General features: G+C 39.9%; 4 protein-coding genes across 5 annotated transcripts; all 4 read left to right on the forward strand.

Annotated features, from left to right (window-relative positions):
- Positions 1-2307: 2307 nt before the first annotated feature.
- On the forward strand, positions 2308-6553 carry LOC102204334 (interferon gamma receptor 1-like). Its single transcript, XM_005721770.1, has 3 exons — positions 2308-2773; positions 4085-4989; positions 5203-6553. Exons 1-3 carry the CDS (start codon positions 2512-2514, stop codon positions 5392-5394), a joined length of 1359 nt encoding a protein of 452 aa, XP_005721827.1. The 5' UTR covers positions 2308-2511; the 3' UTR covers positions 5395-6553.
- Positions 6554-9397: 2844 nt separating this feature from the next.
- Positions 9398-11410, forward strand: gdf2 (growth differentiation factor 2). Its single transcript, XM_005721959.1, has 2 exons — positions 9398-9743; positions 10491-11410. The coding sequence occupies exons 1-2, from the start codon at positions 9398-9400 to the stop codon at positions 11408-11410; spliced, it is 1266 nt and encodes a 421-aa protein (XP_005722016.1).
- Positions 11411-15001: 3591 nt separating this feature from the next.
- Positions 15002-23553, forward strand: rbp3 (retinol binding protein 3). Of its 2 annotated transcripts, XM_005721771.2 has the most exons (5): positions 15002-17848; positions 21146-21394; positions 21549-21739; positions 22012-22154; positions 22737-23553. In XM_005721771.2, exons 1-5 carry the CDS (start codon positions 15086-15088, stop codon positions 23069-23071), a joined length of 3681 nt encoding a protein of 1226 aa, XP_005721828.1. In that variant the 5' UTR covers positions 15002-15085; the 3' UTR covers positions 23072-23553. The 2 variants fall into 2 exon arrangements, with proteins under 2 accessions (XP_005721828.1, XP_013768410.1); XM_013912956.1 differs by lacking the exon at positions 15002-17848 and having other exon boundaries at positions 20063-21394.
- Positions 23554-25595: 2042 nt separating this feature from the next.
- On the forward strand, positions 25596-60129 carry antxr1c (ANTXR cell adhesion molecule 1c). Its single transcript, XM_005721772.1, has 18 exons — positions 25596-26243; positions 36611-36682; positions 37928-37999; positions 39590-39671; positions 39794-39824; positions 39912-39985; positions 40136-40204; positions 40636-40716; positions 43229-43289; positions 44538-44636; positions 44829-44898; positions 48283-48361; positions 50255-50350; positions 50443-50481; positions 50600-50701; positions 50808-50975; positions 52140-52220; positions 59317-60129. The coding sequence occupies exons 1-18, from the start codon at positions 26086-26088 to the stop codon at positions 59578-59580; spliced, it is 1698 nt and encodes a 565-aa protein (XP_005721829.1). The 5' UTR covers positions 25596-26085; the 3' UTR covers positions 59581-60129.
- The last annotated feature ends 3626 nt before the right edge of the window (positions 60130-63755 follow it).

A 63755-nucleotide genomic window follows, 5' to 3' on the forward strand; every position in this document is an offset into this window, starting at 1 on the left:
CAAGCCATGCAATAACAACATGTGCCAAAACATGCAAAACAGTGCCAAAGTTACATGACAAAACTCTGTTCAGACAGTGAATGGACTAATTCTTATATAGCACTTTTCTACTCTCCCGGATTACTCAAAGTGCTCTATAAAACATGCCACATTCTCCCAACCAAACACTTTCTCTTAACTGAGTGCTTCCTAACTACATACACACTCTTGACAAATGTGACTGGAGGATCCAGGGATCGAACCACTAACCTTCTGATCAATAGGTGACCTGCTCTACCTCCTGAGCTACAGCCACCCACTGGCAAAGATGAGCAAACCGTTACTAGGTTTTGGAAGTGTACACTCACAAACCTGTCAAACCTGCATTTGAAACATTGGCTACCACAGCAGTATAGTATTGCAAATGGCATTTGGGTCTTCTAACTAAAATAGAAAAATAGGAACATAAATAGCGCCATCATTGCCAGACCTGGCCCACATCTGGTTGACATACACCCTGCCATGACACCAGTCCGTCAGAAAGTGCCAGCTTGATGCCAGATCCAGGGAAGACCTGTTTTCTATGGGCCTGGGCCACATACACCAAACCACAATCGGGCCAGATATGGCATGCCATTGCATAGACAGTGCCATTTATGCCAGGCCTGACCCATATCTGGATGACATACGTCTTATCATGCCAGAAGTCAGCCAGCAGATCCGGCTTGAAACCAGATCTGGGCCAGACCTGTTTGCTATGTGGGTAAACACTAAGACAGTAGTAATATCTAATTCTGTGTTACAAGGTTGTTGTTTCAAATATGTGTTTTTCATGGTTGAACAAGCAACCTGCAGTATATTAGCAACAGTGCAAGTGTTGTTTTAAAATGCAGTTTTGCTAGGATAGCTCCAACACAAGTCTTCTAGGGCACTTTATATAGTAAGGTCAAGTCCCTACAGTATTAAACAGGAAAACTCCAATACCTCTCTTTGTGAAAGCACTTGGCACCTTCTCCCTTTCGACAGATAGAAATCTGCAGGAGATCCACAGTCTTGAGGGGTGATCATCTGCCTCAAGCAGTTGTTGTTTGAAGCAAGCAAAAATCCCAAGAGGTCTTGGGGTTTTGACCCTTTTCAAGACTTTTTACCTTTTCTGTGCTGTAATGGTGGAGTCATCCAAGAAATTCCTTCAGGCAAACTTCAAAGGGAAGGAGAAATGAAGAAGGTGTTGTTGCAGCATCTTTTATTGCCTCTCCTTTGTTTGAGTATAAACTGCTTGCAAAATGGGTGATGGCTTGCAGATAGTTAGTACAGAAGTTAATTACATGGTCATTACTGAATTGTAATAATGGGCAATGTTTAAAGAGTGACATGGACGATATATGAATATGATGGGATGACTTGTAAGCCAGGATCAGTGTGCGTTTGGCTTGACTGTAGAGTGCAGATGAAAACATGGACACGTATTCACGGTCTGCAGCTGAAGGAAGTGCCTTAAAGCTGCATTCTCGCTAATGACCACCAGACCTCTAATTGCAGAAAAAGTCCAGGTTTATTTAAATCTCTGACAAAACATCCCTGCTTCTCGGTTTATTTATGACCACAGTAAACATTTTCCTGATGAGTTTATAGTTTTGATCACTAGTTCTAAGTCCCACTTAATACAGCATGATGATCATTTTTGTAAACTATTGTTTGATGGGGGTATTTTGCTTTCTTTGGTTTGTCAGTCAGATTGAGGCTGATGATGTCAGTTGTTTTTTTCAAGTTAAAGCATCAGAACTTGAGAAATCTGTCTGATGTCACAGTAACAACATGTATATGTTTTATTTACATTTTAAAGGCTTAACCAGTCCTAATGGTGACACCACAAAAGGTGTAGACCTGCAGTAGACTGGTAATCCGTCCAGGGTGTGCATCACCTTTTGCCCTGTCACAGGTGGGATAGGTTCCTGATTTGGTTAAGTGGTAAAGAAAATTGATGGATGGATGAGTTTTAGTTGGATTTTCAAAGTAGTCTTCCAGTGCAGCATGATAAAACAAAATTATTATTATACTCCATCATAATTATTTTTAAAACGCCCTCATAAAACTCTCAGTGAAAGCGCAGAATGGTGTTCAGCATGTAGTCCTTAGTGTTGATGCATTTTCTGTCAGAGGTCACTGTCTTAAGAAGTTTTGGATTGTGAAGCCTGTCAGTGCTCATGAGCACTTCACATAATGGGCTGCATGGCTCTCGTTGGCTGCGCGCTCTGAGGCGTCACCATCTGTCATCCTGCAGCAGCAGCGTCTGCGCGGATCTCCTCCCATTGTAGAAACAGCTGTAGACCATGAACCGTGGAGTTCGGATCTGACACGGATAACCTGGGCATTGATTTGAAGTCTGGGTGGGCAGCAAACTGGCAGGACCAGAAAGAGATTTTTACAAAAAAAAAACTAAACTAAAAATTAATTAATTATTAAAAATAGACAAATAAATTTTTTTATTGATTGAAGATAATTTTAATAGAATCTGCTTCCACATCAGCTACGATGGAGAACCGGATTTTTTACACCCTGTGTTTACTGGCGGTCCTGGAGTCCTGCTGGAGTTACTTTCAATCTGAAGGTCTGGAAAGAGCCGTGCGTCAAGGGGCCGAAGTCTCTCCGGCTGCAGAGCAGCGCGTCTTTGCGCAAGAAAGCGCGAACCGGGACATGGTCACTATCAACATGTTCAAAGTGTACGAGAAATACAGTAAAGAGCCGCAGAGCCAGAAGGAAGGAAACACCGTGAGAAGTTTTAAAGCTCTTCCGAGTGAGTGACAACACCTATATTTGTTTAAGTTCACCGATAAATATGTCAGAGCAGAGCCGCGCGTGGTTTTGTTTAACAAGATTTTCATGCGTAAAACTACAAAGTAAATATTCAGTTATACATTTTTATTGGATGACGTTAATTATTTGGTAAACATGTTAAAATGTTTTAGCACAAATTGAAGCAGGTTTGTTGTTGCTGATATCATAATTACTGTAGTCGAACACTAAGTCAGCGTATTAATGCAATTGGTCGAATTGCAAAAAAGGGGGGAAATTACAGAAGCAACAAAACTAATAATGTGTGGATCTGGATACCAACATGTATGTATTTATCTTTATAAAAGTGCAGTTCTCTCACTGTAGGGTTAATTTCATTTTTGTTTCACCAAATATTAACTTAAAAAAAATACAGGAGGAAAAAAATGTCCAAGTTAAACTTTAGTAGATAAGATAAGAGACTAAAAGATCTGAATTACTTTTAATCTTTCAAATTTTAACTTTTCATAAGCATCCTCAGCACAGGTGTTTTGTCAATCGCCCAGCAGACCTCGATTCCCTTTGTGCCAAACGTCTTCACCTCTGTCTATGCTGTGATTTACTGAACTGAGAAAACTTTATGTCTCAAACACTGTTGTTTCCCCAGTAGCTGTAACAGCCTAGGTGTCAGACAAGAGCCCATTATCACACTCAGACACCGCATAAAGCCTCAGAGGAGCTCTTTCTGCTATAAGCATTTCCATATGTCAATGATAGACCTGCTGGTCCGACCCAATGTTTGTCTTTCAGGCTGCGGTGGAAGTGCAGGAGACAAGATTTGAACTTCAATAGTGTAGCTTTCGAGGGTGAGGTTTTTTGGTCATGCACGAGGCAGGCATTTAACCGTGCCGTGCTTAATGTTTTCCATGCTGCTGCTGCTGCTGCTTATGTCCGTCAGATGTGTTGAGCAACATTTTGCGAGTGATATATTGACATTGTTACTGAGTTGAATCAAACGTGCCAGCGTGACATGATAAAGGAGTTGCAAAGAAGAGAAGGGGAAAGGGTCAAGGCAGCAGTGCGATCACTTCACTCGTCTCTATTGTTCATTTCAGAGAGAGGTGCTCCCTCAGGGCTGTAGCATCTGTTCAGCAAAAGATCTGTATAGCTGAGCTCATCACATCACTGTTTATGTGTGTATTTCCTGTATTCAGATCATAAAAAGCACTGTGCACGGGATGAAAATGTTTTTCTCTCAGACATTTTGTAACCTGAAGAACTTTTTCTTGCCAAGCTTTTCATTTGTCTCCTGATTCCTTTTCATATTCCCCAGGAGTCTCACAGGGCAGAGACATGTTCCAGTTCAACCTGTCCTCAATCCAAAACGCCGAGCTCATCCTCTCCGCCTCTTTTCACTTCCTCTACAAGAGGCCCCGCCACCACCAGAGACCGGCGTGGCGTTTCCGAACGCCTCGCCACCCGTCTGGAGGCATCGAGCATCCCGATCCTGCTCATTCGCGGCTCCTCTTCTATGGGTCGTCCATAAACTCGGCTTTTCTGACGCCTCTGGGAAACGTAACTCTGTCTCCTTTCAAGAAAAGCTCTTGGCAAACGCAGGACGTAACTGCAGTGCTGAAACATGCCAGAGATGTCAAAGAGCTTGTGGTCATGGTGGAGTTTGATATGGGATTTGGGGGGGCTCGGGTACAGCAGAGGAGCCCTCATGGCCAAGAACGCCTCTCACCAGCCAACCTGCCGTATATCTTGTTGTATGCCGACGATCGAGCTATAGATGAACCAAACAGCGTGGCCATGTCACTACAGAGGTATGGGCCTTTTCCAGCAGGGGATGACTCATCCGCTTCAGCCTCGAGGATTCGGAGGGAGCTTCATCTACAGATCCAAACCAACGACATCCCGGAGGCGCACTTCAATAACCTGAAGAACCACGAACTGTGGCAGAGCACATATTTCCCAGCAAAAGCAAAAACTGTGGTCAAAACGGGAAGAAAGCATGGCCTGGTAAGCAGCGAGGGCCTGAGCAAGCCACAAGTGCTGAGCTTTGATGAGAGGACGATGAAGAAGGCCAGGAGGAGACAGTGGAGTGAGCCCAGGGTTTGCTCCAGGCGCTACCTCAGGGTAGACTTTGCAGACATCGGCTGGAGCGAGTGGGTGTTGGTACCAAAGGCTTTTGATGCCTACTACTGCGCCGGGACCTGTGGATTCCCCATACCTAAAGTAAGACATGAAAACCTTCTTATTGTCACTCCAACCATTAGCTGATTTTTTTTAATTCAGTCAGTAGAATACTTCATTATTTTACCAAATCCACAAGTAGAAAAACTATTAAAACTATTATAAAAACATGACTTTAACTTTATTTTAAGGGTTAGGAAAGTTCTCTTGTTATTTTACTAATAATCAGTCCTTTACAACTCCTTACTTCCTCAGGTGGCACGTCCTTCCAATCACGCCACTATCCAGAGCATTGTCAGAGCTGTGGGAATTGTCCCTGGTGTGCCTGAGCCATGTTGTGTTCCAGACAAAATGAGCCCCCTCAGCGTCCTTTACCTGGATCCAAGCAGGAACATGGTGCTAAAGGTTTACCCAAACATGTCTGTGGATACATGCGCCTGCCGGTAGGGCCACTGCATGAGTCGCTGGAAACTGTGATCAATGAAGATAGGAGACAATGAATACAAAGAAAGTGTAGCTTCAGCGCCTAACAGGAAGCTCGTGTCAGATGGAAGAACAGTTGTAGAGAGAAACAGTGAGAATAACTGATACATACAGACTTTTCTTCCGAGATCTTGGCCTTGTTTCGTGTCTGCCAGGATTGGACATTGCCTTAAGTATTTTTCTGCTTGTCTAACAGTGTTCATAGATGCCTTTCATCCAAGTTTATTTTCTGAAAATGCTTGGGTGCCCTTAAAGAAACACGTGTTTGTATTACTTTTAATCTACAAGTTCCTGCAAGTAGATCAAGTTCCCACTGATCCTTAAAAAGCTTTTTTATTTATTTATTTGGAGCAGTTTATCAAGTTTTTTCTCTGTTTCAGTTTTTAGAAGGATGTTGTTTTACCATCACCTTGGACTCAGACTTAACTGGACTTGGTTTGGGAATCTGCTCAGACTCCTCAAAAGAGCTCAAAAAAGGCTAATCAAATGTTCTGAACTGTGGTCAAACTGATAAGAAGAACTTTGGACACAGATGCTACATGGCAGCATATTCATATTCTCTGTTACTCAGCATTTGTCATGGAAATCATTACACACGAACATTAAGTGGTACTTAGTGAGTTTAGCCCTTTATCATGCATGAGAGGTCATATCTTCTTCAAACTATATCTCAGCAACTATTTGTTTATATCTTGTATATAATGAGTGTATTTTGCCATACGGTGACTGTTACTTTGAAGCCGGGTTAAGCCCGTTCACCAATCACACATAACCAATGCACTGCTGCCACCTGCTGTGCATTTTGTTCAGTTGAAAGGATGTCAAACTTGGACGACTTCCTGTACTTCCTGTGTTTATTCACTGCTTCCTTTAAACACTAAAACATTATTTATCCATAAAGACATGTACAGTTTTTAATGTGTACAGTAATGACAGTAGATTTCCACAGTAACTAAAGGAGATATTGCTAAACTGTAATCAAATATTAATGGTATGTGCTGATGTGTGCTTTAATAGACCACAGACTTGGTCTATGCTTGGTGTAAAAATAAACTGAATTGTACATACTGTCAAAAACACTTGTTAACGTAGGTTTTTATGTATTAAAGTATGTATACCTAACCATAACATGCAGTACTTTATACACACTGTACCTCTTGTCATGTAACATTAAATTTCATATATAAAGATGGAGGGAAAAAATTAAACATTTCACTTTAGAGGAAGTGCAAAATTGTTCACCTTCATTTTATAAATACTTGTTTCCTGAGGATGATAATGCTTGAATCATATACCTTAATAATCAGCAGATGTCAGTCCAGTTTAAAACCTACTACAGACTTTGGATGAATATGCTCTCAACACTACTAACATCATCAAATGAGGAAATATATTTTGAGGTAATGGTTTCCATGTCTCCAGTAGATTTCCAGACACTTAAAGAACCAGTGCCAAAGGGTATTTGTGCTGACCTGAGACACTTTTGTGAACTTTCCCTTTCATTTCCAACTTCGCTGATGTTTTATTCAGCAAATTGGGACATTAGGTCTGATCTGTAGGTTTACTGATTTTTTTATTTTTTATTTTATTTAGTTAGAACGAGGGACAATACATATTAATGAACATTTTAACAAATGTAAATATGCCAGATTATAGCCTTGGCTAATGTCCATCTGCAGACCCTCTGGCAGGTTACAGGTTTTTGCGTTTTTTTAAATAGTGGCAGGTTAGTGCTTTTTAGTTATGAATGCTAGTCTATATGACCTGTAAATACATTTGATTAAAAAAAGTTTTGTTTTTGTTTGGTACTTTATATAAATCGATGTGATGTGTGAGTCACTATTGATGATAACCACAATCCCAGCTCCAAATCCCAACCCTGCTGTCTGGAGACAAGAAAAAAGTATTTAAAAATACATTTTATTTTATTTTATCCCCTAATTGCCAATAATTGGGAGAATAATTTTTTTTAAAAAAGCACTTTTTGATAGCACAGTGTTACGATTAGGCTCATCACCAGTGACAACTTAAACTTCAAATTGTTAATGTAATGTATGTTTTGAAGATTCAGAGAATATCACCACATAACAGAAACAAACGTAGACCTCATGGAGATTATTAAGGTCTTTAATCTAACTGTTTTTATTGCCTAAAAATGTTTTTATTCAGGTTCCAGACTGTCTCTGGAACAAACATGCAGCATACTGACAAATGCCTTGAAAACAAAGCTTGGGCCAAAACATATTGCTGGTATGACACATGATCAAGTCCTCACTACCCTAAAACATTTTTATTATTTCTCTTTTCTTTTCACAAGTTCATCCAACTGATCAGGTGACTGCACTTTAGATCATATTAAAGTTTTCTCATCGTGTTTGTTTTCCTTCTGCGTGCCTACACTGTTTGCTGTACCCATGCCAGTACATTTCCTCCTCGTCTTTCATCACTGATGGACTCCATAGAGCAGACCTCTTAAGACCATGAAAGGGCCACAGCGAAACCATTTTATGAAACCCAGTGTGAACCAAGTAATAAGAGACTGAATGATTGAGAAGAAGAAGAAGAAAGAAATTCCACTATAGGTCGGATGTAAGCCAACGTCCCCAGACTCACTGACTTGTGGTTTGGGCTCAACCAGTTCGTCAACATTCTTCCATATGCTGCTTTGCGTCTGGTTCTTCTTCGCACAGAAGAAGTGCACAACAACAGATGCAGTCACACACTTTTTTTAAGATTAGTCCACAACATATAGAACTTGCCTGATATGCAATCTCTTATTTTATTTTTGTAGTATCTGTACTTTTACAGTAATGCATTACTGCTATTAAATCGCTCCAAAACTTCACATAGGGTCACATCTCATTGTTAGTTTCTTTCATTTTATGAAAGAGTTTCCATTGAGACAAGAAACTCAACATAAATACATTTTGAAACCAAACACAGATTATATTATCAATATTTTATCAGTATAAATATGATTGTAGCATATATGTCTGTACACACTCTATCACCTCCTTAAGTGGTGGGACAATCTGAATGAAACAAACACATAATATCTATATGTTTAAAAAGAAACATTATCAATCCAAATTCTTTGGCTTTTCGTGTATATTATGTTAATTTCATCATCCCCCTGTGAATATGATGTTATGCTCTCCATTGTGTTGCCTGTACATAACTTAATCACCAAAATGTGTATCCTCAGTGGACTCTGTGGGACTAGCAAAAGTTTAACATGAGTATAATGGTTGTAAATAATGGGATTATTAAGTCATTGTAAAGAACTTTTGCATTTGCAAAAACAAGTAGTGTTTGAGCAATAGGCTAGAAAACTGATGCCAGAAATGTGAAATATGCACACTGATAGGATTGGTTGGATCCTGCTGTCTAATTAGAAATTTCTTGACATTTTGACCACAGCACTAAAACCACGAGAGCTACAAATGGTAAATGGTAAATGGCCTGTATTTGTATAGCGCTTTTCTAGTCCCTAAGGACCCCAAAGCGCTACAATGCTAATCTAGCTACAGATTTTAACAAGCAAGGCTGTTACGCCTTCAAGCTGACATTTTATCACTTTTTCTTTCTTTTCTTTTTCTTTTGGCTGGTTTCGTTATGAAGCCGCATCCGAGTTGGGGAAAGTAATTTTATAATGTCTGTTTTTCAGTAACCTCGCAATTTCCAGCACCCCCTTCATTATCCCTGTCAACTGTTTACAGTGTCTTCATTAGCAGACACCCCTCTAATGATAACAAAGCTTTAAAGAAGGCATCGGCTGCAGTGATAAGCATGGCCAAGCTACTATTTTAGTTGACACAAGTCCCCCTGTTTACTCTGGGAGCATGGGAGCGGACACCAGGAGTCTGATATGTGTACTGAGAATTGCCATTTTCAAAATTTGCCACAGCAAAGTCTGTTTTCGAGCAGGGGAGACGGTGAAGTTCTCACCAGTTTAGTCACATTCAAAATGCAGCTCTCCAGAAGCTCCCTGTTCCAGGTGTGTTTAAGTCTGGTGGCTACCATTGGTTCCTGCCACTGTAAACCTATCAACAATGACATCAGAAGGAACATGGAGGAACTCTACTCTCAGCTCTCAGAGGACCTTCTGGAAGAGGAAGAGACAGATTCGAGGATGGAGAACCTCCTGGGAACCATGAAGGAGGGTTTTCTGAGACAGCTCAACTTGTCAGACGTTCCTCAGGAGCACAGCAAGATCATCCCCCCTCAGTTCATGATGGAACTGTACAACAAGTATGCCTCGGACACCTCGGCAGCCCCTCAGTCTGATGTCATACGAAGCTTCACTGTGCAAGGTATCTGAATTGGATTTAACTGGACACAGCAAAAGTACACTCTGAGTTACATGTAGCTGATGGCAGAGGGACATTCATGGATCATGAAAATGAGTCTTGTTTATTCCAGTATTCCAAATCAAGACTCGTATCTGGAAAAGCCACCTTGAGAAATGCACATTTGTGTTATATCTGGTTTAGATCTTTGCAGCTAACACAGGTAATACAGGTTTCCCTCTTCAGAGCTACAACTAGCTGATAAACCCACATTGCTGTTTTTTTGTTGTTTCTTGAAATGTTCAGCTGGGGTAATATTAACATTTCCTAGCATACATGAGCTGAAACTTCTTAGAAATAGAGAAATATTTACTTCTAAGCCCTCATCAGTGGCTTTTCCTTTGCTATTACATGATTTTATATATTCTGGTGAAGATGCAGGATGTAAAGTACCAACGAAAGTATCCCCAGATGATTTCCTTTGATTGATTAGCCAATGAGAACTACACATCAGTTTCTGTATTATGGTTACTGCCTGTGTGGTCTTTGGATCTCTAGTGGTCGTGAACTGTTTTTGGTCTCGACAGACAGATATCGAATCTATCAAATAACATAATATTGTCAATGTTAGGGTACTATTTCGGCAGAAAATGAAATAAGACTCGGATTTCACTTCTGACTGTAATAGGTACACAGTCCGTGGCCGACCATGACAATCCCTGCTGCTGTTTCAGATGTGTCAGTGATCAGGGTGTTTTTTCTCTTTGACAGATTTTACTCTCTCTATGACGAATGGGACAAAGTCAAAGTACAGGCTGCAGTTCAACATCAGCATCCCCAGCCATGAAAAGATCACAACTGCTGAGCTGCAGCTTTTCTTCTTCCCAAACTTCAGGCCAAGAGTCACCTCCCACAGTTTCAAGATCATGGTTAAAGTCTACGAAGTCGATACGAACAATTTCACATCCTCGGCCCAACTGCTGGTGGGCAAAGAGGTGGCAGGCTCTCAGAGCACATGGACAACGTTTGATGTGACCACGGCTATTCAGAGCTGGATCAAGTCAGGCCCTGCACCAACTGTTTTTGACGTAGCGGTGGATATGAAAGATTGTGGGGATTCTGGAAGCGGGGCGGCAGGGGCCAGCTGTTTAAACATGAGCGTGTCCGTCGGCGATAATACCTCTGCGGCTTTGATTGTCTTCTCAAATGACCTCAGTAACAGGAGGAGGGAGATGAAGAAGGAACTAAGAGAGATGATCCTTCATGAAGAAGAAACCATCCTACATTCAGGGGCTGACTGGAACAGAGGATATCAGCTACCAAACGAGATCCCTGATTCTCAGCACCCACAGAGAACAAAAAGACGAGCACCGAGGGAATACTGCCGGCGGACCTCGCTCAAGGTCAACTTTAAAGACATTGGCTGGGACAGCTGGATAGTGGCGCCTCGGGAATATGATGCCTTTGAATGTCGCGGCCAGTGTTACCATCCACTGACGGATGAGTCATCTCCATCAAAACACGCCCTTATCCAGACGCTGATGAACATCAGGGACCCCAAGAAGGCCAACATGGCATGCTGCGTCCCAATCCAACTTGACCCCATCACAGTCATGTACCAGGAGAATGGGCGCATCACTATAAGATATCTGTATGAAGAGATGAAGGTAGCAGAGTGTGGCTGCAGGTAGTTTGCCCTTACCCTAGCAAAGGTAATGATCATCCTAAATTTAAATTTTATTCCATTTAGTTCAATGTTCAAGGATAACAGGTCATATGGCAACTTTCATGCCCTGTATTGGTCCAAAAGGTTGTAAAATATTCCAGAGTTTTTTGTTTTGTTTTGTTTTTTAAAGTCTTTTCTATTAATTCTACTGATTTTTTTTTATTGATCTGTTGATTCAACTGATATATGCACATGACTTATATGTAGAAAAAAGTTCAGTAGCAAACTATGGCTTCATGTGGGAGTTAAACGCCACCCTCCCTCGTGGATGTTCATAATAAACACGCACCACCTGTATTTAGCTTTAAGTTCTCCATATTATTTTATTCTTACTGTGAAAAAAGCTGTGATTAGCTCTTCTAGACTAGAAGGGGTATTTCTAATCTATCATTGTGGACTAGAATTCTCTACAGCGTGAAAAGAGATGTCATACAAGGTACAGGAGTCTGTTGATTGTGCTCAAAATATCTCCCATCCCTAGGTTCAATTTTAGGTGAAGCTAGGAAGAAGCTAAACTTCAAGATAAGAACTTTTCTAGCAAATATTCTAAATAGATGAATACTAAGGAATAAAGAATTGCTCTAAACTATGCACCTATTTTTTGTCAGAAGTAAGGTACTATGCATAATTGATGAAAAAAAAAAACTGGCAATCACTTAAATTAATACCCCAATGCTAACAGCATGACAGACTTGCTGCTTTTGAGAGTCCATTGTAAGATATGCGTGACGGTTTGTCAAAACAACAGAATAGTGGAAGAGCAAAGGAAAGGGACACATTTTGCATTTATTGTATTTAATTCTCATCATGTGTACAGTAAAGGTTTTCCCTGTATGTGTGGAGTACATAATAAAAAGCATGTAAAAAGCAAAGTTAAACGAGTTTACTATTACAGGTAAAACAGGTATAATTATTGTTTGTAATAAGCTGGTGAAACATAAATTCACATATAATCACTGCTCATTTGCTGATATAACACATCTGTATATTGATATTGTAAGTATAAATGATTTATATTGATATATATCTGGTATTAGTCTGTAAATTATTAACATTACATTCATTGACAGCATAAACATGCCCACCATGGGCTACTACAGAGGGGCAGAAGTCAAAAATTGATAGGTGTGTATCTGTACTTATGATCCCCGAGAGAAAGAAATTACAGAAAAATGTATATTTAAAAGAAATAATAATTATTAGAATATTTGCTCTCAGTGTGCAGATTTTTACTCTCCTATATGTAGCATGATGTCATCATTTTGTTTCTAAGGCATTCCAACCCTGAAATTAATAAAAAATTCTTGGGCTCTTCTCAGCCAGAAGTCTCCTTTTTGACATACTCACCTCCTCACCTGTTATTGATATTTCTGGCCAATAAATGAAATGCTGTGAGTGTCAACAGGGCACAGTTTGTCCACTAGAGGGCACTCTGCCACTTCCCTTTTGGCAACATCCGTGAGTCTGGAAAACCACAAGCACATCAACCAGCTGACCTGACCATAGCTGTCCAGAGCATGAATTAATTAATATGTTCCTAAAACAACTGTAAACAAATACATATAACAAATCAGGTAAATCTGTCTTTTACATGCATATGAAAGGAAAAAACAGCCAAAATATCAGATTTTTAATCATTAAATATCACCGTTGCTCCTAAAAATCCGATATCAATTGGACTCAAAACACAAGATACAGTTGGGGAGACTGGCTGATCCACAAAGACAATTAGTCATTAGGTACTGAAACAGCTGCTATACAGTGGAAGACTAATAAGATGATTAAAGGCAGGTGATGAAATAAGAAATATCACAGTTATTCACATTGTGCAATGCTGACTTTTTATTGCACAGAGTAATAGCGTTACAAAAAAAGCCTGTATAATGTCTCCATGAATGCTATTTTCCAAAAGTCCACAAATTATAGAAAACAACAAAGAGAAAGAGAAAGTGAGGTTCTACATTTTAATGTAATCGTGGAAAAATGACTGTATAAACTAATGACTATGTGGAAAAAACAATTAGTTATCCCCCTTACACACACTCATCATACAGTAATCTATACTGTCAGCTGTGTAAATATTAAATGTCAGTGACATAGTCTTATCTGAGTTCGACCCACCATGTTGAAATCAATGAGGGGACAAGTTTGTGCAAACACTTCCATGTCCTGTAGCACTAAACTGATCTTGTTTTAAAATAACATCAGTGTCGGGATCAGAATTCCTGTTTCCTGAGAACCAAGGAAAAAGCTCCATTAGTTTTTGCTTCATAACAGTGTGTTCCTTCAATCACCAACAGCATGGGACAACGAGCCTTTAAGTCTCTGCTTCTACTGTTTAATATTATCATTTAAAAACAGCGATTAGAACAGCCATGAAAGGCAACATGAAATGGACACTGATGATTCTTGTGTTTGTTCATTCCTGAATGTGTGTTGGGAACTCAGCTCTAAATCTTGCTGACATTAATACGTTTTGTTGCGTGACTATCACAGCTAACATCTTAACTCTTACGCCACTTCATTTCTACAGTCTACTTTCTGAATCAGTTCTGAATCAATGTTAACCCTTGGGTATTTTATTATCAGCGAAAATGATATAATCTGTTCTTTTATTTGACACAAAGTGACAACATCAGGAAGTATTCAGTGTTTCGAAGTTCTCGATAAGCACCCTGGGAATTGGATGAGACTGGAATTTGTTATGTAAGGTATGAGGCCGTAATAAAGGCTAAGACGTTAAGCTTAGCAAGTCTAGTATTTGGAATAAGCTCATGTCTGGCACTATTAGTTGTGAGCTGGTCTTATGATGTCTTGCTGTTTAAATCTGAGTAAACGATGGAACTTTACCAGCTATCAATTTTCTATTATATCCAAACTTGTCCTTGTTGTGAAAATAAGGCATTCAATAGACATAAAAACTTTCCACTCAACTGGAAGGAGTGGAACACTCAACTGTTTGTTCCTTCCTGTTTGTGGGTGTTACACACACTTTGAATTAAGGAACTTGTTACCCAGTTCTGATCCTGGATGTGTTTTAAGAAGGCTTTGTCTGTAAACTGTGTAATCATGTCACCAGTGAAATGACCCAGACATGACCCACTAAAGCTACCAACAGCACCAAAATACACCACCATCAGCTTTCGTAACAGGCAAGGAAGAAAGAGGTAAAAAGGAGTGGGAGTGTTTCAGTTGGGGCTTTGGCACAAATCAGTGCAGCCTCATTTATCACCTTTTTAGTACTGAGTATTCCACGGGGAGAATTTGGTAAATGATGCAGACTGTAATAGAAAAATAAGTAGAAAAATAATAAACAGTAAACTGTCTTTCAGTTACAAGTGTTAAAACTAGAGGTACCAGAACCCAAACCTCTATTACATTTGTGTCAAAAACAGTGAGAAACTGTACCTCCCATTTATCATTTTTCATTCTGTCTGCTATTGTCTGCAGGCTGAAGCACTACATATAATGCGATTAAAGGTTTATTGTAGACAAAAGCCTCTTATGTTGATGTTGCTGCCCGAAAAACCTTTGACAATGACATATTCCTTCCAGTGAAATCCACAGTCTCTGAACACAAATCAACTAACACAACCCAGAAAAAGCAAAGACGGAGGTGGTTCTCTTTCTATCAGCGTTGATGAAGATATTAGAGATGGCGCATACGACAGTGCCACTTCTGTTGATGTTTTTTCTATCTACTCTATCCAGCAACTCGTCATTCCAGCCTGCTCTAGTATTAGAAATGGCCAAGATTCTTTTGGAAAACTACTGCTTCCCTGAGAACCTGGTTGGGATGCAAGAGGCCATCCAACAAGCTATCAACAGTGGAGAAATCCTGCAGATTTCAGATAGGAAGACCCTGGCAACTGTGCTCACAGCTGGAGTACAAGGAGCATTGAATGATCCTCGGTTGACCATTTCCTATGAGCCTAATTTTGTCCCAGTGATGCCACCAACTCTGTCATCTCTTCCAAAAGAACAGCTGATCCGGCTGGTGGAAAACTCTGTCAAGGCGGATATCTTGGAAAACAATGTTGGCTATCTACGGATAGATCGGATCATTGGGGAGGAAACAGCAGTAAAGTTTGGCTCGCAGCTCATGGGAAATATCTGGGATAATATGGCTCACACATCCTCACTAATCTTTGACCTAAGGTACAGCACAGCTGGAGAGCTCTCTGGAGTTCCTTTTATTATCTCCTATTTCTCAGACCCTGAATCCGTTATTCATATTGACACTGTATATGACAGGCCTTCAAATTCAACCAGGGAACTATGGACCATCCCATCTATAGTGGGGGAAAGGTATGGAAAGAAAAAAGATGTCATTATTTTGACCAGTAGATCCACAACGGGGGCTGCTGAGGCAGTGGCGTATGCTCTAAAAAACCTAAGGAGGGCCATCACAGTTGGAGAAAAGTCTGCTGGTGGGTCGGTGAAAGTCCAAAAAATAAGGATTGCTCAGTCGAAGTTCTACATAACAGTTCCTGTGGCAAGATCTGTCAGTCCAATTACAGGTCAGAGCTGGGAGGTCACTGGTGTTTCTCCAAATGTCCACATCATTGCCAAGGAAGCTGTCGCAAAAGCCAAATCACTTCTGGCTATAAGGAATTCTATTCCAAAAGTTGTCCAAAGAATCTCTGACAAAATCGACCGGTTCTACACGTTTACTGAGAGAGTTCCAGCTCTTCTTCAACTCTTGGAATCTACAGACTTCGTGTCTGTCGTATCTGAAGAGGGTCTAGCAATCAGACTCAACCAAGTGCTCCAGACTGTGTCTGAAGATCCCAGACTGACAATCAAATACATGCCAGAATATGCAGCCAATGTAGAGGAAGGCCATGAACATGACAAAGTTCCAGACGATCCTGGACTATTAACGGAATACATTGATACATTGCTCAAAGTGGAAATTCTCCCAGGCAACACTGGTTATGTCCGCTTTGACAGGTTTGTCAAGTCATCTGCTGAATTAGAAGAGGTCATGGCTAAAAAGGTATGGGTACCCCTCAAAGATACTGCTAACTTGATTATTGATTTGCGCTATAACACCGGTGGATCCTCTACCTCTCTAGCCATTATTTTGTCTTATCTACAGGACACATCACAGAAGCAACACTTTTTTACAATATATGACCGAATTCAGAACAGTACAACAGAACACAACACTTTGCCTAAAATTACAGGACCAGCGTATGGCTCAAAGCGGGAGATTTACGTGTTAACCAGTTATTACACAGCAAGTGTTGGCGAAGAGTTTGCTTATCTGATACAGTCATTACATCGTGGCACAGTCATTGGGGAAATAACATCTGGTACCCTGATGCACTCAAAGACCTTTAAAATAGAGGGGACCAATATTGCCATCACTGTTCCTTTCATAAACTTTATCGACAACAACGGAGAATTCTGGCTGGGAGGTGGGGTGGTACCTGATGCCATTGTGCTTGCTGAAGAAGCAGTGGACCATGTTCATGAGATTGCTGAATTTCACAAAGGACTAAATTCCCTCATACAAGGAGCTGGAGATTTGTTAGAAGATCACTACGCAATCCATGAAGTCGCGCTAAAGGTTAGCAAGGTGCTGGTAAGTAAATGGGCTGACGGATTATACCGCTCGGTGGTTGACTTTGAGTCTTTGGCATCACAGCTGACAGCAGATCTCCAAGAGACTTCAGGTGATCACCGACTGCATGTTTTCCACTGTGAGGTTGAGCCTGAGTCACTTCATGAACTCCCAAAGATTCCTACAGCAGAGGAAGTGGGCTATATAATTGATGCTCTTTTTAAAATTGAGCTTCTACCAGGTAACATTGGCTATTTAAGGTTTGATATGATGGCAGACATAGAAGTGGTAAAAGCCATCGGGCCGCATCTCATAAAATCTGTTTGGAGCAAGATAATAAATACAGATGCCCTCATAATTGATATGAGGTACAACAGTGGTGGTTATTCAACCGCGATTCCACTTTTGTGTAGTTATTTCTTTGATGCAGAACCTCTACACCATCTTTACTCTGTTTTTGACCGAACAACAACCACAATGACAGAAGTCATGACAATTCCACAGGTGAGGGGTCAAAGATACGGATCCTCCAAGGAACTATTCATCTTGACCAGTCATATGACTGGGTCAGCAGCCGAAGTATTCACTTGCACAATGAAGGACCTAAATCGGGCCACAATAGTTGGCGAGCCAACAACTGGTGGGTCTTTATCAAGTAGAACCTATCAGATCAGAGACACTGTCCTGTATGCCTCCATTCCTAACCAAGCTGTTTTTAGTGCCATCACTGGAAAAATGTGGAGCTTTTCGGGGGTTGAGCCCCATATTGCTGTCCAGGCAAATGAGGCTCTATCTGTAGCTCAGAAAATCCTAGAGTCAAGGTTGCTGAAGAGAGTGCAAGGTAAACAATAAGAATGCAACTAAAATGACTACGGTAGTTAATTAGTTTTTCTGCTTAGGCACCACTTCAATGTAAATGTGTGTGTTGTTGTGTTCCATGTGTAGCATGTGTGGCCTTGTAATTAGATGTTTTATTTTGTTTTTTATTTAATTTCTTTAGCTCTGATAGCAAAGTGCAGGGATGGCTCAATAGGTAGAGTGTTTGCCCCATGCACGCAAGGTTGCAGGTTCAAATCCACCAAATGGTCTCCACACACTCCTCCTCGGTTGCTAGATTGGTAGCTGCCCACTGAATGAATGGGCATGCTCGCTCACTGAGCTAAACTGGCACCTAAAGTAATTTTATTTTAAGTCATGGGTGTCAAACTCATTTTAGTCAATGGGTACTTTCCTCAGATTGATTTTAGATCCAAAATTGTGGGTCAACTCAAGGAAGACAGTGGTTTTAGAGAATCTTGAAACTCATGGGGACCTTGATACTTTCAAAAGAACTGTCTGTGTTTCCAGCACTTTTCCCTATGTTCCCACAGATGCAGGCACCTGTTGGTCTTTAAAACAGTCAATAAGTAAAATAGCATAGGAGTGATCTTATATGCTGCACAAAAGGATCAAAGATCATTCAGAGGTCAGATCTTGCAAGAACAAGCAACTGCAATATAACAGAACAGTCTAAAGATCAAAAAGGGGTAAAGAAACAAGTACATGCTGGAAATCTTCACATTTAGCACACCGTTCATTTACAAAACTGATGAACAGATTTGTCTCAGTTTCTCAACATTTCTTCAGCTCACTTTTATTACATGCATTGAAAATCACTGGATTTTTAAAGATCCAGCCCTTAAATAATATTACAGTACACTACAATAAAACTATAATAAAATTAAACTTTTTCCATACATTTTCACTCCTGTTCAGTTAAGCTTGCTTAATCACAAGAAGATTTTATTTAAAAATTAGAAACTTTAATTAATTCTCTGCTGTTTTCACAATTGATATTGCAAAGATATTCAGTGGGACAGAGTTGACCAAATGGTATGTTTGACACCCTGATTTAAAGGCAGTGTTTTTTAATAGTTTAACAAAGAAGGTCTTCTATTATACCAAACTGTCATCAGTTGTTGGTTTGTTTTATTTTTTTTTTTGGCATTAGGCTTCACGTAATCTAGTCTTTTTACTTTTTTCGAAGGACTTTCTACAGGAACTCAACTTCACTTCAATATGAAATTTTAAGCTCCAAGAGCACTTGCTTGTTATTCCATTTAGAGAGACTTTGAGTAACTAAGTAGCATGAATTAGTATTTGATCTTATTACAGAAGGGAATGTATAAGCTGTGGACATTTTAACTGTGAAAAGCATGTGATAGCTGATGATTCCTTTACAATACATTTGCCCCATTTAAGTGTGAATATTGTGTAAGTAAAACAACTTCCAGTTATTCATAATATAGGAAAGGTTTTTGTATTTTTTCTTTCTTCTTTACTTGTTTTCTCTGTGTTACTCTTTAAAATTATCACATTTTAAATTATATGTAAAATAATGTGGATATTCTTTCGACCCTGTCACGTGAAATCCTTGTTTGTTTTTTGTTTGAGTTTGCCTACTTGTTTTAGTGTACTTTTGCTTAGTTTACTGTAATAATGCTCTATTTTTTATTTTTATTTTTTTGTTTTGGTCTTTAACAAAAGAACAGTCCAGCAGAGGGAGCAAGTACCAAGCAAACAAACCTAAACCAGATCTCCCTCTTTAGTTTTCATTTGTGATGCTTTGCTGTTAAATGTGTATAATTTCTAAAAAATAATAAAGAGTTAGGTGTTTCTCAGTTATTGATGGAACATTATTGATGGTGTATTCGGCATTTGCTGGGTTTTTAATGTTTTTACAGTTATTCTCCATTTCCATTGTTTTCCTTCTTCAAATATTATGTAAGATTTAAGATATAACGTTGACCCCCATTTGTATATTGTATTTGCAGGTAGTGACTTCCCCAGGTCATATCTTCACTGCCCTTAATGCCTTTCTTGACCTTTATCAATTATAAAACTGACCTTATTTGACACAGGAACCTTTCACTCCAGGATACATTGCGTAACTCTAGCACCAGTATCTTTAGCAGCACCTTGTATTACTACATCTACTTAGCTAGGTTGTTATTACCTTGCAGAAGCACTCAGGATAATGCGATTAGAGGTTTAATGTGGGATAAATCCTCTTATGAGTGTACTAACCAGAAACCTTGCAGCCAAAACAGTGCCATTTGACAGAAGACCTCTTTGGGGAAAGAGGTTTGGTTCAACAACGTGCGTTTTGTGTCTGCTCGCTTTTTTGTCAGGCTGAACTGGCAAAAAATGGCAAAGACTCTCGTTCTGGTTGCATCTCTGCTAATTTTGGGAAATGTTTTCTTTAGCCATGCCTCCTTTTCCCCCAGTGTCATCGTAGACATAGCAACAATCATCTTGAACAATTACTGCTCACCAGAGAAGCTGGTGGGGATGAAGGAGGCAATCGAAGCAGCCAGCAGCAACACGGGTATTCTCAACATGCCAGATGCCGAAACTCTGGCGAATGTCCTCAGCAGTGGGGTTCAGCACACAGTCAGTGACCCACGCCTGAAGGTCTCCTATGAGCCAAACTACGCTCCTGCAGTTCCCCCAAAGTTGCCTCCCCTGCCCCCTGAGCAGCTCATCGCAGTCATCCAGAACTCCATGAAGCTTGATATCCTGGAGGGCAACATTGGCTATCTGAGGATTGATCACATCCTTGGAGAAGAGGCAGCTGAAAAGGTTGGTCCTTTGCTTCTAGACCTTGTCTGGAGTAAAATCTTGCCTACATCTGCCCTGATCTTTGACTTGCGCTACACTGGCAGTGGGGAAGTCACTGGGATCCCCTACATTGTGTCTTACTTCACCGAAGCTGAGCCTCTGATTCACATCGACAGCATTTATGACCGTCCCTCGAACACCACCACTCCATTTTTTACTATGCCGGATCTGCTTGGGCAGAGATATGGTGCAACTAAATCCATCATTGTCCTAACCAGCAAAAACACCAAGGGCATTGCCGAAGATGTTGCCTACTGTCTTCAGAATCTGAAAAGGGCCACCATTGTTGGTGAGAAGACAGCGGGAGGCTCGGTGAAAACTGATAAATTTAAAGCTGGTGATTCTGACTTCTATGTCACTGTACCAACTGCTAAGTCTATCAACCCCATTACTGGCTCCACTTGGGAGGTCACAGGTGTCACCCCAGATGTGGAGGTAAATGCTGAGGATGCCCTTGCTACCGCTATCAAGATCATCAACCTCCGTGCCCAAGTTCCAGCAATCATTGAGGGATCAGCAACCCTGATCGCTGACAACTATGCCTTTGAAAATATTGGGTCAGATGTTGCAGCAAAGCTCAAAGAGCAGCTGGAAAGTGGCACGTACAATATGGTTGTCTCCAAGCAGAGTTTGGAATCGAAGTTGTCTGCTGATCTGCAGACCCTTTCTGGGGACAAGAGCCTGAAGACCACCAGCAACACTCCAGCCCTACCACCTATGGTAAGACACTCAGACTTGAGGTTGTTATTTTGTTTCAGTTTGATGGACAAAAGGTCCTGTTAAGCAAATGAACTGGTGAGCTATTTAAAATATAATGCAAAATATTGGTCACAATTATGATACATGTTAAGTTGGTGCCTGTTGATTTCCACAGGATTATACCCCAGAAATGTACATTGAACTGATCAAAGTCTCCTTCCATACTGACGTATTTGAAAACAACATCGGCTATCTGCGTTTTGACATGTTTGGAGACTTTGAGGAGGTGAAGCCTATTGCCCAAGTTATTGTTGAACATGTCTGGAACAAAGTTCTCAACACTAATGCTTTGATCGTTGACCTCAGGTGAGTAATATTACTCGACATGACAGTCCAAGTTTCTATTAAAAACGTTCCTTGTGTCTACATCAGTCATTAAAGCTGCTATAGCTCAACAGTCTAGCTCTTAATAAAGTGCATTTGATCATTATTGAAGAATGTAGAATGCTTTTTCCTCAAATCGTCAGGTTGATGTCCAGAGATAGCCTAATGTGGGTTGACATCCATCAATAAAAAGAAATCACAAATGACCATTAAATTTAACTAAGAATCAAACCTTTCCATGAATGAATTTGCAGGAACAATCTCGGGGGGCCAACAACAGCTATCGCAGGCTTCTGTTCCTACTTTTTTGACGCGGACAAGCAGATTGTGTTGGACAAGCTTTACGACAGATCATCTGGAACCATCACAGAGCTCCAAACTCTGCAGGAACTCACCGGTAGTTAAAAAAAAATCCAGTCTGTGTATTTTTTTGAATATGTGCAATAGATTTCAGTAGAAGACAGATGTTTCAATAAGAATCTGGTAAAGATTCAAAACCAGAGCTGAAACGAGACGTTCATCTGGTATCCAGAAACTTGTCTCCAAATTGTTCCCATTGCTTCATATATATATATTATTTATATATTCATTTATTTATACATATATTTATATTTGCAAGTCTGATGAAACAGTGATACGCAGATTTATGAACAGACAAAAAGGCACCTTTGCTTTTTAATACGAACAGACCAGCTGGCCCTGTGCTGGAGGTTGTAATGCTTTCTGAATTTAATACCAGTCTTTCAAAGTTATCTGCAGGGCAGCTGTGGTTAGAATATATCAAACTATTTTCTCATCTGTACCCTCACCTGGAACCCCACAATATAATCCAGCCTCTCTGGCATACAGTTATCCATATCCCTTTTCTACCAGCTTGTTATCATGCTCAAACTTAATCCTTTCCATTATTCAGAAATAACTTACTTCCCTTGTTTACTTGACTTTCAGCCATATCTCTATCTACCTTTCTCCTATTCAGGTGTACGGTATGGCTCCAAGAAAAGCGTAATCATCCTGACCAGTGGAGCTACTGCTGGTGCTGCAGAAGAGTTTGTTTACATCATGAAGAAGCTAGGCCGCGCCATGATCATTGGCGAAACTACAGCTGGGGCGTCCCACCCACCCAAGACCTTCCAGGTCGGCGAGACCGATATCTTCCTCAGCATCCCCACTGTTCACTCCGACAATTCTGCAGGGCCAGCCTGGGAGGGAGCCGGCATTGCACCTCACATTCCCGTCCCAGCTGATGCTGCCCTCGACACCGCCAAAGGCATATTCAACAAGCACCTCGCAGTTAAAGAAACCAAGTCCTGAACAAAGTCATGGGGGACACAATCACCTCTTTGTTTTGGCAGCCAAATAATCTCAAGAGTCTAGACTTGTTTAAGAAGTGAACAACGTAGGTTTTATGTAAAAAATAAAGTATAATCTGTTGCTCATAACTAAGCCTTTTTAGTCTGTTCTTAAAGTAGAGGAAAGTTTTCTGTAGTTTTCATTTCTGTCAAATATTACTGTGCTGAGGTGGTTGAGAATGAATGGCTCTCAAAAGCCTATGCAGTTCTTTGTGAAGTTAGTGTTTGTCAAAGACGTCTGGAAAAAACATCAACAAAACTTTGCAAAATTATAATTAGGAGCTCTGTATAATAATCAATTTGTTACTCTGATGAAGAAACCATCACATGTGATGTTCTTACTGTGGATACAACATGCATCGTTTTTCCACTATGTAGTGAACTTCGTGCCATGTGAACATTTCTGGGTTTTAACAGACACAATAAAAAACAAACTGAAACATATGACAGAGAGTGCCGTGCTCATTTTTTTAAAGCATGACATAAGATAAAATGTTTTTGCATCACTACAAAAGTTGTTTCATTATTTTAACAGTATATTTGGTTTATTTTTGTATAAAATGCAAGATTTACAGATTAAGGGAGAAAGAAGACTTTACTTGATGTGCAGATGGTGTTCAGTAGGTAGAGTGGTGGCTCCATGATCGGAAGGTCGGGGGTTCGAATCCAGTGAACGGCTACCCCGAGGTACCCCTGAGCAAGGTACCGTCCCTACACACTGCTCCCGGGCGCTTGATTGGTGGCTGCCCACTGCTTCACTGAGTGAATGGGTTAACTGCAGAGAGGAATTTCCCCACGGGGATCAATAAAGTATACATTACATGATGTTTAGCTCTGCAGACCAATGCACATTTAGTTTAAGGGATGATGTGCAGTTTTTCAGATGGTGTGTTTTTTTTCTTCAGTGATATTTCAGTTGGGAAGATTACACCATGTTATGTGAGAAACTGAAGAACTATGTTTGCCTTGGATAGATAAGTGAGCACATGTTTTGAGCCTGGGGCCACGGGATTAATGGAAAAAAGGGAGAGTGTCCAAGTGATGCAACAAGGCTGCTGTTTACTTTTCAGGAATCTATTTTTCTGCCTGGTTTTTGTACAAGTGACAGCATAATAGATCACAGCAAATATGGCTTTGGAAGAGGAAATATGAAAAGAGCCAGAAAACTAGGACTTTTTTCCTGGCAATTACTACAAAAATCAGTGTAGAAAGTAAGCTGAAAGAACAAAACAACTAGATTAGATTTTGTCGGATTTTGTTAGCTGCACTCAGCCTGAGCTGTCCTTCTGATGTACTCATTTCGAACTCTGTCCATTCTGGTCATTCTTAGCATCTCCAGCTTGGCCTCCTGTGTTTTGGACAGTACCACCATCATCAAACCAGACATCATAGCAGGTGTACCATCCATCTTGTAAATCTTGCCGTCCACTCTTACTGCTATCCTCCTGTCGCAAATCACTCCTGACACTTGTTTTGACCCACTGCACCCTGCCTGCATGCTCTTCTTCACTTCTCTCATGCACTGTCAGTTGATTTGGATAGTTGATCCCAGGTATTTCCACTCATCTACCTTCACTAACTCTACTCCTTTCAGCTTCACAGTTACATCTCTCTTCCCGTTTTCTGTCCTGTTTCTATTAACTGCCATTTCTCATTTCTTTCAGATGTTATTTGTTCAAGATGTTATCAGGGTAGAAGCTGATTTTGTCAGTCTTTCCTGGCATACACTTTTGTGTGTCAAAAACCCTTTGGTCATATTGGTATTTTGGAGCAACAAATGACCATATTTGATCATAGAGTGAATGATTACCTATTAACTAATGAAAGCTCAGATGACAAGATGCATTCAAGCTCCAAAACTCAAAGAAAAGCTAAACAGGTTATTTATTCAAAACAAACCAAACCAAAGCAAAACACACATTTAAAAATAGGACGCCATAATTTCTAATTAAGTCATCATTTAAGTGTATTCATGACTGTTCAAAATAATCGTACACCTATTTCTAAAAACATATTTTAGAAGAAAGAGATTACCTCATGTGATTGATGTATGGCAGCACTCACACTTCATGTGAGGGTTAGCTTTACCCTTTAAATGTGCCCTTCACCATATCTGCCACACTCATTACAGTCTTTGCTTCACCGAGTTGTAATTACAGTGGATATTGCTGCTTATAGTTAACCATCAGCAGCATACTGAAAGTAAACGAACAAATGAGGACAAAGTGCTAAAATGCTAGGCTCGATAAATAAACGCGCTGGTGTGGCTTGAGGACGCAGTGCCACAGTGAAGTTCATATACCTTGTGTAATTGTAATGATATAAATTGTTGTCACCCATGCGCCGGTCTGCCACGTGAGGGAGGCGCAAAATGGGATCTTGAGCCATTTTTTTCTTCTTTTTTTTTCTTTTTGCCTCCCTTCCTCTCTCCTCCTCAAGATGAAATTTGAAACCTGGGCCATTTCAGCCAAGTCTGTCCCCCGGGCTCTCAGTTCCTCCGGCTTCAAACACAGCTCTGCATCACCCAGCTCCATTTGGCTTCTTTAGAACTAAATCACTTTTGACACACTGACAGGAAAATATTATCCGTTTTTACGAACCACCCATTCAATTAACTTTTTATTTTTTGCAGGTTTTTTTTCTTTTCTCGTTCTTTTTTTTGCCTGTCAGTTGCATGTGGATTCAAAACTATCCGAAAAAGAGCCTGAAGACCACCAGCATTAAAAAAAAAAACCTCTCTGAGTCAAAACACTTCTCCTGCTGCAATCAGGCCGGGATGCGGGTGGTCCTGATTGTACACTGATCTCAAAATAGTTGAATCATCACCGGCATCCTTTCTTTTGTCTCGGTAGCATCCCTGTCTCTCCACTCATATTGTTTGTGGGATGTAAAGACCCGCTGAAGTACTTTGGCTTGTTTTGGCATTTTTTTCCCTCTCCATAAAGGAATTACGCTGTTTCGCCGGGAGGAGAGATTATGGCAAGATTTTTGTTGAACATAAGTCTCGTTTTGGTTTTGTTCGGATTATTTTTGCTCTCTTTTCCATCTTCAAGAGCCGAGCCGGGGCTGCTGGATGAAGAGGAGGAGGAGAGCTCCTGCCAGGGTGCTTTTGACCTGTACTTCGTGCTTGATAAGTAAGTGGAGGTTGTTAGCAATACACCACAAATAAGCTAACTTTTTGTTGTTGTCAGAGGTTTTTTATTATTATTATTATATTTTTCTTTTGAAGCATGTCATTCTCAAAGTGTGAACAAACTAGCCGCCGCTGTTTTAAGGAAAGGGGAATGATAGAAAAGTTTAACTTTTGACATAAAAAAAAAAGACTGAAAAAAGAAAAAAAAAAAGTCGGGCTCGAGAGCTTGCAGCCGATTAGCATCTGCGCGTGTGTGCGCGCGCGCGCGATGACGTTGGAGAGGAGGCTGACTGTCAGAGTTCAGGCTGCTGAATAAGCGAAAACACCGAGTGGGGTTTTGGAAGCAAATCCCGCGATATATGTTGGCTTAAATTGTTTAACCCTCGTCTTCTATATCTGGCAATTCGTTTTTATAAAGAAATACAACTTTTTAAGCAGTTTCCTTTATTCCCATCCATTCCGAAGGGATTTTTTTTAATGTGACTGCTCACCGTTAGCTCTTTCATTTCCACTCTGTACGCCCACATAGGAAAAATGTTGTGGTTAAGTGACATCTTTGAACTGGACTTCAACAGCTGGAGAGAAAATAAAATGTCAGAGAAACTTCTGGAGTGCCTGCCCTCTCTCCTGCTCGCTATTTTCTAACATGTCATTTTTTCTGCATTTACTTTGAAGACATGAACATGACTGTGATTCAGTTATATTCAGTTTATTTTAGAGCACAAATGGTACAAATGTTGTGGAGAATCTGTTTAAAGCAGTGATGCTGCTCTCATGTTTTGACTGCCAGCAGTTATCTTGAGATAATCTTACTATGATTAAAAAACATTTAACCAGCACCTACAATCTAATTTGCGAACATGAACCAGTGCCAGAAATGGGAGGGGAAAGAAGAGGAGACAGGAAACAACAACATTTATGAATAATGTGGTATTAATTTGGTGAAGGAAATGTTGCACACAGCACCTTTTTTTTTTTTTTTTTTGGTGGGGAGGGGGTGCTTCATGGGGTATTTAAAGCATCTCCGTAGCCATTGGCTTTTTCCAGAGGGGAAAAAAAGACTCCATATGTAAAGACGGTAAAAGGGTCTTCCTATGTCCATTGAAGTTTACAGAATCTTAGTAAGGCTTAGTTTTTTCCTGGAACTCAGTCCCAAGAAAACACATGCAAAGACACACACATACACACACACGCAAAACACAGGACTGCTTCCCAGATGTGGACGGCTGTGTTCGTCTTGTGCTGTGAGGTAAACACTGACACATGCTGCAAATAAAGAATCTGCTCATGTTTTCTGTGTGTCTGATGCTATTGTTAGCACTCTTGCGTGCTGCGGTGCCCACTCCAAGGTTGACTAACAAGTCATCATTTGCGGACTTCAAACGAGAGGAAGCTCATTAGAGACCGGTGTCGGCCTCCTACAGCCGTCGCTCACCACCGATCCCTGAGGCCTCAGCTGGCTTTATGAGACACAGTCTCAACCCTGTGCCCTGGTTTATCTTAATGAAAGGTGAAATCATTTAGCTTATTAATACATAAGCGCTGTAGTCATTCTCGTTTTTTTAAATATGTGAGGCAACACTGGGTGCAAAGTTGTGTGTTTCATTCTTTTCGAAGTGTTAAGTTGCTTTATAGTAAGATCAAGCCAGATTCACAGATTTCAACTCTGTTGTTTTTCACTTTTTAAAGATCAGTTTTAAAGCTTAAAGCTGTGCTAGTGGAGCTCTGAGGCTCTAGTTAAGCAGAGCCATACTTTGAGTTAAATCCTCACAAAGACATTGCTAACATGTTGGTGTTTAGCAAGTAAATATTAGTGTTTATACCCTAAACACAGTACAGTTTAGGTTCTTCTGTTTCAGTCCTCACCATCGTGATGGACAGACTAACCACCTGATCGATCGACTGCAGATCAAATTGGTAGTTTGTAGAAAATTCGATGGATCAGTTTAAATGTAGAAAAAGGGATTCATGCTGTAAGTGGAGTTTATTGCAGCCTTGAGCATATGATGTCATGTGATGGCTCAAAGTTGTGAGACGCTACTTGTTTAGACATCTGGGTAGCTGCACTCTGATGACAAGGTGGCTAATGGCTGCATGGCAGTCTGCTGAATTTGAAACATCTGGGACAGTGTTTGGAAAAAGTGGTTGCCGTAGCAATATACGTTATTTTAAAATGGTATGTGCCGTGAAGATCTGAATGTGAAATTCTCTAGGAGCGTCCAGTCACAGCCTGAAATCCAGTAAATATAGATGTTGGGTCTCATTTTAAGCCCCCAAACCACACACATCTAAGTTCTACTTTAATACACAGGCCATTACATCTAATATAATACAGATGGTTGTGTAAATGGATGCCTTCCAACACATATGGTGGTAAGATTTACAGTATACATATGTAGAAAAAAAAGGGTGTCCAGATAAAATGTTATGAAAGAAGAGTTTTCGCTGACAAAAACTAAAAATTGTGTTAGTAAATAAAAGTTATTAAAAAGGGTTTTAGGCACAGTAACCATCCATAGTTAATAATGTGACATCATATCCCTTTGTTGTGGTGTATTGTTTATGGTCCTCAAGTTAACACAGAAACAAGACTAAGAAGTGTACGAGCAGCTCTGCGAGGCTGTGCTGTAAGCATGCTGACATGCTGCCAAAACGCAACATGTTTTTATCAGCTATTAGCAAAAAAAAGAAGAAGTTTAGTGAAATAAAGGTCAGCGATATGGCATCATCAAACTCGTGCTAATTCCACAGAAGTCAGTGTATTAATCTTCGTTCGTCTCTATACTGGGCCCCTGGCTGTGGACAGCCAACCCTGGGCTGTTCGTGGCACAGTCATTTTCAAAGTAAACTGCGCATGCACACTACCAGTCAAAAGTTTGGGCACACCTTCTCATTTTATGGTTTTTCTTTATTTTCATGACTATTTACATTGCAGATTCTCACTGAAGGCATCAAAACTATGAATGAACACATATGGAATTATGTAGTAAACAGAAAAGTGAAATAACCCAAAATATGTTCTATATTTTAGAATCTTCAAAGTAGCCACCCTCTTTGCAAACTCTTGGCATTCCCTTGATGAACTTCATGAGGTCGTCACCTTAAATGGTTTTCCAACAGTCTTCAAGAGTTCCCAGAGATGCTGAGCACTTGTTGGTGCTTTTGCCTTCACTCTGCGGTCCATCTCATCCCAAACCATCTCGATTGGGTTTAGGTCAGGTGACTCTGGAGGCCAGGCCACCTGGCACAGCACTCCAGGACTCTCCTTCTTGGTCAAATAGCCCTTAAACTGCCTTGGATAATAATAAAGGATTTAGATTTAGGCTTTTGAATAGCAATAAATCTCAAATCTCAAGACCAATACTAACATGCCCTGACCTACAGGCTTAGGCGTGCAAACTAAACTAAACCAGCCAACAGATGATGTCCCGACTTTCCAAACAGGACGTTATGAATTTATCATTTAAGTTAGCTTGGTGCGCTGTGCATGATGTTCCTAAAATCATGAAGCCTTTTAACCTCTGTGATAATATGTTGCATATCTTTAAGTCCTATATAGCTGCGGGTTTGCATACTTTTTGCATTTGCTGATTCAGACCGGGTGGGACGCAGCTTGCTGTTTTATATGGAACACATTGCCTGAGGAATGGTTTTGGGTGTGTTCATAGCAGATAAAGGAATTCACATATAGGGTACATGTTAATGTTCAACCTCAAAATGAAGTTTGCATTTCTTTTGATGGGTGGGTGCAGATTCAAATATGGTAAATCAACAGTATCCGGTGATTGAATTTATGCAAAAATGCATTACAACAGTGTTATGCAGTACTAGTCCTTTTTTCCACATCCTCTTTCCATTTTACAGTATTACTTTTATTGACTACAGATGGGGAAACACATTATTCAGTTTATTAATTGTGTTAAAAAATAACAGTTTATCTGTTATTTTCTCATCAAGTCTTGTCTTTGTTTTTGCAAAATGTTTCTCTTGTCTTTTAATGTAGTCACAAGTTAGCGCTCCGGCTGGGCGTTGGGTCATGCTTCCGGAATCCAGACGAGTCAGTGGAAAACCTTAAGTGCAGCTGCAGTCTGTGAATACATTTCAAATGTCTGAATACGTTCTCGCTGTGGAATGACACCCACTCTGTGTTTTGCTGTCTGGGGCTTTTTACAAAATGTTGCTGTGACGTTTACAGCAAGGACAAATGCCTGTTGACATGATATTGTGTTATCTGTCATTCAAGAATTTGGGTTGCAAAAACAAGACTGGGGGAATAAAAAGTAGATATACTGTATCTCATTCTAGCTCTAATATTTGATGCAGAAAGAAGAGCATGCTTTGAAGAATACATAAGCTTGTTACTTAGTATCAAACCTAACGATTCCTCTCGGTTTTGGAATAGACACGCAGCGTTAGCTCAGCAATCACGCAGTAAAGACTCTGACTTCTGCAGTGGCTGTAAAAGTAGGTTAGTGGTTTTAAACAAACAAATCCTTGTTCCCACTCAGTTAAGTTGGTGCGGCATCATTGGCTGCAGGCTGGGGTGGTGTGGGTAGGCCCAGTTGGAATGGTAGATGGACTCCTTAGTGGAGTTTTTTTGTTGTTTGTTTTTTGGGGGGATTGTTTTTTCATCTTCAACACTTTGAACCACGAGAAGAATGTCACACCACTAAGCTTTAAGGTGTAGGGAGCTTTTTCCCACATGCATGCTGCCCCCTGGTGATTGCATTTAATTTTTATTTGTCTATTTTTTGCATTTGGCAACTGATTGCAAGTTGTTGCAGCAGCCAGCTGGTTGCCCAGAGATGCATGTGTGCAACACTTTCAACCTCTGGGCGACCACTTTCCATCACTAGGCACAGACCAGCTGATTGGAGCCAACCTATTTACAAATTAATCACGGTTCATATCAGACTGACTGCAACCACACTCAAGCAGATTGGAGGTTTATATAATTGCCAATTAATTTCTAAACATGGAGAGATTGCCAACAACTGTGGGAGTAAGCCAGAGAACCCACACTAGACAGTGAAAATATGCAAACTCCACACAGAAAAGTCCCAATCTGGTTTTAAATTCAGGACCTTCTTGCCGTGAGGCAACGATGCTAACCACCACACAGCTGTACTTCCCATTCCAGCTGGTTGTATCCAGAATACTTCAGTAGCTGCGTCAATGTTTGCAATGGAATTTGTGTTTTAGAGTTACTTCTTGGAATTTGAGTGTAAATAGTTAATGTGAATGTTCTGTTTAATTTGAATTTCTGTCAAAGCAGATGGAAACATATTTGCAACAGACAGGAACAAATTTGTGGTTTTCTCCAATTTCACATTATTATCACAAACAATTCTGTACTCGACCCCATTCATTAGCAAACTGATAGAAGACGAGATTGCAAGTTTATTGCACATGGTCTTAACAATTTTGGTGATACTGTGGTCGACAACCACTGTTTTCTCCACTGTGACTGCAGGGTTGAGCAATTTTATTATTACTTAGCCAACTGGAGGTAATAGAGCAACCAATGGATGCAACAATAAAATAATTTCAACTTTTTTCCCTTAATTTAATTTGTTGTTAGGAAATGAAAGCCTTTTCTAGATCATGTATGTTAATGGTCAAATAGCTGTTAAGGTGTGCTTCGGTTTCCACCAGCTCCAAAGCTAATCGTCAAACCCGTCACTAAATTTGTGTGTCAACTGGTGCTATATAGGTACTTTACATCAGGCTTATTGCTTTCTTCACATGGCTGATGAGAGCAGTGAAGCAAAATAGCCATACACCCAGAGAGGTGAGCTGAGAGATGCTACAACACTTAATAAACTTAATAAAGTGCAGAGCTGTGTGTTAATTATCTGGGTTTGGTGAAAACCTGAAATATTCTCCAAAGCAGCTTTAAACTGGTATTTTCTTACATAATGCTAATCGTGTTGCAGTGTGTCATTTATCCCACTTAACCATTGAAAGCTCTGAGCTTTTCAGCTCATTATACTAATTAGCAAATATTAGCAGTCTATCACTCTAAACTGAAATGGCAAGTATCTCTTACAAAGAGATGACTGAAAAGTAAAAAATCATGCATGTGTCAAGACTGTTCAGTGGATGGAAATAAAAAGAAAGCCAATGAACATAGAAGGTCATAAACGCTTCAAGTTCTTTGTGCTGTTGATGCCCTACCCTGCTTGTTCTGTCTCCTCTACAATGTTTTTCTTCTTGTCTTTCTTCTGCCCCTCCCCTCCTGCTGAACTTTGTGCTTTCGAGATATACACACAGTCTCTGAGTAATTTTCTGCAGGTCCACTCACTGCGAAATCTATCCAGTCAGCAGAAAAAGACATTACTGAGAATGATTAAAGATTTTTTATTCTTCAGGGCTACTCAAACCCATGGGGGACTTCAACCCACAAGTCACAGTGTGTTTAGCATCAGTGACTAGTAATGATGCATAGTACCTCCCTTTGTGCTTTTAGCAATTTTGGAAACTCAAGGTTGCTACAAATAATCATACATATGCATAATGTTGCAGAAGATACGATGTTCCCAATACTGTATAATGCACAATAGCTTGGTCTAAGGGCTGAGTGTAAACCTGAATGTAGCACGTATGATGTGACTCAGCCGCAGAGACAAAAGAAAGCAGGACCACCCGATTGTAAATTCAGCAATCTAACCTGAAACTATGCGTCTTAAAACTTTAGAAAAATAGATATGATCTAAATACATATTGTCACATTTGATCTTCTGTATTAACAAGGAAATAGAGTTTACTTCTACTGAAAATCAGATGGAATTGCACCACAAGTAATTTGGATGTTCAAATGCTTCATTCTAGCGTGTCTGAAGCGCTGCTCCCTGACATCTCACTTTACTTTGGACAAAGAGCTTAAATGTGTCTCTTACCCGACATTCTTCTTCTTCATTTCCTGTCCTTGCATCTAAAATTATTAGACAAACAATTCAAGAAAACCCCTACAGGTTCCCTACAGGACAACGTAAAAGCAACCATTGCTGCACTTGAGAGCAAAGCTGCAAAAGCCACTGTAAAACGGCAGAGGCCCTGTAGCTGTATTTTCATTATAAACCTACACAAAACCTACATTAAACACCTTTTCCTCCATCTGATTTATCTGCAATATGTTCATCAGATTAGTACATTCAATGTTCTTTTAATGTCAAATTATACAGTGTTATGTAATTGGCTGCCACAGTATTTTTCATGTTAAGCTAAGCGTGCTTACTCTTTTTTTTTAATGGATTACAGTGTTTTTCCAGGAGTGGTCTTAAATCTGGCAAAACAACTGAAAACTAGCTATTTAGCGACACAGATCTCCAGTCTCTGTAAAACAGAGAACTGCACAGTGACTAAACAGACTGTTTACTTGCTGCTTCGGTCTTCTAGTGGCCATGCTGGCTCAGACAGACCAAAGCAGGTCAGAAACTTGGCCTTGGAGTTGAACTAAATCACTGAACCACTGGCATGTTTTCTTGCACTTTGATATGAGCCAACAGGTTTTTCCCATTATCTCACTCCCACAGTTGAATTGACTGATAAAGCTCTTCATCTTTCCCTTGCTCTGTCCTTCCTTTTCTTTTGCTTCTTTGTTTCTCGGCTCTCAGATGGCTTACAACAAGACACATGGTTTTCATCTCATTAGTACAGAGAAAACGCTGTCACTCGGCTATGACAAGTTGCTATGACACAACTTCACACCGCCGTTGGGCGTCATCACTTAGTCGGCAATCTGTGGCCAGCCCTCACCTTTCTGAACTTTTGCTTTCTGAGTCCAGACCGCACACTGCTAAACTTCGGTGTTCAACTCAGGTCATTAAAATTAGATCAAGGGATTGTGGTGGGAATAAGACACCGTATAAAATGGTGTCATCAAGAATCAGAGAATGAAAAGGACCACTTCCTCTCCCAGCACTGTTTGGACAGGTGAGTGAAACTGCAAGCTAGGCCTCAATCCCACGACTGTAGCCACCTCAGACAATCACAACTGCTCCAAGGCAAACATGAGCCGCAGTGGTCCAGAAGCACAGATAAGCAGCTAAAAACCAAACGTGGATGTCCTCAGATTCACCCTCGTGTTAAGTAAATACTCAAGAATGATCCCCACACTTCGTCACAAGTATTAGCTGCAAATTTCACCAGACTTTTTATTCTTTCTCCCCTCCTCTGTTGCTATAATGGAACAATTTGCACAAGAAACTGGCTGCTGCCTTTCCTTCAGGTTTGAACCCGTCTGCATGTGTATGTGGGACTCTTTCTGTTTGCGCTGCACTTTTTATTGAACTAAATGCTACAGTCTACCTCAGACCTTTTTTTTTCTTCTTATTTTGGGAGAATTTTGTTTAGCTTGTAGGTCTTGTCCTCTTTCTCTGCTCAGTCAGCCTCCCAGGAATGTAAGCCTTGATGTGGGGGGAGCAAGTCATGTCATCAGAACTGCAAAAACACAGAGAAAACGCTTAGAAGAGGCTTTTTTCCCCAGTTGACCGGCGTTTGTAACCATTCTGAATTAAAGGGTAAACCCACTAAGAGTTACATAATACATAGATATAATAGTGCAGAGGCATTTTGGCTTCATTTGAGCAATCAATTGGTTTGTTTTTTTTGCATTTGCTCTTGATAAGGTTTTTGTATGAGTCAAAGAAGTTCTGATAAACCACGCTTGAAATTTCTGTGCAGTAGCTGTAAAATAAGTCTTGAGCTTTGTAAGTCAGACATGTCAGCGTTGCTCGTGGGCAGCTGTACTGACCTCTTGGATATATTAAATGAGCAGTGGAAGTATTATTTCCTACTTTAAACAAAAATTATATGAAACAAATACATCTAACAAAGCATTTAATGAAGGCTTAGAGTCTGGTTTGGCACGATAAAAAGTCTTGAATGACTGAGGCATGATGGGAAACTCCCTGGTATTCCCTGGCTCTATCCTCCCCAAATCCTGGCCAAATTCAATAATTACCCCTCTGCTTCCAAGCAATAACACAAAAACACCAGGGGTTAAAACCTCTTTGACATGCTATTGCAGGAAAATAACATTAGTCACAATTCATTTCCATTTCAAGCCAGGCCATGCAACTGGCGCTGTTTTCCAAAACACCCAACTCCTATAAGAAAGGCTAAGTTGGTTCCTGCAAGTTTAGCTATCCATGTAATACAAATACAAATACACATGACTATTATCAGCTTAAAGCATGAGAAACCTGCTTGCAAGGAATGGTTGATTCACCTTGTTGTGTCTAGAGGTCTCAGACAGCTATATGGACCATTAGTGTGCAAGGAACTCATTCAGCTAGAAAGTAGGATAACAGAGTAGATGTTTAGTCTGTTTCCCATTTTCTCCCATCACAAGGATATGAACTTCCACTTTAAGCATATGACATGCCTTTGTGTTTCGTCTCTTTCTTAGAGAACTGCATGGATGAATGCAGGTGAATAAGTTGAATTAAGATTGAAACAAACAAACAAAAAAAACGTACTCATATCAGTACTGAAAATAACACTAAATAATTCCTGCTTCATCCTCTTCCAATTTTACCACCATCAGTTGGCTCATTTACATCTCTCTGGCTTCTTCCCTAGCTGGTTACTTTATGCCCAAAACTCTCTCCCCTAATGATCGCTCTTAATAAAATCGCCCCACAGCACACATGGTGTCTGGCTAGAGGAAATGAAGGCAGCTCCACAGGGTATCATTTTATGATAGTTCACTTTTATGGAGGATCATCTAGGGAGACCACGGTCTGTTTCCTCATCCTCAAGGGCCACGTTAATGATACAGGAGTTTGCTAAATCATACTCCCGTTACTGCCGCAAATGACTATTACACACATATTTTCGCTACAAAATAATCCATATTCATAACAAAATTAAGTTTTACATTTATCCCTCTGAGGATCACTAACAAATGGCGTATTAGATTAACTATTTCTTGCTAATGAGTATGATAGCATGTTTGTTATGTTTGGCAGCTCAGGAATGAAAGTCAAATTACTTTAATTAAATAAATTAAAACAGTACTTTTATTGCAAGTAAATGACACGCAGTAAAGGCACTGCTAACAGGTTGAGCAGTTGTGTTTTGCCTGGCATATATACAGCTTGTTCTTCATGTTGTGGAGCTAATGACTAGACCCCCTGTCATTTTTGGCTAACGAAGCTCTTATCCTCTTGTATGAGTACTCTAGCATATGAAGGTTAGAGTCTAACTGATACAGTAGATAACTTATGAAGTTATTTTTTATGTTTTCATTTTCTTATTTTTATTTGAACTGCTACAGTCACTTACTATGATATCAAGCAGAGTCATATTTCTCACATTTTTCTTGATATAACCTTTTTTTTAAATGTGCCATCCGTTTTCTAGATCTGGCAGTGTGAAGGATCACTGGAATGAAATCTATGAGTTTGTGAAGAACTTAGCAGAAAAATTTAAAAGGTAAGAGACACTTAATGAGCGTGTGTGAACAGACACAATTAAGCCAACAGATTTGCATAGATAAATGGGGTAATATAGGTGATATACACCGTATAGTGCAAGATCAACATTTGGAACCAACATTGTCAGTCTCCAAACAGCATGTTGCCTCGTATTCGACTTCCTGGAGCCCAGAGATATAAATTACTGAAGAGAAAAGCACATTTTACAGAGTAGTCACTCTGGTAAAGTGAAAAAATCTGTCCTTACAGCTACAGCTTGCCATATGCTAAGTCACTCAGTATCCGGGCTGATGATTCACTCAGTCTCCAGTAGTTGTGTCAGTGACTACAGGCAAAAATGTCTATATGTATGTGAGCTGGCTTGGTTTGATGGACTGTCTTTAGTTTAAAGTTCTTTTCCTCCAAATGTCTCTAAGATCTCTCTCATCTCTCTAAGATGCAGATATTGCATCTATAATTTCAAAATTGAAATATCATTCTTAAAATATGGCATATATTTAAAAGCAAGAAGTTTCAATAAATAGCCAGCTTTCAGCCAGACTGAAAGGCTTTTTCCCCACACGGTTTGAAGGCCACAACACCTGGAGCTTTGTGGCCTAGTCATAGCAAAGAACAGCTCCTCCTCAAAGCTGTAGTTTTTTAACAACTATGCAAAAAGTTTTAAACAATCCAAAGCTGTGCTAACTTACTGTCTCAAACAAGAAACACACATTCTTGCTTCAAATAATTGAAGTGTGAGTAATTCCTTTCACCAGTAAACAGAACTTTTCCACATCTGAAGATTCAGCAATGCAGCCTCAATATCAACATTTATGTCACTGTCACGCAACAAAGGGTTCAAATCCTGCACACTGGAACAACTTCATGTCACATGGCTTCTTTGTGTGCTCTAAACAAATAATCGATCTCAAGCTAGAAACACAGATTGCTGGAGTGAATCAGTTAAGTCGTTTGTCTCCAGCAAGATATCTGTTGAAGAAAAGAGAAGAAAGAAAAGTCATGAATACGAAGAGTTATTTTATGTTTTCTAGGAAAATTGTTATATTGTTTGTGTTTTATTGTTATTACTTAGAATAACTGTTTCTGATCAATCTCAGATGACATAGAAATGTTTGTATTGCTCACACAGGCTGTTGTCCTTAGTGGACGAATACTAATATCTTTACTTCCTGGTCATTCTTTTGGGTGAACCGTTAATAATACGTGTGATGCTTTATTTGCTCTTTCTTTTTACCTTTTATAGTCCTATGCTGAGGATGTCTTTCATAACATTTTCCTCAAGAGCGTCCATCATTTTGAAACTGACGGAAAACAGGTGAATTAATTTCTCTTATATAACCTTACAATGAATACAACCTTTTAATGTCAGTATTTAGACACAGCTAACATTAGCTGAGTGTTTTCGTGTGCAAATTTTTGTAGCATGAAGTGATCTCACGCGACAGTAAACTTAATCCACTACATCAGAATCAATGCAGATAAAACTGAAAATTGGCCCATGTCACTGTGGAACTGTCACAGAATAACATTTGTTGAATAAGAGACAAGAATGAGAATGAGACCACTGATAATTGCTATTGTGTAAACAAGTTTCATTTCTAACAGAAGTGGTTATAGCTTAGAATAGAATAGAATAGAATAATCCTTAAGTAGTGAAAGTATTCAGATATTTTGCTGGTCAAGCCCCCAAATATGTCATTGTCAATAAATTCACAGCTCAAAGGAACACAACACATAAGAAGCAACGATTTTAATGCAGTTAAAAAAAAAATCTTAAATGCAAATATTGAATACATGTAAGCAAGATGGGATCCCCCAGAAGCTAATAGTAGTAAATTAAACTAATAAAGACAAAGCTGAAAACAGGAGTGCTAGGAAGTCCCAAGTGAGTCAGTAATTAATAAGCAAAAATGTAAACAGCAACTGATGCAAAATATTGGTGCTCTGAGAATCCTCAGAGCACTATTTCCTTTGGCTTGGTGTGCAAGTGTCTTGTTGTGTTTTAAAAGTATTTTTGAGAAAAAGTTCTGAACCAGTTTTGTGTCTACACGTAACTTTTAAGCTGTATCTATAGGCACTTTGTTATTAGCATCTTATTATTTGTTCTCATTTCCTTAGTTGAATCTACAAAAAATTGGCAAAGATAACATAGTGTAGTGGATAAATAGAATATAAAATAGTATTTTTACCCCCCAGAGTGGGATACCCACCAATCAGCTGAATCACCTTGGCATACTCTGCAGAGATATGCCAAGGTGATTCAGCTAATTGCTGGGAATCACATTGCTCTACATACATACAAAGGCTGAGGTATGCCAAATTATACAAGAACTGGACTGAAAATTAGTGGCAACAGGTCTTTGTGGAATGATGAAATTTCACATTTTTGGTGCAAATAATCACCCTACATATGTATGAAGGAGGTCAGCTGGGAAAAAAAATTGATGGAATTATGAATGCAGAAAAGTAGTTTCAGAGTTCAGTCCACCATGCAGTGTCAGGAAAGCATCTGACTGGCAGCAGCTTCATTCTTCGGCTTGACAATGATCCCAAATGCACTGCCAATGGAGTAAAAGCATAACTGGATAGAAAAATACACAATGAAACACTGTCAGTCATGGATTGGCCTCCCCAGAGCCCAAACTTCAGCCTTATTGAATGACACTGGAGAACTATTCATGAATACTTAAAAAAATTATAAGAAAACTTGAATATAAGAGTTGAGTTTGTGTTGAAGAATAATGGTGGTCATACCAAATATTGACTTTCAAGCTCATTAGAACTGTACAAACTCTGTATTTGCTTTATATATAATAACCAAAAAAGTTTAATCAGTACCGTAGGTTAGCTTCCAGAAATGCACAGGCAGGACAGGAATCCAATTGTGCTTTGTTACTTTCTGCAGAGTCGACATCACGAAGGGTTTGAACGCACTGAACAGAGAGGTTCCCGGTGGAGATACCTTCATGCACCTCGGATTACAGCTTGTGAGTGTGTGCTGTAATGTGTAACATTTTTACACTGCAAAATCAGTCTGTTAAGTACAGAGCTACTCAAGGCTCCTTTATTACCTGTTTAAATCTGAAATGTGCTGTGACTTTATTTAAAGGCAAATCAGCAGATAAAGAAAGAGAACTTTGGTAAGCATTAATAAACATAATTATCTCATTTTTGGGGCAACAATGGAGCACATGGTGAAGTTACAACACAGCGTATATGATTTGCAGGTACTGCCAGTGTGATTATTGCTCTGACTGATGGAGAGCTACATGAGCATCAGCTTAGAGATGCACAACATCAGGTAACAAATTCACACTAACACTGATTTTCACGATGACTCTGGTTAGAGCTCAGTAACAGGGCTAAACTGGAAGCAGAATTGCTCTCATTAGCTTCATGACTGACAGTTTTCTGGAGTTTGCTCAACTTTTTGCCTTTGTTGTTCAAACAGGCGAATGAAGCCAGATCTCTGGGAGCTATTGTGTACTGTGTTGGTGTCAAAGACTTCAACGAGACACAGGTAATTCAGATGTAACAAATTTGTGCAGTATATGGAAGTTTATTCCCTTTAATCCCCCAAATATAAGACATTTGATTAGAGAAAAAAGCAAAAATTCACCACAGGACATGTACTCTACCACATGTGCTCATTATTCTGGAAAAGAAGAAATCTTACAAATTGGGTAACCCATCATTTTCCCTGTGAACCAACTCCAGTGATTTTTAACTCTGATCTCTTCGAATGTTCTCTTACTGTACAGTTCTTTACCTCTAAAACATCTGAAATTGCTTCAAATGAGTATGAGTGCATTTGAGGCAGCTTTCCCCCTGTCATGGCCTCATCTTTCATTGTTGAAGTTTATTTAGCCTCCTTTGATTATTTAGTTTGTTAATCCTTCCTCTGTTCTCTTCTGTTTGTGTACCTCTGTCTGAACTTCTTTCCCACTGTAGCTGGCCACCATTGCAGACACCATTGAACATGTGTTTCCTGTGTTGGGAGGCTTCCACGCCCTGCGGGGTGTCATTGATTCGGTAAATAAACACTTTTCCTTGCAGAGAAACTAGCCCATACAGGCTCCGTTCAGACATCTGTATTTACATATTCAACACAAGATCCCTTTTCACTGCAATGTCATTTTAAACAGTTGTTTATTTGAAAGCAAAACCTGACTTTTGAAAACACTATTGTACAATTTCATAATGACTGAATATCTCTTTAAGATTTTAGATTTTATTTTCTCTCAGACCAGTTAATACAACTAATTTTAAGCTTTTAAAAGGAGCACTGACTTGTCTAGGTTTCAACTCTCTGCTCAGTATTCTGTCATGCAACACGCAGAACTGTAACTCTTTGTGTATACTGGCTGAAACACACACAGTCGGAGTTCAGTTCAAGCAGGGTAAGCTACTTCAACTTGCGTTCTCTCCTACAGCTAGCATGGTGGGAAAAAAAGCTTTTTATCAGCTCACTGAGCAATAGTTTGCTTTTTCAGTTTTGGATCTGTGACAATCACAGTGACAGTGTAGGATCAAGTGAATCAAGGACCAGTCGCGCAGGTTTGAGACTTGTTCACGAACATCTGGCAACCACCGGTCATGGGGGTGAAATTAGTATTCATCAACTGGTAGAGAGTGGTTGTTTGAGGTTTATGGCAGTCACTGGGAAAATGACTGATAAATCTCGAGTCACATGGTCTTGTTGACTGATCAGTGACCCCCATTTTTCCCTAGCAACCTACCTGTCAGTTGGGAAAAATGTGTGTTCCTCAGCTGGTCGGCAGAAACATTCTTTGTGATTGCTTTGGTCGTTAGGATATTGTTGCGGGCTCCCGTGGTTTGCATGGAAGTGATGGACTTGTCTACAAACACTGGCCAGCTGCTCTCTGAGCTGAAGTGAAAATGTAAGAACTGCAATACAAACCCGAATTGGAGACCTTCATTGTGAAAGTTGTTTCTTTTGAAACATGTTGGCTGAAGCTCTGAGGCAAACCTCCATTTCTGTTTAATACCACTCAGCTAGTAGTTGGAAGTGTTTGCAGACAGACGTGAATCTACAAGCAAAGCTGTCACAAGGAGATTTTTGGTTTATTACCCTCTTCTTTCTCACCCACCAACAGCCAGCAACCTCCAGGAACGGCTGCCAATCAGTCTGGGAAAATGTAATTTTGCCTTGAAATCTGTGGCTGTATCACATCCAATTTTAGGCAATGACATCACATGAGAAATCTCAATATACTCAGCTAAATCACAATTTTCTAAAGCCTAATATTCTCAGCTGCAGTCGAATAATAAACAAAGGTAGGCTCATAGTCGTTAGCCAGTGACCAGATCATTTCCAGCTGAAATGATTGTCATTTGAACATTTAATCCGTTGTAGCTCCAAGAGTTTGATTATGGTCAAATAGCTAAAAACATTATCTTATGTAATTACCAAATCATTTTTCCTTGACCTTAATGGAATGCATCGTGTGTCTCACTGTTTTATTACGCAGAGTATATAAAAAAGAAAAAAACCCTGAAAAATATCTAAGGCTGGAATTTCTTTTAAAAGATTTTCACTTCCTATTTAAAGGATCGGTCATTTTTAAGTCTTGCTTTTATTAATGCTTTAAACATCTCTAATGTAAAAGTATTAAGATTGGAGAACATAACCATCGGAAAGTAAGTTACACTAGTCCCTTCACTTTGATAATTTAAGATAAAGTTGTCACAATGAGATGTGCAGAGTGTAGAGTCAGAGTCATAAAAGGCAGGATTCAGAACTCGGAGGATCCAACAGCTAAAAGCTTTAATTGCTAAAAGGTACGATAAAAGGTATATCAATGTAAAATAAATCCATAAAGAGAACTGAAGATCTCAAAGGGTTGAAAAGAGGGGAAAGAATCGCAAGAATTACAAATCATGTGACAAAAATCAAACAGGATTATTTATATGCACATGACTACCTGGGGATTGGAAACAGAATGGGGAACTAGAGGCTGATGGAGGTAATCAAGACATAAGATCTTTCAAAGCAGGAAATAACAGGAAATAACTAAAAGAGCACTAGTGCTGACATAAATACTTACACTTAGCAAGATCTCAGACAGGGGAACAAAGAGGGACCAACACAAAAACAGAGAAATGAGACAAAGGGTGCGAACTGCAACTGTCATAGATAAAAATCAAGACATTAACCACGACACATGATCGCAAAACTGAAACTCAGAACAAATCAGTCGTCAAGAAAAGACAGAAATTAGAGACTCAATAATAATATCACCGGGGAGAAAAACTCATCATTGTACTAAAATAATAAGGAAATCAAAACATGAAAGTATTCAGCTGTATTTGCAAAGCAGGGAGAGTTTTGAGTATTCTGGGAAGAGGTTTAACCAACCCAAACTCGTTTTTTTAGACACACACTGATAAGTATTATTAAGGATTATTTTACATCAGATGACTCCCAAATATACTCAAAACATATTAATTGAGCTCTTGGCTCATGAACAAGGCTAGTATCAAAATAAATGTGGAAAAATCACTGCTGTCTTTTCTCCCCCAGATCATCAAGAAATCCTGCATTGAAATTTTGGCAGCTGAGCCTTCCAGTGTTTGTGCAGGAGGTGAGGAGCTATAAAACTCACACATTCACAATTACAGCCTGAACTCGGTCCCTCCTGAGTCATCGACACATATGCCAGCAAACCATTGCTCCTTCCACTGTGTCATTTTCATTAGTGGGTGCCTGGTCTCGGCTTCTTTGAATTATGACAATCCCAGACTGAAAGAAATGACCATTTATGGCCATCCAGGTCACTGACAGGAAATCTGCTGGGACGGGGTAACACGGAGGGAATAATATTACAGAGTCTCATTAAAAGGAGGGACCGTGAGACGGGGGGCAGGGGTGAGATTTCCTGCAGATATGATGTAAAGTAGACACCATTCTTTACTCTCCTGCCAAGAGAAAGATTATGACAGTTAAAGCAACAATAAATGGACATTAAAAGCCACAAATGAACAGATAAAAGCAGGGTTGGATTAAAAGTTTCTGGCAATAGCAGAAGGACTTTGACTGTTTTTCACATCTGCCTTTTATGAAGCAATGAATTACTTTCACCCATAAAGAGGGAAATTATTTAACTTCACACTGAATATTATACCATGGCCTGCTGCTAGAACAAGCTGCCTCACAGATTTAACCTTATTATATACGTATACGGCTGATATATAACAGTAGTTTCAATTTTTGACAGGCAACATTGTAACTATTTAAGGTCCAGCAGAGACATTAGTTCTATTTATTTTATATTATTCATTTTTATTATATTTTAAAGCAATGTAAGGAGACTAAGGCCCATGCTATTTTCTCTACATGACAATGGTGGAAAAATAAGCTCAGTTTCACTCAGGTCCACTACAGTCAAGATATTGTTATTTTCTCATCCACCTTATGACATGGATAAGATGGAGAAAACCCTTGTATTTGCAAAGGTGCATAAGTGCAAGCCAGGGAGGACATTAATAACAGGAGTTGTGGCACTGATTTAGTCAGAAACAGCAAGAAAAGCAGGAGCTGCAATAAGAGTGGGTTGCAAGGCAGCTTGCAGACGCGCAGCAACTGTGGAGAGGCTTAAATAGAACGACCTGTGTGAGACTGATAAGCTAAGCTGAGCTGAGCTGGAGGCTTCTTGGCTTTTCTGAAATAATACTACATCATTAGAGAGACATCACACCATGCTGGTGTGCAACTGTGCCACATTAAACAGGAAAGTGAGCTTTGTTTAGGATAAAGTAATAAAGTGTCAGATTTTTCTTAGCAAAGACTGTCTGCCAAGTGTCTAAAATGTAAAATTACCTTGTGTAACCAGAGTCTTTTCAAGTGGTGGTTAAAGGGAATGGGTTTCTCCATGCAAGAAACATTGACCAGGTGCTCTGCAGCTTCAAAATCAATGACACCATCACCATCAGTGAGTACACCTATGCTTTGTTTCCTTAATATAAATCAAGCTGAATTGTGACAGATGCATGTGTTATTAGTATACAGTTTCTATGAGAAAAAGTAGAAACCCTCACAAAGAAACAAAATTCACTTTTCACTCGTGTATGTTGTCTGTACATGCTACATATATGCCACATAGCTCAGTTCTTTTTTCTTGTAGATGAAAAGCCAGCTGATGTAGAAGACACATTCTTATTGTGTCCAGCTCCTGTTATCGATGAAGTTGGAAAGTAAGTCCCTCTTCTTTATAACTTCATGATTTCATTTAGTTATGCAGATCCACTTTCATCACCCTTTCAAGCAAAAGTGCTCATACTTCAGTGCCGTCCATGTGCATCTTAGACCACATAAATATATTCGCATGTATATGTGCACAGACCATAAGACGCCTGCTGTACATTAGCTGTTTATGATCCCCATCCGAGGCCAGATTCCTCCGTTCTCGATCCCAGTAGAGCTTACCAAAATAAAAGAGGCTCTCTCACTGTGGCAGCATATTCAGTGGTAAACCCTTCATAAATACGTCTTAGTTCTATCGTAAATTAGAACAGAGCAGTGAAAACTAAAGCAGATTCTTGGTAGACATAGATAGAAAGTACTGCCTCAAGAAGAAAAACGTAATAAAAGCTAACACTGTTCCACATCTGCATGTAAATTGATACCACATCAATAGTTTGTTTAAAATTTGCTCTGAAGTGTCCAAAAATGAATCAGTTCTGGTATAATGACTTTCAAATTACTGTAGTCCAAGTTTAGATGAGATTCAAATCAGGGATCTGTGCTTGTTGAGGTTCATGAAGCTGATTAACAGTACAATAGAAAAAATGAGCTGCATTTTAAAGTTCAGGATCACAGGGCATTAAAAAGAAGTGTTTCTGTCAGTGTTCAAAGGGGCAATGAAGGGCTCTGAAAACTAAGACAACTGAGGTTGGCCTACTCGAACTTTGACCACATGACGGTCACACAAGTTCTCGGTGTAACCTAAGAAGGGGCCAGAATTGCTTCTCATCAGCTAGCTGTGTTCTCCTTTTAGAGCCCAACTATGCTCCAACATCAACAATCCACAAACCTCTCTAACCTAAGTCTTTATGGGAAGAAAAGTACACTGGGCCACAGAATACAAGGTTGAGTGGATGGTGGTAAAGACTTTAAACACACAAAGTAGGCAGGCGAGACCTTGTCAGCTAATACCAGAGGTTCTCTTCTCACGCTTTCTTTCTTGACTTTTTTAGGATACTTCTTGTATTTCTATAATTGTTTACAAATTCCTTTATTTAACACTAGAGGTAATATTTGTGCTGGCTGTGGTACGGTAGCAGAGAGAAGTTGATTTGCGTCCTTGGAGAAAGATTTAGGAAACCTGGAGTGATGGCTCCGATGCTGAAACTTCAGTCAAAGGTGGAAGGACTGTAAAGCAGATGTGGTGGCATAACATCCCCACAACTTCCCGCTGATTAGATTCATTTGGATCTTTGTTTGTTGTTCTGATCTTACCTTAGCACTTGTAAACTTTCAAGTTCTTTCAAATCTAAACACCACCTCCAGACTCTCTCTTTTACTCCACTTCTGCAGCTTTTAGTGCCAGGCTGGCTCTTTTTGACCTATTTGCTAGTTTCTGTGGAACCTCACCACAGCTCCTGCCTACCCATCTGTTTATTTTTCTCTCTCTTTTCTGTCTTTTATCATTACCTCCTTATTTGATCCCATCATCACTCCTCTGCGCTGTCTGCTTCTGCAGCTTCGGCTGATCAAAGCTATGTAGCGCCTACCCTGCCTTGCCATGTGTGTTTATGTATGATTCTCAGCAGAGTGTAAAAACTTCTTAGTGAGGTTTTGAAACTCTTCTGAAACTCAGACTAATAAAGTAGGTTCTTGACCAATTAATCAGTGTATCGTTTCTATACTGCACATCTAAAAGTGTGAGTGGGTGTTTATCTCTCCTGTCTGTTTCACTTCCTTACTTAACAGCTGTCTATTACACCAGCCTACATTTCCTCCCCAGGTTTTCTCTAGCTTTTTATTCTTGTAATAGTTTCCTTTTATGAGACACTACATTATACTACAGACCACTATGATTAGTGATGGTCATTGGCCTTTTACTCCCATTGGCATTTTTTGCTGCAGTAAACTTGATGACATGGCTACATATCAAAAGGACTTAATCTCTATTTAGCCCTTAACAGATGCGCTAGTTAGCATTAGGATTTGGTGCTATATAAATGACATTTTTATTGGTTTTATTGGTAATATGGAAACTAAAATGCCGTCAGTCAGCCACTGAGATCAGCTAGGATGCATACGTGGACTGATGCTATTAATACCACACTCTGTCTACAGATGTCCAGACCTGAACTAAGGAGACGGAGTCGGCATCCATGCTGAAGTGATCAAACGCATGCTCGGGTCTAGGCTATCTTTAGGTTTCGATCCACTCGTGTCCAGATGTCTGTCGTCGGCACGATCCGTATGATGTTGATCATGAACTTCACCCACTAACCCAGCTCACCTCTCTGTCCGCACCCACCTTCTTTCCATCTGTCATACCTCTTTCACATCCAGGCATGCCTTTCATCCATGTTTTTATGAAGTGAATAACAACAGGCTTCGGAGAGGTCTCTGGGGGTCACTTGAATTGTTTTTCACCTCTCAAAGGGAGAAGGGATTCAGGCCTTCAGGAAAACCTACATGGTTTCCACTGGAATACAGACACAAATCTGTACTCTGTACTCTTTTTGGCAAGTTTATACATTTTTGAAGTGAGAAAAATATTTACTTGAGATCTGTTGAACAAATTATTTTGTAGTTCCAAGTAGATATGATGAACTGCCTTTAAAGAGGAGAAGTGGTTGTTGTTGTTATTCCTCGTGATGCTTTTAGCATGTTGTCATTTCTTGGAAAAAACAAAAAAACACACACAACCTGTCCAGAACCATAAAAAAATAGCCCGAACTAGCAGGTTGTGTTTTCAGTTCTTCCCTGGATTGGCTGCCGTGCCTGCTGTGTTGCACAATCAGTCACATGAAAACACTCTAAACTTTCTGTCTTTGTTTATTAACCGTTGCTGATTCTTTTCTTTTTATAAAAAAAAAAAAGGTTTGGTTTATTTGGAGTCAGATTACACAATTTGCAAGTGATACGGGGCTCGTAAACAAGAGTCACACGACTCAGCGCATACCTCATCTATTAGGAAGAGTTTTTAATAACATTTCCTCCTGCTGGGTTGAGATTTTCGCAGCTGGAAACAGTCAAAAGCAACCTCTTTCAAGTTACTGCAGAAAAGAAATTGCTCAGATTTCAGTTTTCTCCTAAGCTAAAAATCTGTCACTTTCAGCTCATAATCCTCCGCTCTTGTGGTCGTTCCCTGTTGGTTCAGATTTCGTTCTCACATGTAACGAACCACCTCGCCTTTCGCAGACAGTTCGGTGACGTTATTTGGCACGAACCCAAGTTTAAATGACATCATTCCCATCAAACAAAGTCGAGCTTGAGCTGGAAAAACTTCAGACAGACTAAATAAACCGATCTAAATTCGCTTAGCGTGGATTGTAATGTTATACCCAAACACTGATCTACTCTCCTTTCCTTCATCCGTGTGCGTGTGTGTGTTGTTTCAGGGTGATTTATCTCCAAGTGAGCATGAACGACGGTCTGTCCTTCATCAGCAGCAACGTTCACATCACCACCACAGAGTGTGTAAGTGGAAGCTTCATGTATCCACGCAGGGACACTGCAAAGATTTTAATTGTGCAAAAAATAGAAAGAAAAAACGTTTGTGTAGTTTGTACTCTTCTTCTGCTTCTTCTTCTGCTTTCTCCAACATTTCTCTCTTTTCTTAGTTGTCTCACTTTCTCCACTCTCAGTTTTGTTTTTCTCCTTTTTTTTTTTTGGTAGCCAAACCACAGAGGTTGGTAGCAGTGAGCCACCCAACAAAGACCTTATGAACCTCCGTGTGTTGGGCACAAAAAAAGGTTAAAGAAGCTGCTTGGTGACCTTGGAGTTCCCGGTTTAATATTTTAGTTTTGTGGGTGAAACATCTGTGACAGATGCACTCTTGGTACTGCTATTTAGAGGTGGTGCATGTGTGAAACGGAGCAGCTTTTCAGTCCATGAAAACAAGTTAACAAATGCAATTTAAAGCAGTTTAACTAAATGAAGTTGGTATGTTGGAACATATTAAATAGGCCCAAAAAACAAAAAGATATGCAGTCTTTGAAGCTGCACCGCCTCCATCCACGCAGCATCATATCCACGAAGACGCTGCAAATTTAAACAACTGTGTTGTGGTTCACGATAAAGAGACCTCAATTAGACATACCATTGCAATTAGCTGCCTCATGGCACTAAACTAAAACATATAGACTGAAGTCACACCAGGCTCGAGAAGGCACGGAAAGTTGTCAGCTGGAGATTGGAGGGCCTGGTGCAATAAACAACGTGCAAGTTGGAGTCTCTGAATCAAAGCTGAAAGCAAAAGCCACAAACCCACTGACCCCCTGCATCCTTTCCCCAGAATCTGTCAAAGTGTCACACTGAGGGGTTTCAGCCTTTGTACTTAGCCCACAAAAAACACCCATATTGCATGGGAGAAAACGCACACTTCACATGTGAAAAAGCAGCAAAATGCAGATGTGGCCACTATTAAAATTTTCAGCATTGTTTGCTAGCAGTAACCCTGCCCCATCACCCCCACCCCACCATCTATTGTTTTAACTTTTCTGCAAATTAAGTTGTTGACACAGGAAATCATAATCCGGGTGATTTTTAATAAATAATCATTTGGCACCGCTGACGTGCTTTCTGCAGCGGGCCCCACTGCTGAGTTCAGATAAATCCTCCACAGCTTTGCCACAAGATAGATAGATAGGGGAAAGTCTAACCACACGTGATCCTCATCTGTGGTCTCTAATGAGAACCATGTTTGGCCAGCGGACGTCTGCCTAGCTTAAAGCGAGAAATGTCAACATAAGGATTCAGTCAGGGATGGCAAAAGCTCACATTAACCACTGTCCTCGAGAAAGGAAAACATGAATATTAGAGCCTATATGCTTTTACTATTTTCCTTCAAATCAGTCATACCACAGCTATGATTAATCTGTTGTCGCTACTGCTATTAGTGCTGAAAATACTGTCCTACTTCTTCTTGTCAGCACTACCACTGTGGATAATACGAGCATTCAGTCACTACATCACCGTTTTTATTATATATGTGTTGTCTATCTCACTACACAACAAGTAAGTCAAGATTTCTATGCGCATACATGGAAGGCTAGCACCTTATCCATGAGTGAAGAAGGGCAGCGAGGTCCCAGATCAGAGCTATGGATGTATACATGCCACAAATTTGGTAGTTGAGGTACTTTTAAAATAATTTACAAGTATCTTAAAATTGTCAGCGTTACTTTCCCTTTTTACTTGTACTACTACTTTTATCAGGTGTTGTGCCAGTTGCCATCTTCCTTCTATCTCCTGGAGATACGGCGCCTGCATGTTTTTTTAGCTAGCATCTATGTCCAGCCTGTGAAACATGATGTGCACGGTGCACTTGTCGTAATGTTCTAGCGTCGTGTGTTTGTGTCTGCCCTCCAGTTCGATGGCATCATTCTCCTGATCACCTTGCTGGCATTGTTCCTCCTCCTTGCTCTGCTCTTCCTGTGGTGGTTCTGGCCGCTCTGCTGCACTGTGGTAAGAAACACCGACTAGTTTCACAAATAATAAACACTTGCATTGATGTTGTGTTATTTTAAAATCATGGCATGTCTGTTATTTGTCTAAAGGTGATCAAAGAGCCTCCTCCTCCACCTCCTCCTGAGCCTGTGAGTCAAAACACACACACACGCACATAAATACAGCCTAACTAAGTAATACCACAAGACTTTCCTGCACCTTTATTTCATCTGTGAAAGACAAACTCTTTTGTGTACCGGTGTTTAGGAGTCAGATGACGACGACGACGGTCTTCCCAAAAAGAAGTGGCCCACTGTGGATGCCTCATATTATGGAGGAAGAGGAATTGGGGGAATCAAGAGGATGGAGGTGTCAAAACGATGCATTTACGCTGCTGAAATAAAGTCACGATTAAATCTGCAGACAGCAGATTACAGTGACCTTTTCTGTTTTTGTATGGTCTACCGTCTTGTAGGTGCGCTGGGGAGGGAAGGGTTCAACTGAGGAGGGGGCTAAGCTGGAAAAGCCAAAGAACGCTGTGGTGAAAATGCCAGAGCAGGAGTACGAACCCTATGAGCCAAAACCTAAGAAACCTCAGAACAAGAAGCCACCTCAGAGCCGGAAGTGGTACACGCCCATCCGGGTAAACACAGCTTCACAGAATCAGCACACAATGGGACACTGTAATGTAAAATATACCCACACACTCTGTTATCCCGTATAGACGCTCGTACTGTTTGCATTTAGTTCAGGAATTCACGCTCACCACTCTTACATAAAAACCCTCCTTTTTTAGAAAGTCAAAAATGTGCTTTGTTTACACTCAGACCACTTTGCATTTTGAGTTTTCACCCACCGACTTTTTTTAAAGGCATGAGGGCAGCAGAAGTTTCCCAGCACACAGCACACATGTATATACATGCTATATACATGTAATTAGTTGATAGTGCCATAGCACCAACACATGCCCATAGTGAGACTGCCAGCACAGCATAAATATTACTCCTAAAATAAAACCACTCTGTGTGACGCTTTTCATACAGTAAGCGTACTGTTATCTGTACACACTGCTGCATTCATAATTCATTCACAGCAGCCTAACAGCATGTACAGAAGGTGAATGTGAACACTGAACTGTGGGGTAAATACTGTAAATTGATCACTGAATGTGGAAGTTGGGCTGTGGCTGGCCCCATCTTTCTAAAACTTTTTGATGTGTGAGTGCACTTCTGTTTAGGATCCATGCCACCACTGCTTATTTGTCCAAGCAAATGCAACATCTTTTAGCATTTTTTTATTCGGTTAATCCAGAAGATTTTATCTCAAGACATTTGCCCTTCAGCTCTGTCAAATGTTAAATACTGTCTACAGTAAAATACACGCTGGATTCCTACAGTTGTTTTAGCTGGGATCAGCTCTTTCCTGTCTCTGAGAAGCAAGCCCACGCTCTGATTCTTGGCAGATCGTGTGTTTTATCATGCTTTATTAATTGCTTTATGTTGCTAAAGGTTAAAGCGTTCATGACCGGAGTTAACTAAAATATATCCAGCAGTCTTTGTGACTAATCAGTGATTCAGCAGCTTTATCCAGAGGGGAAGGAACTAATCAGTCAAATCAGCTGCCGTGGTGTTTGTTTGGGATTAAAACCTGGTCTCAGCCTTGAAAAAGAACCACAGACCAAATGTTTGCTGATATAGAAAAGTCAGTATGAGCAGTCTTTTATTAGGTGATAGATTGCAGTGTGGAGAAGTGTGCAATTCACATCTGGCCAGCTGTTTATCTTCTTGCTCCTCTGCTTCTTTTTCAGGGGAAACTGGACGCCATCTGGGCTCTGTTCCGCCGTGGGTATGACCAGGTCTCTCTAATGAGACCCCAGCCCGGTGATCATGTAAGTATCTCTGTTTCATCAGATGTCTAAGAATTCATCTGCAAGGTCATCCCTCCTTCACTGCATTCTCTCCATCTTAAATTATATGTCATGTTTTTATATGTTCGTTTCATATGTGCCATCTTGTTGATTTTTTTTTTTTCCACTGGACAGCGAGAATTCAAAAGTAAGAAAGATTTATTTTTCATCCAATAGTAATACGAGTGGCACATAAATCAAGGGAGTTTTTCAGGAATAATGAACCCCTGATTTCAAAGCCTTGGTTTTCAAGCGTCTCAATTCAAAACTATAAATCAACTGAAACACTTGCTGATAGATTTAATCATCACTAGTTACCAAGGCAACTAAACACACATGCAAAGCCAGAGGTGGAAGAGCAACACCCTAACACAGAGAGCAGGCGTCAATGACAACAGCTACACTGTTCATTAAGTCACATTCAGCATAAAAGGAGGAGCTATGGTCAAGTTGGGTTGCAAAGTTGCTTGCAGATCAGTGGGCAGTCAGAAGTCGCCTAGTTTAGCAGTGCTCATGTGAAGTTTGCCTGTTAAATTTGTATTCCATCACCCCCACCCGGTCATGGCAGATGGCTGCCCCTCCCTGAGCGTCATTCTGCTGGAAGTTTCTTCCTGTTAAAAATGAGTTTTTCCTTCCCACTGTTGCCAAGTATTTTCTCTCCGTTATTGTAGGGTCTTTATCTTACAATGTGAAGCACCTTGAAGCAATTGTTGTTGTCTTGTTATTTGGTACTATATAAAGAAACTGGAATTGATTGTTGCAAAATTATGACATCGCAACATTGTGACTGGTCAGCTGCAATAAAAGTGCATCAATTAGTAGGAACAAATCTAACTCACTAATAATGGATGTATCCATTTACTTGCACAGTTTTGACCAAGTGCGTATTGAGTGTCTAAGATGAGCGGTGATCCACTATAGGCTGAGAAGTGGGGCAGTTTTAAAAGTGTCCAGCTCATCTGTGCTGTTTGCTCACCCTGCCCTCCCTTCCACCGTCTGGGAGCGCACTTCATTCACTCCTGGTGTGGCTGTGCTGGCTGACACCTCAGCTGGCCCATTCCATGCTGTTGAGCTAGCCTCGATCTCACACCTGCTTCACATTATACGCCATAAATCGGATGTTAAGCCAAACCGCAGCTCACATCCTTGTAGCTCAACGGGAGAGTTTTGTGATGTGTTCGTGCGCGTAAGCTGGTAAAAAGTCTCTCTTCTTCAGAGCAGATAAGCCACATGGTTTAGTTTTAACGCCTGAGGCCTTTCTATCAAAAAGCCTTAGATAAGAGTTTGGGCTGAATGTTGGGAGAGGAAGCTCTCTAGGGATGCTTTAAATCCCTCCGACAATCTTAGCAAAGACCGTTTTAATGTTTAAATGTGTTGCTTATTATTTTCAACTCTGTTGGTCTTAAAGGCAACTTTGTAATTCAATGATAGATCATAACTGTGTTGCACTACCCTCAAATTCTCTATGGTTTGACTCAAAGCCATTTTGGTGACATATACAGTTGTTAGCATTTCCTTTTTCCCCTCCCTTGATTCTTCTCCACCTTTTTCCTTTTGCCAGTTGTTTCCTCCCTGTTTCTTTTCTTTCCTCTCCATAGCTCACTCTCCTGCTGATCGGGACCCATCCAAAGCACTAGTTAAAATCCGGCCTTATTAGCAGAAAATTTCCAGTGATCTTCTTTAGCAGGAATTCCACATTTAAGACTGTTTTCTGGGCACAATGAACATGTACAGCGATAGAATTTGCAGCCACATAATAAACATTCAGATTCCCCAAGACCTAAAAAAGTCACCCTCAGCTTCCAATTCCATCTTCACCAAAGACAACCTGGCACACAGATAAAAAGAGATTTCCTTAATGACAAATTTCTCTTACTCAGAAAAGCTTTTTTAATGATGATTGCTCGGGCAAGCTCAACATGACGCAATGCCTATTTTGTTGAAGAAATCCTCTCTTTCCAACGATGTCGCCTCCACCAGTCATTTGTGGTTTGTAACAAAAGAAGCAGGCCTACAGGCCAGCGTGCCGGCTCGTTTCCAGGCAGAATAATATGTTTTTATTAAAGAGGAAACAGCAGAAACAAGAGTCAGACACCTCATTCCCTTTTATGTTACCTGAAAAGCTGGTGGTTTTCAATTTCATCCTGAGGTTTTCAGATCTACAGTCTCACACTGCAAAGCTGGCACACATTCAAATCCATAAGAAAACTCTCTAAATTAGTTCCATCTGCATTCCCGCATGCATGTTTCTTTAAGCTAATTGCAACAGCATGACTGTCACCCTGGGGACTGACTTCGGCTGCAGTCCTGTAACAGTGAACTCATTTTGTGGTTATGCAACTTCCTGTTTTTTTTAATGATGGTAAAAACCCCAAAATATTTTAATAATCAAGCAGTACACAAGCTGTTTCCTATTGTTGTCAGAAAACTCACAGTTTGCTTGGTTGCTCATTGGTTTATTTTCTGTCATTAAGACACAAAGTCTAAACCTGTACGCTGTAGACTGCACAGACAGATGTTTACAGTCCTCACACAGCAGTGGACCAATCAAAAACTCTGACCAAGAAAGAACTATTTATTATATCAAAACAAATAAGAAAGCAAATGTGTATGTCTGGGGTTTTTTTTTCCAAAAGTATCTGATTGACGGTTAATTTGGTAACGAAATGATTGTGATCACTCTACTAGAAACACTGGTATTATCAGACACCCACGCAGTAGCTCAGTAGGATCAGATACAGTCTCAATCTTTTTTGGCTGTTCCATTTTCTTTTCACTGATAACACGATTATATAAAAAATATAGAACTAAAACTTTCCCTTGCTAAAACAAAAGTCAGAGGACATTCAGTGATGATCAAGTATGACGATTCGGTTCAATTCAATTTTATTTATACAGCACAAAATCAGAACAAGAGTCGCCTTAAAGCGCTTTATATTGTAAATTAAACCCTTCAATAATACATACAGAGAAAAAAAATCAACAATCATATGACCCCGTATGAGCAAGCACTTTGGTGACTGTGGAAAGGAAAAACCTCCAGCAGAACCAGGCTGAGGGAGGGGCGGCTATCGGCCACGGCTGAATGAGATAACAGCACCAAACATGATTGGGCTTTTTTAATATAGGATGATGGATTCATGGTAATGAATGCAAAAGACTTGGATTGACTGACTTGACTAAAATTAGGTCATTTGGTGAGGAACAACCTTCTGCCAAAAAAATACCCAAACCAGCATCTGTTCTGTTAGTGGGACAGCTGGTCCTGAAAGAAGATGCCATTTAAATTAGCAAGTGGGCGATACCAGAGCCACATTTGTGATTCAGATGAGCCGTTAAAGAGAGGAAGTGTGTTTGTGCTCCTGAGCTTCAGGTACATTTACTTAAGGATCCTGTAGTGCTTAAAAATATGTAGTGTTCTATAGAGCAATGACTACACTTACTGTTTCTCGCTCAGCAATGAACCTACTAACATCTCTGCTTCTTTAAATTGTTCATCAAAGGGATGTTTGAGCAATTTTTGGTGCTCCCAAAGAGGTTTCAGCCAGAGACAGCAGCATAGCTAAATCTCCAGCGTGACAATAAATCACTCTGTTTTTAAGCATTTTATTCAACTGGTATTTGATTTTTTTTTCAACTATAACAGACATTTATGTTTGTCGAATAATCAGAAATAACACAAATTTGACTTGCTATCGAATGCAGTAGCATTTACTCTTTGCCATATGTGAGTTTTCATCCCTAAAGGCCTGTTTTTAACCGTGGAAAAATACTGCAGCAGCAGCAGCGTGTGAGAATGTGTTTGTGTACTTGAAGAGTTACAGTAAAAGTTTCTAAACTGGCGAACGGAGTTAGCCATTATGCGAATGTGTGTCACCAAACCGCATCCATTACACTGACGTCAGAGTGTACAGTATGAAGCACAGCTAGTGCCTCCCCTCTTTGTCTTTCACTGACATAAACACGGAGCTCTACAGGGAGCCATTTAGCTGGCTGAAGGACACGAGGTAATGCCTTTGGCAGATGTCTGCCAGGCCCGTCTTCAGAAGCCAACCGAACAAAACTCTCTCACACATACACACACATACATTTTGCGTTGTCCTAGACAATTTAATGACCTTGGTAAGACTGTAGACAGTGGTGGAGGTCAGTGAAAAAGACCAAGCGAGTGTGGCTTTCTTTAATCCGGGAAAATGTTGAGAGGTTCAAACCACAGCTGGGTGCTAACAGAGTGACGTTCAAGAAGCAAAGATGGATTAAGGATGAAGAAATTGAAACAAAATTCACATACAATTAATGTCAACATTTCTTAGTTGAAAACTTATCACAGTGTAATTAGTTTAATGATCTTTGTTATTCTTCAAACACCTTTTTTGAAAAAGTTTTCGAGGCTTCTTGAAAGACGCTCTTCTTTGGATGTTGGCTGCATTTTTCCGTTCTCTGTTAAGATGATGCCAGATTGCTTCATTGAGGTGTGGGCTCTGGGGAGGCCAATCCACGACTGATAGTTCTTCATTGCATTTTCTTTTGTCCGTCCAGGTGTGCTTTCATTATTGGTGGAGTATTTGAGATCATTGTCATGCTGAAAAATAAATCCATTGCAAATCAAACACTTTCTTGGTATTGCATGGTGGATCAAACCCTAATTGTAGTCTTGACCATGTCTGCACTGAGTTGTTGCAATGAGAGTGGCTGATTAGATATTTGCGAGCTGAACAGGTGCACCTAACAAAGTGGCTGATGAGTGTATGTATGTGTTGCTGAAAAAGACACTGCTTAATCTGCATCATGCATTTTTTATATATTTACCTTATTTTTAACATCTAAAGTATCTCTTAGCTTTAAGTTACTCTGATGAACGTCAACATCAGTGCCAGAGTGGAGTCTGTTGTAGATCCAGAGATGTTCTTGCTAAATGGAAGAAGACAGGAGAGGTTGGTTGGCTTGAATAAAGGGAAAAACTTAAGAATGGGAAATTCTCTCAGTTCAGTTTGGATTATTCTGTCTTTCATTTCTTCTCTGGCTATTTTTCTCTATATGTGTCTCACTTTTACTCACTGTTGTGCTTTATCTGCAACACTGTCACATTATATTAACATTAAAGATCAAAATCCATCTTCCCTTGTGCCTAAGGTCTTTTTCATTAGAGTTTTACAAGTGACATCATTTCCCATTCCTTCGTTTTCCACTATGTAAAACCAAGGACCTGCGGCTCAAGTCGCTGATACTGCTTATTAGCAGATTAACATTACTTCATTCCACCCTGACTGCCAACCGCATGCAGCTATGCAGCGGGTAGAGTTTCATTGGTAACAGTGACCTCTGTGAACTCGCTGAAACCAGTGGTTGGTGTAACATTTTATGAGTAACTAAAATGTGATTTCTGTCTAAATAAATTTGATGCTTTTACGCCCTGATAAGTCAACCTATTAAAGTATTCCAGCTTCACTGCTAACTTTTACCACCTCTGGCACAGTTCAGCCCCAGCCTCTAACCCTAATCTTCTCTCTCCATATGGACCGTCGGCATTCGGACCTACAGTTCTCGGTACAGAACATTGGACTAGCAGGGATAATTTGGAGTGGGGGCGTAAAAGCGGGGATTTAAGCATAATCTGGAACACCAGCTGGCCACACACACAGACTGGCACACACAAGCATACAAAGAGCAGTGACTGTACCATGACCTGAGCTCGGATGCCTTCTTAGCCCAGATGTAGCCTACTTTAGATTAGACACTTTTTTCCTCCAGATTCTTTTTAATCTAAAACAACTCTCATGTGTAGATTATGTATTATATATTGCATCAGATGCATTTTATCTGTAGTATTTTCCATGTTATCATAAAAAAATACCACGTTTAACAACACATACTCTGTGTCTCAATTCAGATGTTTCATTCAGTACTTTTCCATGTAATACTCTATTAATTTATTTGTGCAATGCTTGAATTTTGGCAAGGTAGTGTGATGACTGGAAATGGGTACCGCAGCATTGGATCACAAATGCCATGCAGCTGCTGCATTTGCTGAACATAAGTAATATTATATTTTTCTCTCCTGAAGATGAGAACGTAACATGCATAAACACACAAAAAAAAACCCACCTCACGTACCATCACTGACTGAAAACTACTGCTGTTGCTATGCTACAGTGATCCTACGGATGGAAACTGCTCCAAGATCATATTTACCCTAAATTAACAGCAAAATGACACAGGTCCTTTGTGACCAGTTGCAAAGAGATGCAGATGAGTTGAGCTCATTGGTACAGACAGACTGACAGAGATTGATTGTAACCATGTTGGTAGTATGTCTGAGAATGATTGCAGTGAATCTGAGTTTAACTGTGATTGTTTGGAGAAGGATTATCTACTCAAGGTAACCTGATCAGTTGCCTTGTAATCAAAATGACTCAGAAGTTTAGGGCGTTCCATCCCTAACCTCTGTGCAATCTGTTGGTCACCACAACAACCTGAACATTCGGGAGTTAAAAATGCGCTGGAGAGCAGGGTGAAATTTTGTTTTATAAGTTGCTGTCCTATTTTTACTCTTTATTTCATGCAGCTGTGCTTTTTAGTGTGAACGCATAGAAGGGTAAATTATAAAATTTGTGTGATTTTAGGAAGGGGTCGGAGTCTGCAGCAAAAGGCTCTGTGAGGATGGTCATATGGTGGTTTTAGTTAGCATGGTAATATGCTGACTGTGCAGATTTGTGGCTGTTTGGTTTACATTCAAAGCCCTGTTAGCATGCTAGCCGGTAGGAAAAAAATTACATGTATTCTCTGCATGACTCTATTTACAAGATTTCTTTGTATCAGACAAAGAGAGCATTTCAAGATGAGCCTTATTACAGCTGGTTAGATATTTCATTGTAAACATTAGCATCGTGGTTGCTAATGCTAGGCGCCATTAGATATCATTCATCACCGTGACTATCTGCTAATACTTCAGTCTGGACTAAGTTTGGGGTCCAACCAACATGAAAGACCTGAAAACAGGATTATATAATTATTTTATGTTTATTTTAAAAATTATTTTAAAGCTTTTTTAATCCCACTTTTCTTTCTTTTCCTTTAGGGTCGATGCATAAACTTCACAAGAGTGAAAGAGGAGTCAGCGGCAGCCAAGGCCCCACCTCGTACCCCTATCCACACCCCTTCGCCACCACCACCAGACTACCGCCCCATAACTCGCACCACTCCACCATCTACCACTGCCACCAGCCCCCCTGCCAGATCTCCACCATCAGGCCAGGTGCCCCCAGGACCACCGCCATCACGCACTCCCCCAGGGCTTCCCTGTCCACCGCCATCGCGTCCTCCCCCAAGCCTTCGACCCTAAATCACACAGACAAACTCCTCCCACCTTACCAATGCACCTGCTTTGATATCACATTGATATTACCGTCCTGTTGACTAGTTCTTTCACTTTGAAGGTTGTGGTCCTCACTGCCAAAGTACTCCTACTATAAGCCAAAGATCAGCAGTATATTGAATGCCAGTTGTTCTGTGTGCCACATCTGGTATGGGATAGCATATCAAGTGAAACTGTTAGCTGACAATTAAGCCATTTTAATACAGGATATCTAACTGAGCTCTGTATGTAGTTTTTTATGTGGCAATTTAAGATTGAACCTCCAAAAAAATAAAATATAGTCACATGAAAAAGTTTTCACAGGCCTCTGTGCAGTTCTGTGAAAAACAAAGTGCAACCCAGAATTGTAGAACCACCATTAGCAGCAATAACATGAAAAGATGGATGGATGGATATTTATGGCATTGCTTAAGTTCACTTGACTCAGTGACTACAAGCTGTCCAGGTCCTTTAACTACAAAACAAGTTGAAATCATCACCCCTCCACCACAGTGCTTGACAGTTGGTATTAGGAAGTTTATGTTTATATGCTTTATATACTCCACTTTGGTTTTATCTGTCCAAAGGACATTGTTCTTCCAGAATACTTGTGATTTGTTCAGATGCAACGTTACAAACCTAAGCCCTGCTTTCGTGCTGTCATGTCAAGCCATACTGGTTCAGTCTTTTTGTTACTTTACCGTCGTGAATTTTAGTACTTAACATATTAACCGAGGCCTGTTGAGTCTGAGATGTAGCTCTTGAGATTTTTGCTGTTTCTCTGAGCATTGCATGGTCTGGCATTAGCGTGACTTTGCTGTGATGATGCGACTTGCTTCTACTTACTTTATGAACTCCAGTAAGGATGTAAGGAGTTTTTAACAGAGCTGATTAGAGTCCTGGTAAACCTTTCTTTTTCATATGGCTGTGAAAAAGACTATGTGACTATTTGCTGATAAGCAAAAAAATTATTTTGCATAGCAGTTCAACTTAATATTCTGTCTCATATAAAGTGAATGGGGCTATTTGGGAAAGTATTTTACTTTGCATTTGTGAAATCAGGGAGGATTGTTGCTGGACAGCAAAGCATGTGGGAACGGAAAAGTCCAAAAAGAAAGATTATTGCAATAGATGAAAGTTCTTTGTTGTCTCTATCAACTACTGAGTTAGGCCTTTGTTAAGTTAAAATCAAAGTAACTGTATTAAGCGCTAGGTAGAATCAATTGGCTTATTTCTCCATTGCTGTGTGACCAATGAAGGGTTTTTAAGAACTGGATTTCCAAGTAATCTTAGCTGGTCATATTTTTAATGGTGTTACGTAACTGATAAGAAACATATGTTTTTCTAAATTTCTTCAAAAAGATTTGCAATTTGGTGCTGTTTTGTTACCCAACAACAACGTGCCAAAGTAACAAATCCCGACTATATAGTCCAGAGATGATCCAGTTATATAATTTGTGGTCAGGTTTTTGTACCTTTTGTGACAGGGAAGTGTACGGAGGTTATGTGGAAGGTGTGTTTTTACAATATATGTTTGAGATGTGTTTTAAATACTTTGTTGGTTGATATCTTGAGGCTTTGGAATTTGTCCTTAACCGCATTTTCATGTAGTTGATTTTAGGTTACAGCAATTTATGTTTTTTGGTTTGTTTTGATTTTGTTTTTTTTGTAACTGCGCACATAGACTGCTGGGAAATTACAATGTGTATTTGCTTTTTTTAGCAGTGAAGCTGATGAAATCAATCTTCAAAAATCAGGTTCATGTCTCTCCTCACATTTTTATACACAATGCTGATACTGTACTTTAATACCATTATTATGTGTATTGTATGTCTTCAGTTATATCATCACCGGTCACGTTGCAACTGCAGGGCAGTTCAAAGCGCATCTAATTTATTTTACTCCCCGACAGAAATATAGGAGAGTACTTGAATATTGACAAGGTGTCCAATCACCGAGATGAACACTGTGTGAACAGTTAGGAAACACAACAGATAACCATTTAAAGGTCATTTTAGGCTTACCAGCATTTATCAGCCCCTTAGCTACACTAAAAAGGAGCATTTTGGTAAATCTGAAAAAGATTTTGTCTACATTAGAAAATCGTTCTAGCTAGCAGATAAAAAGACAATTTTTTAGCCTAGCATTAACTCATCGTAATTGAGATCAAACCTGCCAGAAATTAGCAAAAACATTTAGATTTCTTGGTTTAGGAAAGAGGTTGAAACTGCTGGTATTCCTCCTATATCCGATGCCCTTTCAAGTTTTCTTCTTCGTCATCTTTTTTTTTTATAATTACAATTTCAATGTACGTCATTCACTTGTGTCCTGTACCGTTGTGTTGCTACATGCATTGGTAACAGCTGAAAAACTCCAATTAGCTCATTGTAGTTCATACCTTTGATGTCAACGTGCTAAATCAAACCAGTTGGTTTGTTGTAATGTCCATAAACAAAATGTAGAATTAGCAAGACAAACACATGCTTTGCTAGCAGTTTCTAGCATCGTATTTGGCTGCATTGCCTGTTGCTTGGAGGTGTTGTATGGCCCTACAAGGTATCAGTATATACATCAGGGAAGAGGATGAAAATGGAGATTATACCACCAGCCACCCTGTTTTCTATGGCTCCGTTTGATATCCTGCTATGGATTACTGTTACCTTTTTGTTTTTATGTGCCACTGCAAAAAATAAGATTCTGCCTTAGAAATGTTAATTGTTTTCAGACTCCCAAACATTGTGCTTTATGGAGCTGGAGCATCAATAAATTACAGATTTTTGTATGTCTTGCAGACTGGGTATATTTTTTTATATTCTGCTAATTGAGTTCAACTGTAATAAGAAATAAGAAATGCAGCATATGACTATAAACAGCAGTACTGAAGCAAATATGAAAGACGTATATAATTTTCTGTTGTTTGATGTGACTTTTTGAACAGTATCAATAAAGGTTGACTCCTAAGCTTCTAAAGAAAGTTTCATCTTTGTGATCTTTGTTAGATTCATATAAATGCCTGCGTTACTGATTTGGACAGTTTCATACTCTCCCAGCTGACTCCCCATATACATTTTGACTTCACTCATAGGCCCAAGATGTATGTACTATTTCCAGTCACTAGTGAAAAATGTTTATTTGCCGATCAGTTGGCATGTGGTCGCTGGCTATTCCTTTTGATTGCTTTGGTCATTTGCAGATGGACGAGTTCACCTGTAATTTGCGCCTCTCTGTAAACAGAATGACACCAAAATAAAAACGAACGCATTACCACTGAAACCAACATGTTGTAAAAGGCACAAGTTCGTTAGAAGGCAAACATTAACTGTTTATTCTTTCTTGCACCTTTCGAACAGTTTCTTTATCATTTGGTCAGCAGTTGGAAAGTGTTTGCAGACAGATCGGCATCTATCATGAGAACTACTGGCAACCTGTTATCCAAAGCAGTGGGGGGAGGGGGGGGCTTACTGGGCTTAAGCCCGGGTTGTTTTTTCAGAAGCCCGGGGTCTTTTGGAGTGTAATTTTTTCATAGTTAGATGCCTGGCTGACAACTGTATAAAACAAAAACTACACACAATATTCGAAGCACATAGTGCACACTGTGGGAATTTACAACTGTGCGTAAATCCCCCCTAATATTGGTATGGTCCGAGCTCAGACACTAAGTGACTGATTGAAAGTGAAAGATTGATGTCAAACTGATCACTTGACCCATATTACGTTACTTGCTGTTCAAGTGAATCAACAAATGGCGAAATGAAAAGCCGAACAACAACAATGCTGTTTCTTTAGAGAGTCTTAGCTTACATGTGTGTTTATTTCATATTTTCAGTTGTTTCCCTCCACAGCTAAATAAATCGGTTTCAGTTATGTACTGATATACAAGAATGGACATATGGGGCTTCTTTCAAAGAAAAAACTCAGGTAAATATTATTTTATATATTATGCTTTGTATGTTGTTCAGTATATTTCTATGCAAAACAAGAGGAGTTTCAATACACAGCAGGATATTCACATTTGTAACCAGATATTTACATACACATTTTTTTACTGTACAACATCAATTTAGAGTAAACTTGTTTTGTTTTGGATAAATAAATATTGAAATATCTTTTGAATTAGTTAAATGTCAGAATAAAGAGAGACAGAGCTTCTATTTTTATCACTT

This window comes from Pundamilia nyererei, unplaced genomic scaffold (assembly GCF_000239375.1).
Source record: "Pundamilia nyererei isolate P.nyererei 1_Seehausen unplaced genomic scaffold, PunNye1.0 scaffold00005, whole genome shotgun sequence".
Classification (NCBI taxonomy): Eukaryota; Metazoa; Chordata; class Actinopteri; order Cichliformes; family Cichlidae; genus Pundamilia; species Pundamilia nyererei.

What these genes read in the sequence shown, in the direction of transcription:
- gdf2 (XM_005721959.1), top strand. Translation starts at nt 9,398, where the DNA reads ATGCAGCTCTCCAGAAGCTCCCTGTTCCAGGTGTGTTTAAGTCTGGTG. An exon ending in ACGAAGCTTCACTGTGCAAG is followed by an intron (nt 9,744 to 10,490) that starts GTATCTGAATTG and finishes TCTCTTTGACAG; the next exon opens with ATTTTACTCTCTCTATGACG.
- LOC102204334 (XM_005721770.1), top strand. Translation starts at nt 2,512, where the DNA reads ATGGAGAACCGGATTTTTTACACCCTGTGTTTACTGGCGGTCCTGGAG. An exon ending in AAGTTTTAAAGCTCTTCCGA is followed by an intron (nt 2,774 to 4,084) that starts GTGAGTGACAAC and finishes CATATTCCCCAG; the next exon opens with GAGTCTCACAGGGCAGAGAC. An exon ending in GTGGATTCCCCATACCTAAA is followed by an intron (nt 4,990 to 5,202) that starts GTAAGACATGAA and finishes TTACTTCCTCAG; the next exon opens with GTGGCACGTCCTTCCAATCA.
- rbp3 (XM_005721771.2), top strand. Translation starts at nt 15,086, where the DNA reads ATGAAGATATTAGAGATGGCGCATACGACAGTGCCACTTCTGTTGATG. An exon ending in CTCCAGCCCTACCACCTATG is followed by an intron (nt 21,395 to 21,548) that starts GTAAGACACTCA and finishes TGATTTCCACAG; the next exon opens with GATTATACCCCAGAAATGTA. An exon ending in GCTTTGATCGTTGACCTCAG is followed by an intron (nt 21,740 to 22,011) that starts GTGAGTAATATT and finishes ATGAATTTGCAG; the next exon opens with GAACAATCTCGGGGGGCCAA.
- antxr1c (XM_005721772.1), top strand. Translation starts at nt 26,086, where the DNA reads ATGGCAAGATTTTTGTTGAACATAAGTCTCGTTTTGGTTTTGTTCGGA. An exon ending in TGCACCTCGGATTACAGCTT is followed by an intron (nt 39,672 to 39,793) that starts GTGAGTGTGTGC and finishes CTTTATTTAAAG; the next exon opens with GCAAATCAGCAGATAAAGAA. An exon ending in GGGGAATCAAGAGGATGGAG is followed by an intron (nt 50,702 to 50,807) that starts GTGTCAAAACGA and finishes ACCGTCTTGTAG; the next exon opens with GTGCGCTGGGGAGGGAAGGG.